We start from the raw sequence: 72,089 nt of genomic DNA on the forward strand, positions 1-72,089 counted from the left end.
TGTATGCTTAATATGCAGTCATTGGTAGAGATTAAACACGCTAATAAACATACAGACCCTGGAAAAAAAAAGGGGGGGGGAGAGGAGGGAGGAGCTCTACACTTCAATCAACAAATAAAGTTCACAGAACATTATGTGAAAAGATTTATCATCATGTTTATACTTCATTGATCGACCCTAATCCTGCAAAGACTTAAGCACCTGAGTAACTATGCTCATCTGAGTAAAGTGATATGTGTGAGTAAGCCTTTAAAGTATTGTAGCATTTCACGTCCAAATGCTTATTTATATTGATAAAAAAATATGAACTCGGAATCCTTTCTATATATCAGCTATGGAGGCTGGAGAGCTTAAAGACTCTAGAGGCCCATATCCAGTGTAAAAATTCTGTAGTGTTACGGACAGTCAAGTTTTTAATCTATGAATTATCTTCAGGGAAAAGCATAACCATTGCATCCCCTAACTACACATGCCTATAGACAAACATACACACATCCACTGCAGAAAGCAAAAACTTCCTGTGTCAGCACATTCATAATACATCATTTCCCCTTATGCTGAGGTTTTCAAATTGCAGTTTTTTAAGAGCATATTCCCCCTCTGTTTACTGTAGGTATTACTGTTATCTCACAGGCATGTTATCTCACCCACTCACTATTTTAATAATCGAATCCAGAAATCATCTTTAATTGTGACACTTAGCAGTTACATCTTGGTGACCACACTGGTCCCTACATCCCATATTTATCTAAATTAGGCAGAACATTTTCATTAAAATTAGCCAAGTTTCAACTGCTTCATATTACTCTCCCCCAACCCCATTTAGTGAGCACACAGTCTTCAGTATATTATACACTTCAGATTTACTGAAGTGCAGTAAACTGTGAGAAGAAGTTATTTATTTACAAGCACCTCGTCTGTTTGACTTTAAATGGAAGCCAACAGCAATCTTAACAACTGCTAAGCAGAGACTATATCTAGTTAACAAATAGTGCATATTAACTAGGGTGAGATGAACCAGTACTATAAGCTGCTTTCCGTAAGAGGGCGTATATTTCAGCCACTATCCTGACGAACAAAGTAGACATACATAAAAACAAAAGCAATTTTATGGTCAGCTTTTATCTCCAAATCAATGTAACTTTGTTTCAGAATTTCTTCTTGTAAAATGTGTTACAGAACCTGTTTAGTGACAGAAAACATGCATAACAGTATCTTCCACAAAAGAGAAGTGATAATACTAACAAACCATACTCTGAAATTTTCAATATTAGTAGCATTTAATCAGTAGATTTATAGAACTTTTTAATTAACGAATGTGCAGTAAAAACAAAGCTACTCCTAAAGTGGATTCAAACTGCATGCAGCACTTCTATGTTGGAGTGACTGTGCAATGCCTTTGTCATTCAGGTGAGCTTTTCCCATTATTACAGATAATTAAATTAAACCACAAATTTTGTAACCATAGTGCTTGTTTTACCTGCAAGAGCAGGACGGAGGAGTTAAATGAAACACTACACTGATTGAAATGTTTGATTTCTCACGTGAAAAAAACAAAAAAAAGGAATCCAAAAGAACACACATTTCACCAACAAACCAGCTCCACATGCCATAGATTTATTGCTTCAGCTAGTATCAGCTGAGAGAGACTGCACTGCAGAATTACGGCTTGCAGTCCGATCTGCACTCACGGGGAGTCAAAGTGAAGTCCACGAGGCCCCACATGGGCACCGAGGACCAATCCTAAGGATAATAGTGAAAGATCAGGGCCCTATTTTTTATTTATTTATTTATTTATTTTTAAGATAGAACCCCCAATATTAATTTAAAATTTCCAATTGGAACAAAACCAAAGATGAAACATTACCACATTTTTCTGTTTCCAGAGGTCAAAGCAATTTAAAACTGCTCACTTTGTAACTCAGCAACAGAAAACAGAACGGGAACATACTTTTCTTCAGTTTAAAAGGGATTAGAGAGTTCAGTTCCACAAGATTGCCGTGTTATTGCTGAAAATTTTAGAGCCAAAAATAAAGTAACTTCACAAAATAAAATGCCTACCAACAGGTAACAGCACTAGGGGAAAAACATATTCTGGTTTGCTAGCTACCCTTAAATTCTCTGTTTAAAACAAAAGACTCTCACTGTATTAACTAAACAACTTTTTTTATTATATACAAAATTTAAGTGGTTAGAATACATTCATGTTTCAGACAAACTAATTCCCTATTTCTAGTAAAGGTAAGGGACAGCAAGCCCTAATAAAATTGTGCTATCACATTCTACCGTGACAATAGTGTTTAGTGCAATTTATCATTCCATTATCCAGTCCCGATAGTGCTAGTTTGCTATGCAATTGATTGTTATTCTCATTAAGATTTTGGCATTTATTCTAGGTGCTAACAATTATGAAAAACTATGACTTTTCCCATAAAGTATGCACTGTCCATGCATATCTTTATAAACCATTTATTTTAAACAATAAACCAGCAAATTTGTCATCCCCTTCCTGTCTGAAGTAACAGCTTTCACGTGTTTTTTTTTTTTGTCATAAGCAGTATTTCCACTAAATTCAAGATCTCAGGGCTAGCTATAAATCACTATCTGCATTTGTGCACCTGTCACAGTCATTAGTCTTTAAAAGTAATTATGTAAAATATAACAGATAAAATGTCAGTTTTCATTTTAAATCTAGATTTAATTTATTTTTTTTAACTGCAAACATGACTGATCGCTTGCATCCACAGTGTCACCTGCTGTATTACTGTATCATCACAGTATTGAGACCATCAGAAATCCATAAATGCATACATAAGAAGGCACTGTCTTCCAGTGGTTCAAGTGAGATAAGGCCTTGTACTCTGAAGGACTAGCAAATGCCCTCAGGCATTGACACAAATCTCAGAACCTGTCTTCGTCTCCCTGGCAAAAGGTACTAAACGTGATCTACAGTACAATGAAGCTCAGGATGAATTCCAGTAGTTTTTGCCGGTTGCGCTGAGGTAGGAAAGTACTGCTCAGTTCCAAAAAAGTCCCTCTCTTTTGTTTTGTCTCCTTGAAAACCTAAAGGGAAGGATGAAGACATGGTCTTCATTAACATCTTCAAGCAGAGTCATTTATTTGTAATGAATGATGTACAGCAGTTTACGATCTAGTCTAAGACCTTGGGCCTAAAACAAACATTCAAGCATTGAAATCATGCGGTTGTTGAAAGTTGTAACAGGTGGAAGTCAAAAAGCTAGAGTTAGTAATCTCTAGAATCCCTTCTTCACTCTAGTACATCACACCATAAGGATATTATTCCATGCAAACCCTTAAGAGAATTCTGTTTGCTGTGAATTCATGCATGCGATAAAGAACAAATGACTGCTTACTAGAACCAACTGTAAAGATTTTTTTTTCTTTCTAGCACCGTCATGGATGACACTCCTTTTAGATATCTTAAGAATCCAGGTATTGTTGGGATTTTAAGTAGCATGGAGGAGGAAAGAGTGATTATTCCAGAGATATAAGCTATAATTTGGAAGAGAGGTCTGAAAAGACCAATCTTTTGTGGGGAGATTCTTTACAGGCTTATTCTTAAGCACAGAAATATTAACATTTGTTAATGGAAACAGAAGTGCTCAGAATGATGAGATGATTCAACAGCAAATGACAAATGGTCAGCTTTTAGTTAACACAACAGAACTACTTGTATCCATCTGCATACATCATATGTATTAAAAAGTATGCCGTGTATAATAATCAGACAAATAACAGGAAACAATGTGATTAAAGAAGAAAAAACCCCTCAAACTGTGCAATGTTTAGTTTCAAAAAACAAAAATCAGAATTAAATATTATGAGCAGATGCAAGGAACAGATGTCAGCTAGCTCCAGTACCCTAGCAGCACGGTATATTAGAATAAATATGCTGCATTTGATAAATGCATTCATAAGGCAGCATCCCAAAGGGCATTTAACAAACTGTGGAAATTTTCCTTCATTCTAATAGCCAGCTTAGTACTTAGGAAGTCATGGCCAAAGAACTGAAGGGCATTCAGTAACCCTTATCCAGAAATATTCTTTGCTTTGTACCTTTCAACATAAAAAAGGCAATATTCAATATGATCTTAATGTCACACAGCTTTAAAAAAATTGAGGGGTACAATTAAAAAAAAAAAAAACAAAACTATCAAGGTGCTAGTGATAGTATGGAAACTCCAGCTTCATTTATTACATCAGGGAGCAGTTCTATCTTCATGGTATCTCCTGACATTTCAGGTTCACTGGGACGCTGCTGCAACTGCTGTCTGGAATAGAGTTATTTATGAACGGCAGAAGAGCTCGCTCAGTCACTGTGACAGTCCTGGAGAGTCTGCATCTGGCAGTGTCTTTCTGTGCATTCAGGATTTGGATGGAATGTTAATTTTATGGCTGTTAGTGCAGGCAAAATCTGCTGGAGGGCTTGGAAAGTGATGGAAAATAATGAGCCAAAATCTGAGGACTAATATTTCTGTAAGTTTTTAATACTATGGGGAAGTGCTTAATTATTATTGTGCTATGTATGTCAGTAAATAGACATACAAATAGACAGATTGCCTTCCATCCTTCCCCCTGAGCACACTGAGGAGTGGTATCATCACAGTCCAATACAGAAGTACTGGACCTATAAAGAGAGAAAGGGCTGGCATCCTGCCATACTTGTCAATTTCTCTTAGCAGTAGAAAGTACAAAAGCAGAAGTGTAAAGTTACACTTCCTCTGCAGCTCTAAACTTCAAAAGACAGGTAAACACTTACAAAGCACAAGAGGAAGACATATGCAGAAGCATTTTCTTGAAAAACATTAGCAAAGGCTGATATTGCACAGCACTCATGCACTACCCAAAGTTTTCCTTTGAGTCACTCGCATTAAAAGGGCCCCAATGGTTTCATCTGAAGAGGAGAAACCTTTCATTACAAAACACTTACCCCAATATCCTTAAAGACCTTCACCGCATTTTTCACAAGACAGTAGGTGGCACTCTCAGCTGTGGGAGGCAGGGGGAGGGAAATAAAACAAACACGCATTTCAGGTCAAATATAAGACACTGGTACTTGGAAAAAGGAGAGTTATGCATCAGTAACTGAAATATTGGCTCTGTTTTATCCAGAGTCACACTGCTTGACGTACCATACACTGCAACACTCTTCTCTGTCCTGGTTATTAGGTACTTGTGTAACTTATGAAGGTATTCGGTTTCTGACACAGGACCACTGAAATTGTGCATAAAGATGGCAGCTGAGCTGTAGGCCTCGAGTAAAGGCCCCAGTAACCTTTGCAGGAAGGTGATGTACTGCTGGTGTTCTTGGGATTGGTTCACCTAAGTTAGGATAGCAGAAATGAGTGTAAATGAAGCTTGCATAAGGGAAAGACAGCCAACTACACAGTAAAAGCCAAAACACTGGATACAGACAATCACTCAGGAGACCAGGAGGAGGGGTACGAATTACAACATTGCATTATTATAGCAAAGCAAAAAGTGGTCTGATGTATGAAAAACTGCTTTACAAAAATCACATTTTCACTAGCTTTTTCCCCAGGACATTAACAGCATAACATCTGTTTTCACCACTTTAAAAGGTCATGTTTCTTTGCAATAAATAGCACAATAGCAGTTCATTCTTTCACAGAGATGAGCATCAGTTTCCAAATGAGTATTTAACAAACCCAAAACAAGTGTCATCACAAAAACAAGCAAACAAAGAAACCAAACAAACCAAGGACAAAACTGGCAATTTGCTTTCCAAGAAGAAACAATATAATTGAACTTCTAGCAAGGAAACTATAGGCTGACCACAGAGAGGAACTATGTAGTAGCTTTTTGTATCAAGAAATCATATCTTCTGGCATGTCTTGAGTCACAAATTAAAAATGTACACACATGCACAAATACAAAACACTGTACACAAAGAACAATACACCACATTTGACTCAGAAAAATATGCATTAGCAGTATATGCCCACCTTTGGTACATTGTGTTATTAATAATACAGTACAAACTTTAGGACCCTGTAGGATACTAAAGCGTGTAGTAGTTTTCACCATAGTGGCCATTCCACCCCAGTTATGTAGACTTTGCCAACAGACTATCTGAAGTTTCCTCACAGATCTGGTCTTTTTCAGGGGGGGGGAAAAGGATGATTTACTGATTGAAGCAGACTATTGCAGACTTTAATGCTGGGAATGATCAGAAAAAGAAATCTTATTATTTTCCCCAACTGAACTTGTAAACTAAGATTTACTTAACTTTAACATAATAGCCTGACTATTACTGTTAGCCTTGTATACAGTACCTTCAGGTAGCAATCCCTCTGTTCTTCTCCGAAGTCACTGTCTTCATCCTCCTCATCACTTCGCCAAGACAAGGGTTCAGGAAGCTTTTTACTCCACTGTTGCTCTGTAAGGCTAGGGCAAACATCCTCCTGATCATCCTGCTTAAATCAGAAAGGGAGGTGGGGGGAGAGAGAAAAAGGTAACTATTCAGAGAAACAAATCCAGGTGACAACTGCACTATATTTTAATCTCAGGTGACCTGATATCACAGTTTAGTGATTTACCAGTACTTAACACACTGGGGCTCACAATGAGAATGAGCTAGCCAAGACCCAATCCACACAAGACTGAAGTAAGTGGACAGAAACAAAATCAGAAGAATTGGTAAAAGTTGTTTCTTCTCCCTTGACAGGGGAAGTTTTCCCATCACATGAAAGAGAGGGGCTGAAGTTGGGGAGTCTTGTTGGATCCTCACTCAAGACCAAAACTTCAGGAGGCAGCAGAGGTCAACAGAACATTTTCTTCACCTGTGTTTCACTAGGAGGTAGGACTTTATATTTTGGATGTGGATTTCACTGCAGTGATCTATAATTTTACCAACTCAAGGAGGGATTACTCAATTCGCTTTACGTGCTGCTATACTTGAAGACCAATTGAAAATTTCAAGGTAGTACAGAATTCAGCAGCAGCTTTGTTAAGTGCTACTTACCTCTTGTAATCACATACTTGTTGTATTTGTCTCCATACTCTCTGCGTTGGTTGAAAATTCAAAGAGTTGGTTTTAATCTAAAAAGTTCTAAATTATTTGTTCTGAATCCCTGAGATACCACTTCTCTCCTAGTGTAGTATCAGATCAGCTGAGCTACCTTATTTACCAGTGCTCAGTTTAACTTGGGAGGGGACTGCTGGCAATGCATTTACAGAGAAGTGTCCCTCACTCAAACTCACTTCCCCCCTTGCGGTAAGAAGCTCTGAGTCTGACCATCAGAACATGATGCAAAATATATGTTTCCTCAGGCTTCTGAGAGGGGCATATGTTAGCAAGAGTGTCAACGAGGTAGCGTTTATTCTGCCATCATGAAGGGCTTAGGAGAGTTCATTTGTCTCTGGCTTATTTTCTTGTAAAATTTGTTAATGTTTGCAATATGCATGTGTCCATGGGGAAAGGATAGAGGCATGTTTAGAAATCTAAACATGACGAAGAAAGCACACATAAAAGTTGTATATATGCTAAATCAGCTACCATAAGAAGGACACTGAAGTTTACAGTTAGATAATTTCTGACAACATAGGTTTCATCTGGAAGTGCTGCAGCATAATTCCATGTTCTACTTGTTCTCGTTTCCAGGCCTGTATCACTCTGAATATCTTACATTTTCAGTAAGAGGAATGTACCATTCTCCAATGAGTATTTTATCCGCTCTGGGGAGGTCATCCTGGTTGAATAAGGGGGTTTATTTTTATATTCCTGTTATTTTTTTTCAAGTTCTCTTTTTAGCTGAAATGAACTGCAGTGGCTGAGGTTTCAACATATTGAACCCTTAACTGAGTTGGCTACATATGTAGAAACATTAATTTACTTAGTTGGGGTTAGGTAGCATTTGGCTAGAGGTTGACTCTTGTATGTCACAGACAGGGAAATACCTACCTACAACAGGAAAGGTATTCAGTTTCTTTTCAGACTAGAAAGAGAGAAGGAAGCAACAAAACCTGGCCATGACACTTAGAGTCTATTATTGCCACTGGGCTTGGCACTTTACAAAGACCTGTGCAAATACTTAGGGGCTTGTGTGGGATCAATATAATGAAGACGGAGACTATGGTCTTACGAAATGAATTAAAAGCATGAGAGTGCGCTAAGATCAGACCAAGTTAACTAGTACGGAAAGAGTTTCAAGGCAAGACTGGGGATGGTCAGGATCAGATAGCATAGAAGTATTTGTAGGAGGAATTCATCTAGTATACCGAGAAACCCATCTCACCAAAAAGGAATTCTACCAAGCTGACACTCCCTATGCAGGTGCGTAAAGAACTAACCTGCAACAGAGAAGTGACAAGGCTCTATACATTATACCTTCTTAGACAGTGATTTACTATTATCACATGGAGACTGAGATGTGCCAGAAATGCTCTAACAGATCAATGTATTCAGGTAGGAGCCATTTTGGAAAAATGTTCCAAAAGGGACAAATTGTTGGTAAAAATATATCTTCAGAAGGATTATAATCAGCCAGAGAGAGGGTTTATATTACAAAAACTTCCTCAAATCTTGGTGAAAATAATCAAGGATGTGACAGCTTAGGATTCTGAAAAATTGCTGTGTTAAAATTCAAAGAAGGGGCTTACAAAGAAGTCAAGTGGCAATTCTGTTCAGTAATCAGGCAGGTAGCAGGGTAGCATGGCTGAGGAGCTGAAGTAAAATATGACTGACTCAGACAAACCCACCCTTAACTAGGAAAGATTATTTAAAAAGGGGACAGACATAAATTGACATCTGACATCAGCTTTACTAATCCGATGAACAAAATCATTGTAGCAGTAATAGAGTAAATTAGAAATTATTACATGTCCTCAGAAGCATGAAGCCCTAGAAATTTCAAATAGATGCTTAAAAGTAAAAGGGGGCTTGAGTCTTATTGATTCACAATCACACATGGGTAAGAAACACAGTAGAGAATTGCTTCAAGATCTCATGAATGCGAAGCAGCTGGACTAACACTCTACAAGAATTCTTATGCTGAGAGATGTGATTAAAATAAGATTAATCCTATTCCGGCCTGGCAGGATTCAAGCAGTAGCATAACAGAGTACAAAGTGTTCACCTTCGTGCCATCCATGACAGAGACAGATGGGTCTTTGTAGAAAATGAAGTAATATCTGTCCAATCTTAATGTCATTGAGGATTTTATTTTAAATCAAGGAACAAAGTAAATGATAAAGGAAAAATGGACTAAAGAGATACAACGTGTTAGAAGAGTTTCAGCTCATAATGTTCAATAGGAGAGGACAGTGGAGTCAAAGGGAAAAATAGAAACCATGAAAAGCTAAGGATGGCAAATTAAAGTTCAACTAACATAGCAGTCAGATAGACCTAAATGTACAGGTATCAGCAGTAAGAAATAAACTGGAAAAAACAAAAATAAAAACAAAAACAAGTTGACGCAGAAGCCAGAGACATGTATGTTTCTCATAGGCTAAGTTGGAAAAGTACCAAGACAATATACCCCAACTGTCCTAAACAGGGAAATGGTGATTATTCCCCACAGTTTGCCACTAATAATGTATACTTCTTAACTGTATTAAACATGAAGCCACTAGTTGTTCTTTTGCCTGGTATATAGAAGATCTCCACACTGTATAATGGTGTGTCTCTCAGGGAAAAAACAGATTAGATAGTCCTCTGGATTACACAGAGAAATGAGTTAGAAGGATGCAAAGTGCAGCAAATGGGATTGATAGGATAGACAGCATCCAAAAAAAAGAGAACACATTAATATATATACACAACTGACATGAGCAGTGGTACAGCCTGGAGACAACACTTGAAATAAATCTTGCAGAAAGTGATGGTGAGATTGTACTGGGAAAACTGTAGAGTATCTAAGAGATTAGGAAATAATCCTGTTAGTCTGAACTGAATGGGCAAACGGACTAAAGTAGAACAACCCAACATAATAGGTCTGGTCATGGAAAGTACCTGAAAATGAGCAAGGTATCTAAAATTTCAGCTAAGGCAGTAACCGAATTGTGCAAGCCTGTGCAGAAGAAATAGGAAATAACAGTATCATTTGATTTCTTAGTATCAGAGGACAGGATGGTGTTCTGTTTGTCTGGCATTCAGATACCACAATGGAGTGGCCTAATATAAGAACAAAGACAGATCATGTCTTGGTACTTATGAGTGTCATAACTGTAAGAAAGTTTTACACAGAAAATAGATACGGAAAAAAAAAACACTCTGAGAAATTAGTTACAAGACAATCAAGTCAAGAGAAGACAGTCAAGCATTATATATGACCTGTAAGCCACTTCTACCCCAGTTATTGATGGTAATGACAGGGTGGGAGACAGACAATATAGGTTTATAACAAAGCTCCTAAAACAAGACACATGCTTTGAGAGGCAAAGACATAACAGACATTTATGCCATTATACACACCTATTTTTTTTCCTGGAGCCTGGAACATTAAGTAAATAAGAATAGGATTCAGAGCACAAGAAATGCTGCATGTAGAGACTGCATTGTAATACATGATTATACGCCAACATTTTATGTATAAATGTAGGTAACAGATCCAGAAAACAAGAGAGTTTTAGAGCCAGGAAAATCTGTCTCCAGAAAACAGGTGAAGTGAATTCTATCTATGAAACTACACATTAAAAGGGGAACTTGGGATATCACAAGTGGTGCAACGGAGTGGAGCTGAACAAGGGTCATCAAAGCACGGATGTGGATCTAGTTTCACTTCAAATAGGAGAACTAAAAGAAGGAAGCAGCCAAGTATATTTAACAGTCGTATTTTTTCCGCTACTTTATAATTGATAATTGTTATGGAGCTGTGACATGATTCTGACATGGAAAAAATGCAACATGATACATTAATCTTTTTACTCACCTACCAAAAAAATATTGTGTTAGGAGATTCCCTGATGGACACAAATCTGGAAGACAGAAATTATTGCCTCTATTCTTAGTCCAGCCCTGCTGCATTTGCTCCAGCACCATAGAACATGGGAAGTAAAGATACCTTGACACTGCAATTCCCCAATCCCTGAGACCACCACGAGATCCTGGTGCAAGCTACAGCTTCCTTATGGTTGTATCACCTGCGGATTCCCACATATCAGAGGAATGTCCGGTTACCTCTAGTCCCTTTGAGCTGCTGTACCAGAGCAAAGGGACCATATGGGAGCTAAAGATGAGCTGTAAACTGAAATTTACAAGGACTTCAATAATAAACTATATCACCACAGCCCACTTTAAGAGTTGGTGTAATCATCATAAGCAGCACTAGCTTTATTAAGATCCTGGTCCCATATATGTTGCCATCCATAACATCAGAAAGTGATTCTGCCAAAATACCTTGTGCTTTAAAATAAAAGAATAAAGACATTTCAGTTTAGGATTTCCTTAGTCATTTTGCACTTCAAGTGAGAAAGTGCCAGTTTAGATACTTGGAATAAGGCATATAGCTAGAGAGAAGCAAAAGATTCTATGACTGTAGGAAAAGTGGAGAACAAAAAAAAATTTAATCATCTTACCTCTGCCACCAAAAGAATGCCATATTGTATAAACCTTTCGACTGCCTCATGGCAAACTTGGTATAACATCTGACAAGGCTTAACAAAAATAAAAAGGAGTTAAAAAGTTAATCCTTTATAAATTCTTTTTCCCTAGTCAACCAGAATATTCTTTTAGACACAACAATGTCCTTTTTAAGCAAGTTCCTCAATTCTTATCAACACTCCCACTCCATTAGTGCTGCTTTATTCTTTTCTCGCACTCACGTACACTTTAAAAAAAAAAATCCATGAACAAGATGTTTAAAATTAGACTGGACAAAGCATTTGAGATGTGGAAAATCTTTCGCTGGCAAGGAGCTGGACCATGTGACCTAACAGGACTTTTATATCTTATTACTATTATTTTGTTAACATGAATAAATGGTGGTCACTGAGCAGTTTGGAACAAAAACTTCATTAATATAAAAGCTGCAAGACTTATTCCATAAATTCTCCTAAAATTTAAAGAAACTCCTTGAAGAAGCTTAGAATCAAAACTGCCCTACTTCTCAGAGGTTATAATCTGGTGGGGAATGTCCACCAGACAAAAAAAAAACAAAATCATTAACCTCAAAGGCAGAATAAGGAGCATAAATGCATCATTCAAATAACAAGAAAGAAAGAGGGGTCTGGGAAACTGCAGCAAAATTTCCCAATATCAGAACTAAATCGATAAGAGGACATGTATTTCTAAGATTCTAATTGGACAACAAAAACAATCAGTGTATTTATAGAGTTAAAACCGCAGTATTTGCCACCATTCCTTTATTGGTTTATGTTTGAATAAGGCACATCAAGTCATGGGTAAGATGTCTGATAAATGTGCAGTATGACGACTGAGGTATTCTATAACTTGGGAAAATGCCTTTAAAATCTGGAGAGCTGATTTCGATTTGATTCCAGTCACATGTGCGAAGAGTTTGGTAGTCTCGATTTCACAGTTTAAGTTTGTTTAGAACAAAGTCACTGTATAATCTGGCAGGCAGTCTCTTCGCAGGAGAGGCCTAGTACTAGAATAGCAGAAGTATTCCAAGCTCATTGCCAGTACTATCAGTTTCTCACTTGCATGAGCAACAGGTATTCATTACACACGTAGCAAACATCTAAATCATATCATGAGCACCATGTTGATTGATGTCGTCTCCCCTGGCTCAGAAAATCTCAGCTAATGAATTGACTTTTCAAGCTCACATCATTCATGTTATTTGTCTAGAAATGGTTTCAAGTGAGCTAGACTAATTCAACTACGTAATTGAGAAGTAGAGACATTTTGTTGAAGCAAATTAAAACTATGGTATTTCCCTCTTTACATGGAAGTCCCACCCTCAGCCATGCTATGGATGGAATAAGTAAATATATTAAGACCGAAGAACTACATTAGAAATAGAGTGCAGTTAAACAAAAAATCCATTCTATTTAGAACAATGAACAGACACTAACAGAACGGAGTTGGAGCTATGGACACGCACTATGATAAACTTCACTTACCAAGGATATAGCACCTTCATTGGAAAGCAGGTGGCACAAGCTGGCGGCTTTGCGGACCAGTTGTTCTTGGCTAATCAGGTTGGGAGAAACGCCATTGATGCCATTTCTATACCTTTTACTCTGCACTGCATGAAGACTGCAGGCTAGCACAGAAATGTGAATATAAGGGTGGTTAGTTTTCCTACAGAGCTTTTTAATAGGAGAATTATACAAGCTTAAAAACTGACAACTATTACACATATAACTGAAACCTATCAATTAACAAAAGCAAAATCATCTCATATACATGAAGTACAATGGTGCATAACTGAAGGAAACAGATTTTAAAAGATAACAAAGCTACTAAAAAATAAAAGATTATACCACCGTGTGTAAAAGTTACATAATGAAACTCTGAACTGTGTTTCATTAACAAGAATTAAAAATAGTCAACATATACCCTACCCCAGAACAAAGGACAGAAGAGGACGTCACTACCGCATTAGTGATCAGTTAACATAAAACTAAAGCAAAATCTTATTAAAATTTTCAAGATAGGAACATCTGCCATGCTGGATCAGATCACTTGTCCATAAAGCTAGGTCTCTCTTTCTGGCAGTGGCCAATACATGGAGACTGTCAAGAAGAATGAAAAAAAACACACTGCATTCATTCAGCTATTTGTTTAATGGTGAATACGGGGTAAAGGCAAAATGGCATAATTTTCTGACCCCAGATAACTTAATTGTTTGGAAATTGATTCTTTCTGTGTAGATGGTTGTATTTCATATATTACTTTTGGGGAGAAAGGACTTAAAAAAAAATAAAACCTCCATACAAACAAATCTCCTGCTAAAATCTAGTACATACCAATAATGGCCTCTTTGATGAAGACATGCAGCACACCATTGCTGTAGAAGTTGAGTTCAAAGACAGCAGGAATAGTTGTGCTGGGAGTGATGAAGAACTCATTGTTTTGGCTGGTGTTTGTGATATTTACACAGTTCCCCAACAGGTGGATGGCATGCATGACAACATCTTCAGAATTTCCTGAAAATCCCAAGTCAAAGTCACGGGCCAAGACCTCCTCCTTCATAGAGAAGAAGTCTTCCACCAGCTTGGAAAGGTCAATTCCCTGAAGAAGCAGAGTCACAAGATTAAATAATGTAAGCCTAACTGAAGACAAAATTTTAAGAGGACAAGTTAAACTTATTTGCAATCTCCAAACACAGTAAGTAAGTCAAATGCATAATTAATTTGTAATAAACCAAAGCACCACTTATCACACGAACAAATCTTTTCTTCCAAAATAGACTTGGGCAAAGTAATCCATGACTGTGCCACCTCCAGCTGGACTGCTGCAAATGCTTTACATGGGGCTATACCTCAAAACCACCCAGAAACTACAGCTAGTGCAAGATGTGACTGCTTTGTTTGCTAAGTAGTGCATCTCACAACCTATAAAGCCCTAGCAGGGTCAGAACTTGTGTACTTTGGAAATCTCATCTCCCCCACCTGCCATTGTATCACATGATCATCTGAGATATTTTTGCTAACAGACCTATTGTTTAATTGATAGGAGGTTTGAGGAAGAACATTTTCTCAACTCTGCAACTTGCCTCCCTTCTCAGTTTACCGTAAGTCATATTTGCTGAGCTTCAGATCCTGTTGCAAAGCACATCTGTTCTCCCAGATTCTCTCTATAGGAAAGGAGAATGACGGGATTGAACTGGAAAGTGATAGTACCCTAGTTTGGGGAGAGTTTATATTTTGACCATTTCTTCTAATTTGTATGTTTTATTTTAATTTCTGAACATGTACCTAGAGCTCTGGATTGGTGCGGTGATGAGGGATTTTAAATACAATGGAAAAAAGAGTGTAGCAATGAATAATTGTATCTTTCTTTAGGAGCCACACATTAAAATTCAGTTACACATTAGTATCATTCCATCACAAATTATGACTGAAAATTTTATCTGAAAATAAACATAATAATTCAGCAATTTGTCCAGCTACAACTGATTTGAAATAACTGAGATAAAAAACAAAAACAAAAGTCACCCAGTAGCAATAAAAAAGAACAAATTTTTTGCTTTTAAAAATCACCAGTTAGTCCTGAAATTAACATGAGATGATGGTTTTTATTTTATTTTTTTTAACTTTAGGAAAAGGTTCCTTTTCCTTCAATGATAACTAGGATTGGAAAGATTTGATTTCTATCAGGAAATGTCAGTAAACAGATTTCATCATACATATGCAAGCTGACAAAAAAATTTCCATTGATAATCAAAATTTACGGATAAGCAAGGAAAGAAAAATGCTGCTTGAGAACTTCTTGGAGTTTGATTTAAGAATATTTACTTTGTATATTTTGACATGTGATGTTGACAATTTGTGTTTTAATAGTTATAACATTTTACCTTTTTGAATCTCAGCATTTGTCATTAAATATTAGTCTTACCCCGCCCTCCATTAACACACATTATAATATTCCACAACTGTGAAAATTTTGATAAAAACCTAAAAAATGCTTTTAAAGGCCATCAATATTATCTGTCAAAATTATAACAAAATAAAAATTGAATTCTACCAAGCTTAATGATAACTGAAACCAAAATAGCACAATATCTTTAAGTACCCACCATTAACTGGAACACCTATTATAATAAGCTAGCTGAAATCTCTTTCAAATATTATTTCAATGTAATATTGAAGTGCACACTTTTCTCACCACTGGAATTTTGCAATTCTGCATGAAGGTACCATATGGCTATTTCAGCTACAACATAGCCTTACCTTCCTGTGTCGGTAGAGCAGCAAACAGGCAACTATGTGTGTTGACATCACAGCACATGACTTGTTAGCAGCTAGAAACAAACAAATCAAAGCAATGCTGACCTATTAAGCATCTGAAATGCTTAACAAGTCATTTATATGGCATAAAATGACAATAGCATGAATCAACTAAATTATAATTACACATTTCTATAGGGCTTTACATTTTTAACAAGGGACTAATCAAAGAGCAAGAAGCCAGGAACTCTAGAGTTCCTACCTACCCTGTCACTAACTTGACATGTGGCCTTTGGCAATTCACTCCAACTCTCAATACCTCATTTTCTTCATGTGTAACATGGGGTGATTACACATACCTAGCTAGCGAAAGTGCTGAGATGATTACTCAATGTCTTGTAGTACTTCAGAAATGTAAGACATTAACTGACCAAAGTGGTTTTAATTAATAAGCATGAGTGAAGAGGTCAGTCTCAAACATTTGCTAAAATATATAACTACGTACCATTATTTATAGCTATATTTTTGTTCACGTATCAGATCTGGTGCCTAAACTGCATATTATAGAACCTACAAAACCAGACAATGGCTCTAAAAGCAGATAAACAGACTCAATTAATTCTTTAAACACACACGCCACGTCCACACTACGGGGGGGAAATCGATCTTAGATACGCAACTTCAGCTACGTGAATAACGTAGCTGAAGTCGAATATCTAAGATCGGATTACTCACTCGTCCACACCGCGCAGGATCGATGTTCGCGGCTCTCCCTGTCAATCCCGGAACTCCGTTGGGGTTGATGGAGTTCCGGAATCGATATAAGCGCGCTCGGGGATCGATATATCGCGTCTAGATTAGACGCGATATATCGATCCCCGAGCAATCGATTTTAACCCGCCGATACGGCGGGTAGTCTGGACATGGCCTCAGTGATTTCAATAGCTCTACCACTGGGGGCAATTTCCTACTTATTGCCAAAAGGAATGTAAATGCACACCAGCTGACTCAAACACTTATAGCAAGTCAGCAGCATCCCAGGATACAGACCTAAAGAACTACATGTATCAAAGCAAATGAAATAAGAATGTCACAGAGAGACAATTTCATTTAAAAAGGGATGAGATTTTAAGTGTTTAAGCAAACAAAATTCTTACCTGAAAAGAAATCACCCTCAGCTTAGTAAAAATGCTATCAAATGATAAATTAGTTAATGCAGTCAGAGGACCAAGACATACAGTTAATACACATCTGACTGATTCTATACTTACTGAACAATATATGCTCAGCCAAGTTGGCTATCAACTGTCTTCTAAAGGGCTCATTGGATAAATCCCTGGAATCGCCCAGTGCAGCCTCTGTACCTTCATCTACAACATCATTAGGCCTGAAGATAGCATAAAAATAACGTATGGTGTGTAAACATTCAAGTCTTGTCAAACTCTAACCTACATTATCATCATTTACATACATTAAATGAACTATAATGCACAAATAAAATCAGACATTCTAACAAGGATACAAAAACGTCTTTAAGCAGTACAAGTCCCACGAAGTTCTCATTAACTACTTTTCTCAACATATTCCAGACTCTTTCTTCATGTTATAACACATATTCCTATACCTTCTAAGAAAAGCAACACAGAGTATTCACTTTGTTCTTTGGCTATTCAGACTTCTCCATTACATCAGACATATACCACCACCCTTTCCTTTAATGATAAGAGCAACAAAAAACATACTATGCAAACCTTTTTAGAATAGAGTTTTCAGTCCAGCTCTTTTGCATATCAAAGCAAGGGTATGGCATGGCATGACAATGCTTTAAAGACAAATGACTTACTCAACTCCTCTTTACAGGAATCAATTAGTACCACACAGGCTTAGACAAGCCATGCACATTACTCAAAATTAAATATAAAATAGTCTAAAATTCAGGAATATCTCCACAACACAGTTTCACATTTTGAGCAAAAGTAATTAGCAGATGGGAGCTCACTGACAATAGCCCTGTCAGTCACTGTATAGTGCTGAATCATTAGTGAGTGAATGAATATGTGCCTTTCATCTTAAGAGTAATTAGAAAGAATATCTGGATTATGAGAGAGAGTTAAAAAAGGATATGTTTTAAAATGTGTCATTTTCTTTGCTTGTACAACACTCTTATAGAATTTAAAATTTATTTAAACCAATAAATTTCACTTGAAATATTTTAAAACTATAGAGAATTTGAGAGAGAATAATAATATTCCTATAGTTTATTTGAACAGGAGTTCTACAGCAGGGATATATTCTTCAATGTCTTAGAATTGTATAGGATAGTTTAAAAATCCTAGAGTAAAATTTTTGTGTTTGTGTTCTATTTTATAGGATTTTTCCATAACGGTTACATGGGAAACAATTTAATTATTCGTAAGGACATAACTATTAGACACTACTAGAAATATACATTAATCTAAAAATACTACCAAAAAGGTTCCAGAAAAACATCCTACCGTGAAGAAAGTATAGCTGGTAACAGAGCTTGCTCCAAAGATAGCATGGCAGGCATAGGTTTTTGACTTTGGCCGTCTAGGTATTCCTGTAAATATAAAAAACTTATTTGTACATTTTCCCATTAATTGTAGCATCCAACAGCTAATTTTGCTATCTTATTTGTACCAATAAATAAATAAATAAAAGCAACCATGAAAAAGTAAGTACAAAAAAATAAAGGTGAGACAGTGGGAAGAGCACTACAGTTTCTTCACTGGCACGTTGGTGGTTCTGTCTGGAGTTGGCATCAGGTAGAGGAGAAGCTTTCCCTCTGAACAGAATTCTTAGTTTGGGGAAAATACTGCAATTAAAAACAAAAACAAAAACACAAGGGAAAGATTCCCTTGCACCACTTTGGCAGAAACTGCCTTGGGGATAGCTCCTGCACCATTAAAGTGAATGGGAGTTTTTCCATTGATTTGAATGGGAGCAATATCAAGTCCCCAATGGAGGAGCAGTATATGGATGACATTAACAGTCTTATACTGCCCTCCTCACAGACTCTAGCATACAGGGCATCTCCACAGATGAACACCACTACAGAAATTCTGGCAGTGACAAACTACAGGCAACGATGGGGAGACTACTGCAAATTAGACTTTCCAAAATCCAGGCAGCAGGAAGGTATCTTAAAAACCACCTTTGCCCCCATCCTCTTGGCTGTATCTTCTGTGCTGTGTTTCTCAGGAGGTACAGCACATGACTGGACCTCAAGAATTCTACGCTTTTAACAAATAACTAAAACTTTTGTCTTTAAAGGTTATCACTTAAGTTACTCTGATTTCAGGACATTATGTTCTTCTGGTTCCTATAAAGACTGGTTCGGCAAAAACATTTACCTTCAAGCAAAGCTACTTAAATAAATTAGGGTAAATTTTCACAGACAGCTCTCTACTCAGCGTACACCACATGCTCACAAATGCCTTACAGTAGTATATGTTTATTACATCAACATCATTCCCATTATCAGACTCAATCTCAACAAAAAGATATCCAATAATTTGACCGTGTCTACTTTCTATAAACCCAGGTTGAGTGGCAATGTTTGGGATGCCAAAATTAGCTTTGTTTTTCAAACTGAAATTCTGTACATTTTAATACATATTGCTGAATAGGACCTAAAAATAAAAAAACTATTTGACAGTCAACTACTGTACAGGAAATATATTTCCTCATTTTTTTTTTGTACAGAAATACACAATTGATCAGATGCCTCATTGGGAATTTTTACTTTCCTCTATTATTGATCACTCCTGGAAGAAAGATACTGGCTCTATGTCCAATGACCCAGTCTGGTCTGACATTATGTTATAACACTCACATCTGTACTGGACTTCACACCATGGATGGACACCCTATGAATCTTCTTGTGGGTATCAAATAGTGATTTTTTGGAAAAACAGCTTCATTGCATTGATAGGCTGAAAACTACTTCTGTGCCAACAGTTTAGTTGTGGTTTCCTGCATTTTAAAACAGCTAAGAATTCATGAGAACTTAAAGTGTTTTTATGGATAGGAAACTTACTTTTAAGGAAAATGGTTGTGCAAAGTCTACTCTGACACATCCGTAATTCTTCCGCAGCATTCTAAAGACTCCTCTGGCTACGCTCCAAAGGCTTTCGTTCTTCTTAGGCTTCCCCTGCAAAACATTGAAAAGCAAAACCAATGTTTGTTTGCAATTAAAAGTTTGTTGATATTTAATGGAAGCATAACCACAGTTACAATAAATCCAAGTCTTTTGACATGAAGCTTTAAATGTCGAAGAGTAGAGCCATGACAAAAGCCTAGGGAATCATATGGCTTTTTATTATTTGTATTTGTTAAGTGATGAATTTGTATCCAGTGATATACAAGACTCAAATGTCAAGATAGCTTTCTAGGTCAAGGACTTTCATGATTCATATTACTGCATTTTTAAATCTGACACAAAAAGTTTAAGCACTCATGGCATAGCAGTGCTTGCACAAAAATTAGATACATTTTTACTTAAACAGAAAATCCCCTAGGCAAGACAATAAGTCTTCAGTTACTCCTTACCAGCTGTTCATTGTTATAGTGACCTTCAATGATTCGATCATAGGAGATTCCCACAGGTACAATTAGTATGTCAGGGGTGGCATTTGTGAAGAGAGCATCTACCACCACAGATAAGAGACCTGCTCTGGCACAGGATGTTTTTCCACTCCGAGAACGTGTGCCTTCCAAGAATATCTCTAAGAACTGCTGCTGTCTAAGCAACTCCTCTATGTGCTAAAGGAATAGTGAGTAAAAGAAAAAAAAATGATACAGACATATCCACATAGAAATGCATTGTTTCACATCAGCAATAGAATCCTCTTTACAAAACTGGAGCCGAGATAAATACAAATCTGCATGAACAATCAAGAACAACAACAGGAAATAAGTGTTTTACACAACCAAATTCTGATCCCAGTTACACTAATGTATATCCAAAGAAATGCCATAGACTTTAAAATGTCACACCAGCTGCAAAACCGAAAAGAAGCAACCTAATAATAATTAAATATTTTAAAGACAACTAAATTATTCTCTTCTCTGGATTTCCCAGTATGGCCCATCTTCTAAATTGCAAGTACATCTTTCTTTTTGTATCTTGAATAGTGCCAAGCACAACATCAACACAAACATAAACAAACAAAATTTCAACAAAATCAGCAGGGGTTACTCTCAGGAGTTCCCAAACTTTTGTATATGTATGGCAGGGTAGCATGAGAGCTTGTACCAAAGCTCTCATGCTACCCTGCCCTACATATGTACCAAAATGCTTCAAAAATATATATTTTGGTTTCAAATAAAAAAAAAGTCACTCCATGCACTGTAATACATCCTACAATGGCTGAGAAACAAACACTCTCCTGGACACTTTCAGCAATTTTGATGAGTAACACTGTACGACCTGTCATCATAGCAGCTTTATTTAGCAGTGTATTGAATGCTGTGGGAACTGTACTCTGATGTGGTGCACAGCTGGGTAGCTTTTTCCTGGGCCTAGCCTTCAGCTTGCACCAAACCACACAGCTCAAGCTACTGGGGAGATTTTGCAAAGTTCCATATCTCAATGCCAGAGCTTCTCGCATCTGAAAAGACACCTGAGTGCAGAGCTGCTGCAAAACCTACAGTTGCAGGGAGCGTGAGATAAAAAGGCCCTCACGCAGGGAGCTGCTCCAGGAGGTAGAGAGGGAAGGGTTGTTGGCCAGATGCAGTAGATAAAAGCCTGGCTACATAACTAAGGAGAGCTGCCTGTCTGTTCACCAGGACACCAGCCAGCTGGCTATAATTTGAGCCTCCTCTCGGCAGGGGGAGCCACTGTGCAGCATGCCTAGCATTTTGCTGAGGAGCAAGATGCTTCGTGGGGCTCAAGCCCCTCCAATTCCAACCAAGACTCCCCACATCTCTCTATATCTGCTCTCTGAGCCCTCTGCCCTTTTGCACACGTGCACCCTTCTTTGTAATGGCGCTTCTCTTATTCTCTCCCAGATCTTCTCAAAATATTTCGTATTTTTCTTGATATAAATTTTGTAAGACAGGAAGCAAAGTGAATTCTGGCTATTGTTCAATAATAATCTCAATAAAATTAGCAGGAATTTAAGTTAAAAAGAGTCAATCCACTGAGTGTAGTTATTGGAATATCATAGCATATCAAGACAGCATTTATGACATTTAATTGTTTAACATAAAAGAAATAACGGCTGCCTCATTGTGTTTCTTTTTGATGCACTGTCTAAAAACTTTAACATCCTTTGTAAACATTTCAATTACAGCTGGTTGGGAAAATGCTGATTTGACAAAACCAAAACTTCATGGAAACGCAGCAGTTTCAATTCAACTTTCACCAGGAAGGTTTTCCATCATGAAGCTTCTGATCAATATGAGAGACCCCAGAATAGCATAATCTAGTATTAGGGCACTCTGCTTTTTAGACTAGGAACTTGAATTTAGGTTTTCCAGATCCCAAATGTGTGGTCTAACTGTAGGGCTACTGGCTATTCCAGAGTGGTCTCTTTTCACACTACCAATTTTTTAACTGTCTTGATTTCATGCCACATCAGAATATAAACAAATGGCAAAACCTCAACATTTTTCACAAAATGGAATTCTTGTTTTCATGCCAGCCCTAACTGTGACCATTTTAGGCTTCTTTACAGATATATTTTACCATAGAGTTTAGAAATACTTAAAGTAAACCTACTGAGGCCTAAAACAAATGTGCAAAAAAAAAAAGAAAAAAAAGTGTGCATGTGGTACTTCAAACACCAATTAAGTACATGAACAAATACAATTTGGAAACTGCTGCTCTAGATTTACCTTCGCATAAATGAAATCAGACACTGTCCCAGTAGGCCTAATTTTAGTGTTAATTTACACTGAGGGCAATTTCATATCCCCGTTAGAGACTCACACAGGGGAAAAATTTGATCATGAACACCCTCGACTCTCATGCACTTCATAGGTTCAGGACGTCACTCAGCACAGCAGTTACATTTTGTCTCTAATGTAACTAAACACATACATACACATGCTAAAATCAAAATAAACAATTTAACTTTCTCATCAGGCAATGCTGTTCAAATTAATGAAGTTACAGAGAATAAACTTACATTTTCCCGTCTCTGTGACGATTCAAATTGTATATTTGCAAATTAAGAAAAGATACATACCACATACAGCAAAGCTCTATAAAGGACATCTTTACGTCCATTAGGGTTCTCATCCAACCTCCTCCGAATGAAAAAGCCTCCCAGCTTGTGGATCAATGTGCTACAAATCAACAAATGATTCTATTCACTGATTTTAGTCAAATATGAGAAGAGTGGAATGTATGTATCAGCCAACGGCTTCAGGAAAAAATTAGATGAGGCAGAACAATGTGCATCTCTCAGCCATTCTCCCTCAAATGAAAGAGAGGAAGAATGTTCTAGTGGTTAGGGCACCAGTCTAGGAACCCAGGTTCAATTCCCTGTTCTGCCAAACTCCCTGTGTGACCCTGTAAAATGGGATTAAGAGCACTGCTCTCCCTCACAGGGATGTTGGGAGAATAAATACATTACAAACTCTATGGTGCTCAAATTCAATAGTGATGGGAGCCATATAAATACCGAAGATAGATAGATAGGGAGTGCTCTGCGACAATTCTAGTCCCCACATTACTACCAAATGTCAAAAGCTTATGTGAGTGTTCTCAATCTTTCAACACTTGACTTACAATAACTTACAAAAATGAGAGCTGCAGTATTTAACTTAAATAGCCCTGAGTGTTCAAAGTTCTATGTTGCCTGCCACTAACTGAATACACAATTTCCCCCAAATCCCAATGAGTCTCCATAAATGAAGGGGAAGAAATGCTCTTAAACTTGAGCTATCCCCCATTTGATCAGGATTTCTTCATACACCCCTTCCTCAGAGTGACTCAGTAACTAAGTCTCAACACAATATTGTTCCTTTTCCAATTTCCTTAACAAAGAACATCTCTAAAGGTTTTTGCAAGACACTCTCTTGAATAAGACCAAATAAAACCAAAGTAAAGCTAGATAGGACCGAAGTAAAATCCAAGGTATGACCACAATGACTAAATTCCCTTATGACAAATCCTAAACAATTTGAGGCAGATCCTCGGCAAGCGTGGAGCTATGACAATATACACCAACTGAGCATATGTCCCTTTGGCTTTACTTTTGAGAGCAAGTTAAAGTTTAGCTCAACATATTATCCTTACCTGAAGATGGGGATGTTGAGGTTATTCCCTGCAGCAATGTATGGTGCTTTGATGTTATGGCAAAAAAGAATAAATGTGAGGAGCAGATAGTCGATGTGAGATTTGTGAACAGGCAAGAAGACAAGAGGCAAATTCATCTATTTGGCGGAGGGAGAAAAAAGATGAAACAAAATTAATGGGATACTCTGGAGCAAAGAGAAGATTACTCATCTTGGGCAGTAACTGAGGTTCTTCGAGACGAGTGTCCCTGTGAGTGTTCCACTCCAGGTGCGGCTGCTTCCCTGAGCCTTTGCTCAAAGAGTTTTACAGCAGTGCCCATATGGGTCGTGCACAAACGGTGCTTGCCTTGTGCACTGTTGTCTGTTGAAGTGTCGCGTCTGCAACACAGACTTCTCAGTTCCATCTGCACCTCAAAGCCTGTATCCAGCTCTGAAGTAGAGGGAGAAGGGTGCGTAGTGGAGCACTCAAAGGGACACTCATCTCAAAGAACCTCAGTTACTGCACAAAGTGAGAAACCTTCTCTTCTTCAAGAGGTGTCCCTGGAGGTGCTCTATTCCAGATGACAGTAAAGCAGTGCACTTTAGGATGGTAGGGGCTTCAGAATAGGAAATAAAACAATGGAAAGTACTGCTCGGCCAAGCTGAGTCTCTGTTTTACGGCCTTGCATGATAGCATAATGTTTAGCAAAAGTGTTTGGATGCCCAGGTGGCAGCCTTTCAAATGTCTATCAATGGGACATGTTTAGAAACACCGTAGACATTGACAGGGACCTCGTGGAATGCACCGATGGTTGCTGAAAGCAGAGCGCCTTTTAGCTGATAGCATAGTCGAATGCATCCAGATATCAATTTAGAGAGCCACTGTGGGGATACGGGCGCTCCCTTGGACCGTTCTGCTATGGATACGAAGAGTTTAGGAGTAGCCCGAAATGGTTTAGTTCTGTTCAAATAAAAGGCCCTTCTAACATCCAGCATGTGCATAGTTGCCTCAAATGAATTTGCGTGTAGTTTGGGGAAGAAAGTTGGGAGCTGCAGAGGTTCATTAATTTGGAAAGACGAGTGCACCTTGGCTAAGAAATTGGGATAAGTGTGTGACGTTTCACTCTATATGATTTTATGAAAATATGCTAATGAGTTTAAATATAATGTAACTGAAATATACTTCATGCAAAAAGTCTCTTGTAAGGTATTAAAGCTTATAATCTACTGTATATGGTCATCCTATTTGTATAAATGTACCACTCTTGTATCTGAAACTAGAAATATGTAATATAACTCTGAGCGCCTATTGTAATTATGTAACGTGTGAGCTATTAATGGTGGTTTGGAACCTTGATGACTCCCATTAACCAGGACAATTGTCTTTAGATGGCTCTGTTTTACTGGTAAGTCTTTCTGTATGTGTGTGTGCTGGCAAGTGAGTAATGAAGTCTTAACGTGACATGTGAGCATGTCACCTGAACTGGAATCCATCTTTAACCTGGTGTTTTTCCATTGAGAAGGAAGGGTGGGAACCCAGAGGGACAAAGGAGTCCCACCTTATGCAAAGGATGTATAAATGGGTGAAAGAAAACAGAGGAGGCAGCCATCATGAGGAATCCCCAAGCTACCACCTAAGCTGGAACAAGGGCTGTACCACGGGAAAGGACTGTGCCCAGACTAGGAAGGTGTCCAGTCTGTGAAAGAAACTTATTGAAACATCTCTCAGGGTGAGATTTTATCTGTACTGAGTTGTATTACTGTATTAGGCTTAGATTTGCGTGTATTATTTTATATCACTTGGTAATTCACTTTGTTCTGTCTGCTACTACTTGGAGCCATTTAAATCCTTCTTTTTATATTTAATAAAATCACTTTTTACTTGTTAATTAACTCCGAGTATGTATTAATACCTGGGGGGGAGAGGGCAAACAGCTGTGCATATGTCTCTATCAGTGTTATAGACGACAAATAATTGATGAGTTTACCCTGTATAAGCTTTATACAGGGTAAAACGAATTTATTTGGGGTTTAGACCCCATTGGGAGTTGGGTATCTGAGTGTTAAAGACAAGAATATTTCTGTAGGTTGCTTTCAGTTAAGTCTGCAGTTTTGGGGCACACTGTTCACACTCTGGGTCTCTCTGTTGGACCAGACTGGCGTGTCTGGCTCAACAAGACAGGATGCTGGATTCCCAGGCTAGCAGGGAAAGCAGGAGCAGAAGTAGTCTTGGCACATCAGTTGGCATTTCCCAAGGGGGTTTCTGTGATCCAACCCATCACAGGGCGCGTAACATAACTTTGTCCTTAAAAAAAAATAGTATAAAGGGATTGGCCATAAGCACCTCTATTTCCCCCACACATCTCATGGATGTGATGACAACCAGAAAGGAAACTTTCATGGATAGGTGTAAGAAGGAGCAAGTTGCCAAAGGTTCAAACAGTTGACAAGTCAGGGCAGTTAGGACGAGATTTAAGTCCCAAGGTACAGCAGGTGGCCTCATGTCCGGACAGAGGGTGTGGATGCCTTTAAGGAATTGTTTGGTGATAGGGTGAGCAAAGATTGACTCGTCATCAATCTTTTGGTGGAAAGCAGTATTCGCCGCTAAGTGAACCTTCAGTGAGCTAATGGAAAGGCTCAGCTGGTTAAGTTCTAAGAGAGAGTCTAGTATCAGGAGAGGAGCAGATGCAGCATATATGCTTGTTTTGTGGTGCACTATGTCATGAATCTCTTCCACTTGTGTATGTAAGTGGAGCATGTGGAGAGCCTTCTACTGTGGAGGAACCTGTTGAACCTGTTCTGAGCAGGTTAGCTCATCATGAGAAAGCCATAAAGCAGCCACGCCTTGAGCTGTAGCATTTGCAAGTTGGGGTGCTGCAGTTGTCCCTCCCGCTGTGTAAGTAGGCCTGGGTGGAGGGGAAGAGTGATCGAGGGCTGTGCTGACATGCCTGTCAAGAAGGGGTACCACGGCTGTCTCGGACATGCAGGGGCTATTAGAGAGATGGGCAAACTTTTTAGCCCGAGGGCCACAACTGGATATGGAAATTGTATGGCGGGCCATGAATGCTCACTGAACTGGAGGTTAGGGTGTGGGAGGAGGTGAGGGCTCTGGATAGGGGTGCAGGCTCTGGGGTGGGGCTCCAGACTGGGACTGAAGGATTTGGAGGGCAGGAGGGGGATAAGGGCTGGGGCAGGGGGTTGGGGCACCGAAGTCAGGAGTGCAGGCTCTGGGTGGTACTTACTCCAAGCAGCTCCTGGAAGCAGAGGCATGCCCCCCCTCTGGCTCCTACATGGAGGCACAGCCAGGCGACGGTGCCCCGTCTGCAGGTGCCGCACCTGCAGCTCCCATTGGCCGTGGTTCCTGGCCAATGGGAGCTGTGGGGGCGGCGCTTGAGGCAGGGGCACCCTTGGCTGCCCCTACACATAAGAGCCGGATAGGGAGACATGCTGCTGCTTCCGGGAGCCAAGCAGAGCTATGGCATGTGCAGAACGGGGCAGGCCCTCAACCCCACTCCCTGACCGGAACACAGGAGCAGGGCAAGTCCCCGACCCCACTCTCCAGCGAGAGCTCGAGGGCCGGATTAAAATGTCTGAAGGGCTGGATGAGGCTATTAGGATAACTTTGGCTTTGTCGGTCCTTATTTTCTGTATGACCCTGGGGAGCAGTGGTATCAGTGGAAGCGCATATAGAAGGTCTGCGATCCACTTGATTGAGAATGCATCTCCCCACGAGTGTTTCCCCAGGACCGCTCTGGAACAGAATAGGGGACATGTGCTGCTGCTGGCTGTGGCAAAAATGTCTATACGGGGGTGACCCCACTGTTGGAATACATGATGGGTTGCTCTGTTCCCATTCATGGTCCTGAGGAAACCATCTGCTGAGTTCATCTGTCATGGTGTTCTCACAGCCAGGTAGATTTGCAGTGGAAATGTCGATATTGTGATGGATGCATAGATTCCAGAGCTTGATAGCCTCAATGCAGAGTGAATGGGATCTGCCCCGCCCGTTTATATGAAACATACAAATGATGTTGTTGGTCATCACTCTACGTGTTGGTTTTGTATGAACGGTAGGAAGTGGAGACAGGCACTGCGCACAGCGTGAAGTTCCAGGAGATGTGTGTGTAACCCAGTCTCTGTTGTGGACCATAGCCCCTGAGCTGTGCGATGTTGCATGTGTGCTCCCTCCCCCACGAGGAAGGCATTTGTTGTGAGCAATTGTGACAGAGGGTCCTGTGTAAACAGGATCCCCGAGCACAGGTTGTGTGGGTGAGTCCACCAGGTTAATGATTTCTTGATCTTATGGGGCACTGTTAAGAGAATGTTCATGTTGTGCTTGTTTGGTTTGTACACTGTTGATAGCCATCCCTGCAGGCAGCGCATGTGCTAACATGCATGTTTGACCACAAGTATGCACGCTGCCATTTGGCCCAAAAGTTGTATGCATTCGTGGGCTGGGGTTTGTGGGCTGCTGCGCACTGTGGCTATGATTGTTTGTATGGAGTCGAATCTCCTTTGCGAGAGCGATGCCCTGTTGTGGAATCGAGATAGGTGACAAAGAATACCAACTGTTGGGTAGGTTCTATCGTTGATTTCTGTATGTTTATTTGTAGGCTGAGGCTGTGGAAACAGCTTATTGCTATTTGCATGGAGTGAATGGCTTCCAGTCGAGTGAGTGCCTTGAGAAGACAATTGTCCCGGTAAGGGAATATAATTACTCCTTGCTTCCTCAGATGCACTGTTGTCACTGCGAGAATCTTGGAAAAGACATGGGGTGCTGCTGACAGGCCAAAGGGTAGCACCTTGTATTGGTAGTGGTACATACCTAACTTAAATCTGAGAAACCGCCTGTGAGCAGGGTATATCACCACATGAAAATAGGCATTTTGGAGGTCAAGGGCTGAAAACCAGTCTCTGTTCCAGCGCTGGTATTATAGTTGTTAGAGTGACCATCCGAAACCTTTGCTTCCTTACAGACTTGTTTAATCACCTGAGGTCAAAGATGGGTCATCGTCCCTGCTTTTCTTTTGTGTTAAAAAGTAGTGGGAATAAAATCCTTCTCCCTTGTGTTGTTCGGGGACCAACTCCACTGCCTCCAATTGGAGGAAATGTTCTACCTCTTGGCACAACATTAGTTCATGAGAGGGGTCTCTGAATGGGTGGGAAGGGGTATGGAAAGGAAAGGGATGTATAGCCCAACTGGATGACTTCTAGGGTCGGTGGTAATAGCTGCCCACTTGATGCAGAAAGGGTGTAAACAGTCTCCAAAGAGTTGGATGATAGTATCATGCATTGGAACTGGCAAGAGGGCTTCTAGGCCTTCAACCAAAGCTTAAAATATGTTTATTGGAGGAAGGAGGCTGAGACGCCATTGCTGGTGGTGGGCAATGACGTTGAGGCCTTTGTCTTTGCCTCTGGTGCTGTTTGTATGGTCTCTGCTGAGTATAAGAACCATATCTGGGGCATTGGTATGGTTGATACCTGTACTGTCTTGTTCTTGTAGCAGGGGTATGGATGCCAAGGGACCAGAGTGTGGCTCACGAGTCCTTCATAGTGTGAAGAACTTCGTTGGTCTTAGCAGCAAACAGCGTCTCTCCATCAGATGGGAGGTCCTCCACTGTATTCTGTATTTCGCAGGGGAATGTGGAAGATGTGACCTGTGACGCCCTCCTCATGACTATGGCTATGGATCTGGCTGCAGCGTCAGCAGCATCTAACAATGGTTTGGCCTTTGGAGACTAACAACTTGAACTGTTATCTCTTCGCAGCCGGAATGCCATCAATTAAATCATTAAACTTAGCATAGTTCTTATGGTCATACTTGGTCGAATTGTTAGACACTTTGAATTGGAGCATAGAGGAAGCATAGACTTTTTGTCCGAAGAGGTCTTGCTGTCCTTGTCCCAAAAGTTGTTGCTTGCCCCTTTTGTTGGCCACCTCTACCCCCAGAAGATTAGGAATTGGATGTGTAAATAAAAATGCGGCTCTTAGATGGGATGTAGTATTTTCAATCAACCCTTTTACAGATAGGCGGGATTGTGGCTAGTGTTTGCCAAACTGTTTTTGCCAGATCCATGATAGCAGCATTGACGGGCAGTGCTATTTTAGAGGACGAGGAAGTTTGTAAGATGTCGGTTAACTCATGCTGAGTTTCCAACACCTCCTCAAAGACGATCTTAAGTTTGTCGGACACTCTTTTAAACAGGTCCTGAAACTGGGAAAAATCATCTGCTGTCATTAGGTGGTGGAGGCATTATAGCTTCATCAGGAGAAGAGGAGGAATTAGTGGGTGGCAAGGTGTCCAGTGTAGTATCTACTGCCTTCTCTGCCTTGGGGTCTCCCTGTATGTCCTCCTCTGCTCTGTATGAAGGTGAAGGCAGGGATTTAGATGCTTCCCTATGAGGGCTAGGGTCTCTGCTGTGGCATCTTCTATATGACCACCAAGGGCTCCAATAAGGCCACTGGCCTGGATAGAGCATGGGAGGTCCCATCCATGGATGTCCATACCAGGCAGGCATGTCACGGTCATAGGATGATCGAGATCTGGATGGTATAGCAGTCATGGGTGTTCTGACAATGGAAGAGTGGTGAGGGGAGAATATCCCTTCAGCCTCGTCACCCTCATCACTGGAGAATCACAGTGGAATTGGAGATAGGTGCTGATGTGGAACTGATGGTCTCGGGGAAGTGTCGGTACCAAAGAGAGGAGACAGTGGAGTGGATGAGACAAGCAAATCCCTATGATATAGAAAATGGCGTGGCACTGATGGTGTGGGTGCCGTGAGAAATGTTGTTATCTGCACCATCAGTATGGAGGGCTGCGTGGGTGCCAGTTACGCTGATGTTGGCACTGTGGTTCTGGAGGTTTTAGGTTGCAGCGCCGAGGCTGGAGCAGTCACCAGTGCCGTCTCCGTCAGAGGCGCTGACGGTGCTGTGGTGGAGGCTGACAGCTTGGAGCCATTAGCCTCGGTACCAGGGCGGACGGTGCTGACAGAAGCCATCTTGCTAACGGTGCTAGAAGTGCTGTCAACACTGATGAGAGTGATCTCATTGGTGACCGTTTTATACTGGTCTGCACTCTATGAGACAATGTAGAAAGTGTTTTTTTTGCTGGTCCCGTCTATTTTGGGGACCTAGGTAGTGAAGGAGCCAGTGAGCCAGGGAGCTGTTGTCCTGGGTCAGAGGCCAGTCTCAAGAACTTCTCCATGAGTTTCAGCCTCAGGTCTCTGTCTCTTCGTGCCCTGGCTTTAAGTTTGCTGCAATGGGCACACTTCCAGGGAACATGAGATTCACCCAGACAGCGGACACATTGTCTCTATGTTGCCTCTCTACATGAGGTACACCGTTTGAAACCCGGTGAGCCTGGCATAACAGTGGCTAGTATCTAACTATGGGTTGAAAGAAAAAAAAATTGGGGGGGAAGTGAGAGGGGGTGGGCGTGAAGGGGAATAAAGAAAAATGAAACGTGGTACTAAAATACCAATGGTATAAACTGGCTAACACTAAATAACTATTTACTACTCTGATTAAAAACCAGATATGAACAGGACTGCAGAGTTCTGTCTCAGGTCGGAGGAGTTCGGGTCGTGCACACAACACTTCAACAGACAACAGCATGTGAGGCAGGCACTGTGCATGCACGACCCATACGGGCACTGCTGTAAAACTCTCCGAGCGAAGGCACTGGGACGCACCTACACTTGGAGTAGGGCACCCATAGGGACACCTCTCGAAGAAGAATTTTGTTACTTGGTAAAGAAATTTTAGAAGACACCTTAGATTAGTAAAACTGAAGGAATTTCAGTTTACACGTCTCCACTTATTTGCTTTGGCAGTGAGAACAGACTAGGCAATTGCACTAGTAATGTTTGAACTGTAGGCACTGCAGGGAGCAGTAGAACAACATTAGCAGGTTGTTCAGACTTACAGTATCAATGCAAGTATAAGACAATTGTTTGAGATGTGCCAAAATTATCCACTGTCATTGTAAACAGGTTGTTGACTTGTTTTGTAAAAAGGTAACAATTTTATCTATAGCAATTTTCCCAGGCATTATACTCCAAAATGCTAACAGGCTAACTGATTACATAAGGAAAAAAAAAACTGCAATTTTATTGTCACTGCATACTATCTATGCAAATTGCACAATGTCTCCAAATACTCTCAGTAAAGCTCCTTAGAAATCAATGGTGCCTCTCTCTCACTTCAGCGCAATTATTTATTACTTGATAGTTTATTGGTCATACAGCACCTTTCTGTGGTAAATTCTTCATGAAAGGTGTAGAAATTTCAGGATATTTATATTGTGAAATGGGAGGGGTAAGGAGACTGGTAGAATTTGAAAGGATGCTTATAATAAATTTAAATAAATAAGCAAGCAGTAGGTGAGGCAGTTTGCAGACAAGTATGAAGACCAGGTTATTCCATGAAGTCTAAATATATGTATAAAGTTTAGTAATTTATTAGCCTGCAGCTGTATCAGCCTGGGGGAGGAAAAGGAAAAGGAAAACATTCTACAATGGGTCACATCAGACATTACACTCAAAAATGATCCTGAAATTTGAGACAAAACCAGAACTTGGCTTGGTCTTTTAGAGTGCCGAGAACACACAGTGGAAAGAGCACAATATCTATAGTACACCTCTACCCCGATACAACGCGAGCCAATATAACATGAATTCGGATATAATACGGTAAAGCAGTGCTCGGGGGGGGGGTTGCGCACTCCGGCAGTTCAATGCAAGTTCAATATAATGCTGTTTCATCTATAAGGTGGTAAGATTTTTTGGGTCCCAAGGACAGCGTTATATCGGGGTAGAGGTGTATCTAGGATTACCTAATAAAGGTGGGTCTGCTGGACAGACTAGGATCTGAACTGGGGCCTGATTCTGATCTCATTTAAACTGGTATAACTTCATTAACTTCAATGGAGTCACTCCTGATTTACACTAGTGAAAGTAACATCAGAAGTTTCCCCATGTCTTAAGAGTTTATGTAATTTTCTTACCTTGGTGGCTGCTTTGACCATCTCCAATTGGCCTTTGTGGATCTGAATGTTCCAAAAGAAGCTGTTAAATAATTTCAGTAATACCCAACCAGTCAACCTAAGGGTGAAAAATATTAAACTCAAGAGAAGTTTAAGTTTCATTCAAAGTGGCCTTCCTGTTGTATTGCTTTTATAACCAATACTGTCACACAGAAATGTAGAGTTTGCAAAACCAGCTGGTCAGTGGAGCTGTTGTGGGCATAATCAGGGAGAATTCCTTCCTAACATCTCTAGTGATCAGCTTGCACACTGAAGCATGAAATTTGATCATTCCTACCTTAAGATTCATAACTGAAGAACAATATCGTTAAATGGACTATTGACCGTAAGTTACTGCAGCAAGATGCTTAAGCTGATTTAGGGAAAACAACAGATGGTACCTTTGGGCAAACAGCAAGCAGCTTAATTCAGGAAAAAAAAAGTATATTTATTTAATTTTATCATACTATTTGCAACTTGGAAAGCCCACAGATTCTTCGTGTTCAAATATGAGAGTATGATTACGCTTCATTTTTAAGGCTAAAACCTAACCCTCGTGTTTTGGGGTGGGATTAGGGGCAGCATTAAAATAGGAATATTTAGGCAGGAAGTGACTGCTGTGCTCATGTAAAAGGGCAAAGACTGGGGATCCTTCCCCTGATGCCTGGCAAGCATAACCATAGTTTGGTGAACTATTTTTTATTACCTGATCAAAGCAGGTGAGATGTTTGCTACCATTTCTTGGAGAATCCTCCTAGCTTTTTTCTTCACTTTGCTGATGGCCTTGAGATCCATCTGAGTACCTGCAGCGCTTAATACAGAAGCCTCCTCTACAATGGCTTTCTGCACTCTGGTGTTAAAAATAAAACACAAGACAGTTCTGTAACAAATAAGTTCAGCTTATTGATGGTTGCTAGAAGGAATGAACTAGGGCAATTCTATGGTACAACTATCGCAGTAAGTTGGAAGATGAAAGAAAATGTACATCAACATGCTTTGTGTTTCATTTCCATAAACTGAACTTCAATGGTCATCTAAGTATTTGATTAAACTATTTAGAAAATGGAATGGGCCAATCCACAGGTAAACTGGTATCAGCTGGTCAATGATTTGCAGAAACATATTAAAAGTTATAAATACAGAGACAAATATCACTGGCTATCAAAGTTAACCCTTGACAGAGTATTAAAGGGCTGGCCTTTAATAAGTTTCTCCATTCTAATAACACATCTATAGAATATAAAATTTTAAAAGCAAGGGTCTGAGAGCTCTCAGATCAATGGCTGATCAAAGCATTCCTTAAATTTGTGCAAGTATTCCTGGATATTATGAAAGTCGGCTCAGAAAATGAGTGAATTAGGAATTCAACTATAAACACTAGTTCAAAAAGCTACTACAGAATGAGAGCATAGACTATAGATCTACCTCTTGAAAGGAGTAAGGCCTATTATGATTGTCTATTGCTTTGCGCAGAGATTATTTTTTTTTAAATAAATTTTTTTTTAAATAAATAGAAAGATGATGTTTCTATTTTTCTTTTTTACTGCTTTAGCAAACTCCACTTATCTTAACTGAAAGATTTATGCAGGTAATAGTTTCTATAGCATGTGCCATGTTAGGTTCCCAAAGCGCTTCACAAATATTAACCAAACTTCACAAAATCAGTGAAATAGGTACACTTTAATGGAGGGAAATGAAGCAAGAAATAAAGAACTAAGTGAGCTTCTATACTTGTCCAAGATCACACAGCAAATCTGTGGCAACAGAACGCTAATCACCCAACAAACTGTCTTGTACTTAAAATATATTTCTCAGGTACAGCCCAAACCTGGAAAGTGCTGAGCACTCCCACTGATTTCGGGGGGAGTAAAACATGCTAAGTTTTTTGCAGAATTGGACTGAAAGAGTGTATGTGCTGCAGAGTTTCTTTTGCTTCTTTTTAATCCAGTTATAGTACTAGAGGGGAACAAATCCTGAGTTAACAATTAGCTTGATATTTCATTTGGAGTATATTATCGGAGACCAAAGAGAATTCTCTTAAATATCCTTCCCAAAATATAGAACAAATTCCATGAAAGAAGTTCTTGGGGATTAGAATACAACGAATGCTTCCCCTTTTACAAGCCTTCATTCCAGTTACACTAAGAATATCTGACACATTATGAACTTTGATCTAGATTGCTCCAGACCGTTATGTGAAATGCCACCTTCCTATTATTTTTAAAATTTTCAACTTATGATCATCTCAGTTGATCATTCATTATTAGCTGGAAAGCTATAGATAGGGCCCTACCAATTTCATGGCTGTAAAAAACGCACCACAGACCATGAAATAAGCCCTTTCCCGTGAAATCCGATCTCCTCCTGATGCTAGGATCCCACAGCCAACAAGATTCCTAGCTCTGGCTGGGCTGGGGAGGGACAGGACTTGGCCATCTCCTGCACAGCTGCTCTGGGGGTCCTAGCATCAGACCCACCTCAGGTGCCTCTCCCTGCTGCAGGACTCTCTGGGACAGAGTTGGGTCCAATCTTCCCTGTGCTGCTGGGAGCGCCCCAGCAGGGGACTCCTAGCTGCTAGTCCGGGCAGGGCTGGGGCAGGACAGCACTTGTTCTTCCCCTACACAACTGTTCTTGGGTATCTCTCCCAGCTGCAGAGAGCTCCACACCCCCTCTACCCCACTTGCTTCCTGTCCCCCTCCCTTTGCAGCTGCAAATCACACACACGGCTAAACTCACTGATTGGAAGAAATGGACATTGGGGAAGTTTTGTATAGTAATCTCAATTGACTGCCTATAAAAAGCCATGTGCAATTACTGTAATCAACTGTCCAAAGAAAAACAAAAACCTCAAAAGTGATTACTGCAGCAAATCCTGTGAAAGGATTTGGAAGTCAAATTTTACATGCTGATGGTGACAAACTATTTTGTACAAGCTGCAATGTTTCGTTGGATCACACACGCTAGGCAATGGTTCAGCACCACCAGACTTGGAAACCCATCAAAGCAGAAAGAGGGCTGCAGATAGTGCATTGCTGGTAAACAAAAAGTTAACAAAACAGAAAACACATTTCTTCTCTTTTTAAGAAGGTGACAGAGAACTCCAAGACCTGACTTTTAGGTAGAATGGAACTTGTGGATGCATTTGCAAGTGCTAATATGCCACTGGATAAACATGATCACTCAAAACTGCATGTGTTCGTTCAACTGAATGTACAAATGCCAGTTGCTTACAAAGTGCAAATAAGCTATGACAGGACTACCATCCAAAGGTTTTTGCTCCACATTTTGAGGAGATAAAATCTCAGATTAACTCATGAGAGTCTTTTGCACTTATTTTGGATGAATCCATAGATGAGCAAGACAACTAGGTACTGCATGTTTGGTTTGATTTTATTTCTGACAAGGCCAAAGATATACTGACAGGAAAGCTAACAACAATGCTTGCCGACTGCATGTATTTGGATGCTTTGAACTACACTAGTTTCCCAAGCGATAATTAAAACTGTCTTAAAATACTTTGTCAAAGTTTACACTGTATCTGTTTTCTTTCTCTCTCTCTCTCTCTATCTATATACATATACACACACACACACACACACACGGAGATATACCTATCTCATAGAACTGGAAGGGACCCCAAAAGGTCATTGAGTCCAACCCCCTACCTTCACTAGCAGGACGAAGTACTGATTCTGCCCCAGATGCCTAAGTGGCCCCCTCAAGGACTGAACTCACAACCCTGGGTTTAGCAGACCAACGCTCAAACCACTGAGCTATCTCTACCCCTAATGCAACTTACATGATGAAATCTTTCAAATTAGTTCTCCAAGGTCTAATGCCAAATGCTGCCCATATTAAATGTAATGCACATATAATTTCTCTTGTCCAGGAGCTGCAAGTTTGGTAAAGCTGAGAAACTGGTCAGCTACATTAAAAAGATTTTCAAAAGAGCTGACACTGACACCGAAAATACAGGTTTTAACAGAACTGTCAGCCCTTCTAAATGATGCTCAGCTGAATGAGGAAGTTCAGTTCGTTGCCAAGAATGCCATAGGACTCATGAACTTAATCACTTGGTTTGAATATCAACATGTCACAATCCACCAAGTAATGGATGTACTGTTCTGGGCTAAAGCACGGGCAAAAGAAAATTATTCGGACAATGCTGAGTTAAATGCCAGTGCTCAGTAGGTGTTTTCTTGCATGGCAAAGCAGCTCAGACAATAACTACTGCTATGGGGAAGAGTCAAGTGATGCAGCAAAAATGGCTTAAAAGTTTCAACAACCTGCAGCAGAGTTCCTAAAAGCAGTGTATATTTTTGACCATGCACAAACACACCTGTTGTTGGTGGATTTAACCTTGCTTAATGCAATCCCTGGCTTTGATAAGAATTGTAAGCTGGAGATGCCTGCTCACAAAACTACTGTGAAAGACCTGGACTGTAGTTTGCCTGTGCTACAGTTTTGGAACTCAGTAGAAGGCAGAATCCCCCATCTTGCAAGGCAGGCTCGGCACTGTCTGACAATTCCAACAAACTCCAGGGATGCAGAGTGAGCAGTGCAGGTAGGTGTTCAGCACAGAGACAGGGAATGAAGAAAGACACAGTTGCTGGATGCTCCGTGATGACATTCAATAAATGACATTTGAAACCAGAACACGTGTGTGTGTGTGTGTGTATGTGTGGTGTGTGTGAGAGAGAGAGGGAGAGAGAGAGAGATCTTAAGGCTGTGGTTCTCAAGTTTGAGGCTACCAGTTGAGATCACTACCATACTAAAGTATCTCAGATGCCCGTATCTACCAATCAGGAAGCTGAGTCCTGAGTGTTATTTGCTGCTGTAAAGTGTCAAATCAATAAATCCTGTCAAGTTCATGTGTCCTTTATTTTACTGAAACAAGCTAATAATTGCATCTGCAAGGGGGGTGGGGTCAGCCTGTACAGGAATCCCTTCCTCTATGGAGCAATGCGGGCAAGAAGTGAAAGGGGGTGTTGCAGAGCTTTCTGCAGGCAGGAGAGGTACCAAGAACAGCCCTGCAGAGGAAGAGCAAGTCTTAGTAGCTAGGAGCCCCTGGCTACGCCACTCCCAGCAGCATGGGAGAGATCAGACCCACCTCCACCTCTGGGAACCTTCTGCGGCTACAGGAAGCTCCGCAGTTGCTGCCTTCAGAGTCCAGCTCGGAAGACAGCACAGAAGTGAGGGTGGCAATCCCATGAACCCCCTACAACAGGTTTGTGACACAAACCCCAATCCCCTTTTGGGTCCAGACCCCCACGGTTACAACACCGTGAAATTAAAGATTTAAACATCTGAAAATGTCAAATTTACCAATTTTCAAATCCTATGGCCATGAAATTGACCATAATGGACTGTGAATTTGGTAGGGCCCTAGTTATATAGATCTACTATGAACCTGGTACCAAAAGCAGCAAAGGGCTCCATAATAGTTTATTATACTCAGGGCTTGTCCACACGGGATGTTAATGTGAACCTATAGCACACCAGCTTGCTATGCACTCATGTTCCATGCAGACAAGCCCTTAATATTAAGTTTATTGTATCTGTACCAGCAGTCACTCCAAAGATATAGAGGCTGAAATGTAAAAACCCCACCCTCCCATACTATTCTATATAAAAGTTACCTGGCTTAAATTTGAGGAATGGGCTGTAATACAGATACTGTTCCTTCTATTATTCTAAATATTCTAGCTTTCTGAATTTGCTGAGTTGTCATTCTGTCACAATCTTTGATTAAAGGTAATATGCATGAAACTGGAAATAGACACAAAAACACAATGTTGGCTTATTTAGCACATCTTACTTGCTGCTGTTCAACACATTTTCTGTCACATTGCTGGCAAACATGCTCTTATGCACATCTCGTTCTTGCACAAAAAAAACATAACAGAGCCGTCTTGCCAGCCACCCTCTGTACCTACAACATAAGAAAGTTAATCATCAAAATGGGTCCCCAAAACATTGTCAACTTGTAAAAGAATAATTTTATTGTCAAACATTCATACATCCAATAAAATGTTACAAAAGTAGGTAAAATTCTTTGAACAGCTACCAAATAGCTTCTGTATTTTCTAATACATCAGAAAATTAACAGTGTTAGGGACAAAATATATACATATTACAAGCTACGTGGGATGAAACCCAAACCAAAGCAACAAACTTATGGAACGTTGGAATCACAACATATTCGCACAATCATAAAAAATTTGCTACAGAAGAACATATCTGCTGGTATTCTCCTTGGTTACATCTCAGAACTTACATATATTTCGGCTGTCTGCCCAATTCACACAGAGCCAAGTTTTAAACAAATCAGTGACCTTGCTGTGAGCAGCACAAATCCAACTAACATTTGTCAGCTTTTTATAAAAAGATCCAGGCTGAGATTTTTCAAAGCTGCCTGAGTCAGGTGTCAATCTTCAACTGGAATTCAACAGAATTTGGGCACTTAACTCCCATAAGTGCCTTTGAAAATCCTAGCCGGAATTGTCCAAGCGATAACAACACAACACACAATTTGGATATATCCAAATTGCAGCTGAAGATGTGACTCCAGCACAGGTAGGCCTGCTCCATTACAGGCCCACCAAAGAGTCTTGGTATGAATTCAGACTGCAGGTCCGCACCAGGGTCCATGGTGCTGCAACCTCACCACTACCATTATCACACTAGCTAGAGTAAAACTAGCACAGATATGTCTATCCATCCTGCAATTAAACCTTCACATGTGTAGACAAACCTTCTGTTTTTCTTTTCTGCTCTCAAAAATTTTCAAAGACCTCTTCTTACATTTTATGCACCTTGGCCCTGATCCTGTCAAAACTTATACACATGATAATTACATGCACTGGCAGTTCCAACAAGTACTCATTTGGGCTCCTCACACATGCAAGCATTTGCAGGATAGTCATTATTTTAGCCCTTCTGATCCTCTCCTCTCCTTCTCCATGCTCCTAATTCCTTTCCCTTCAAACAGATCAAAAAATCTCTCCTCCCTAGAACAGCTACCATATATTAACACTACATGCAAATAACCCCCAAGTGCTGAGAATCCACAGTTCCTATCATCAGCAGCTGCTCAGCACTTTTGCATATCAGGCTCCAGGTAGCTCAAGTTTGGCACCAAAAAAATTGAGAAACACACAGTTAGCGGACAATTAAGTAGATTGCCCAGCAACACATAAGCAGAAGAAGGGACAGAATCCAGTCTCTAAGCCCTCGTCCAGACTAACCCGCGGCATCGGCGGGTTAAAATCGATTGCTCGGGGATCGATATATCGCGTCTAGTCTGGACGCGATGTATCGATCCCCGAGCGCGCTTACATCGATTCCGGAACTCCATCAACCCGAACGGAGTTCCGGAATCGACACGGAGACCCGCAGACATCGATGCAGCGCCGTCCAGACGGGTGAGTACCTCGATTTTAGAAATTCGACTTCAGCTACGTTATTCCCGTAGCTGAAGTTGCGTATCTAAAATCGATTTTAATATCTAGTCTGGACGTGGCCTAAGGCAGCATTCCACTTTCTTAACCACAAAATCATCCTCTCTTCCTGAAATTCCAACTCATTCAGCCTGATCTTGGAGGCTGGGATCTTCCAAGCAGCCACATTCACTACACAGCCCTCATCCACTCCATGGACACCTTCTCTCCTCTGAAGTGAATGAGACAAGGATCCTGCATTCATATAATTAAAGACTGTATCATATTAATGAGATATAAGAGGCAGAATTAAAGTTCATGGGCAACCTAACCTAGCATTCCCTAACTCAGAAGCAATCATCTTTACAACTTAATAATGTTCTTTCACACAGACATGGATGTAATGTCCTAAAAGTGGGGGTCTGATTTTCGTTGTTGTGGGTTTTCTTAAATAAAGTAAAATAGTAAAAACAAATTAAATTATGTGCAGCTGTAATAATTCTATCCCTTCATGCATTGTCGGCAGGATATGAAGCTTACACCTTCAGCAGTGCAGCACAACTTGAGCTACAAGAGTGATTGAACTAGGTGGCAGCAGGAGAAGGCTGTTATCCTGGTGGACAAGGGGCAGGGTCAAGGGGATCCTAACCTCTCTCTCTTCCCCGGGGGAACTCCTTCCCAATAAGGTGCCCCCAAAAAAGAGGGAGGATGTGAGCACAGGGGCTACGTGCTCGGCTATGAGGGGGAGGGTTGTTGGCAGGGTCCAACCCAGTCTTCTGACTATCTACAAGAAAGGCTGACTGCTCCTGCGGTTGCCAGCGCATAGTGTTTCTGGTGCTCTGGCACCACCGAGACAGAGGCCACAAATTAGACCATTCATGTTCATTTTTTAAAATTTGCCATCGTACCCAAATTTAGCTGTAGAATAGAAATGGTGATTTTCACAAGCTTCTCACAGTCAAACCTGAATGGAATTTCATGGGATAAAGAAAAGGCACTTCTCTGACCAAAGGGTTTTCCTCTAGCAAATTTCAAAATCCTGTTCCAAAGTATATCGCTGTGGTCCAGCTTCCAAAAACAGATTTCAAGAATGTTTTATAAAGAAAAGTGTCAGGCAACCTAAAGACAGAGGTCCCTGCCACCTCCTCCTATAATATTTAACAAAGTATTTTGTTTTGTTTTAATGTACATGCAATGCAAACAGGCATATAACAGCAAAGAATCCTGTGGCACCTTATAGACTAACAGATGTTTTGGAGCATGAGCTTTCGTGGGTGGAAATTTCCAGGGGCAGGTATATATATGCAGGCAAGCTAGAGATAATGAGGTAGTTCAATCAGGGAGGATGAGGCCCTGTTCTAGCAGCTGAGGTGTAAAAACCAAGGGAGGAGAAACTGGTTTTGTAATTGGCAAGCCATTCAAAGTCTTTGTTTAATCCTGAGCTGATGGTGTCAAATTTGCAGATGAACTGAAGCTCAGCAGTTTCTCTTTGATATATATATATAGACATATAACAATTATAGGAATTTGCAAACAGTTATTTTGGAGATAAAAGCCTTGCTAAACTGTGGACAAGGAAGAAAAGAAAATAGGTTAAAGGGTTTTTTTATATCTTTTAAAGCACTTTTTCTCAGTTGTTTGGTAACCCCATTTTCATTGCTTTTCCTTTTTAAAAAAAAAATTCCGAGGGATTTTTAAATTCATTTTAGACTTGGCAAGATGGACAATTGACTGGTCAAATAATGTCAGCTGACCACATATTTCACCATAATCAAATATTGTCAAATATTCCACCAAGAAAGCCCTGATCAGCAGCCTACATTTCTGATTGCATCATGGTGCCATTCTGTAATTTCATAGAACTTCATTTCATTGAGTTATTTTTACTCAGAAAAATATGAAACACAAGTAACTTTCTTTAAAAAAATTAGGCACAGAGTGTGTGGGTATATATCTAATGCTAAGCCTACTGTAGACCATAAAGTCTTACTCTTTTGTCTTACTGTTCTAATAAATTAGCACTTTAAAATATTTGACCATTTTTTACCTTAGTTGACAATATTTGACCAGTCAATTGACCAATTATTTTTGGACCAGTCATATGCCCAATCCTAATTAATTTTAAGGGGAAAGTTGAGAAGGGAAATTTGTTGCTATCAAACAGCTTAGTAATTGCGAGTATGTCAACAGATCAGAACAGAAATATTACAAAAGCCTGTCAAATATTGGCACATTCGCTATGAGGCTTAGAAATAAATAATCATGCAAATCTCTACTCTCTAAATGGGCAGTAATGGCTAACAGACAGTAGAGGAATACATAGGGATAAACTGTATATTATGTAAATTAGATACCTGCAACCAATTAGAGTATGTCACGGACTCACAGATTGTGCCCACTCTTGGCCCTGTGCGGTCCGTGGGGGAGTGCCCCTTTTAGTGAGACAGCCCTTCTCAGGGGTCCACTCTCTCTTGGGGTCAGGCCCCTCCACCTCCTGGAGCTGCACCTCTCTGAGCCTTAGCACGTCTGTCTCTGCCGTGGGCCCCCGCCAAGAGTCCATGCACTCTGGACCCTCTGGGCCTCTTCACCCCCCAAGGGGCTGATGCAACCCTGTTCTCTAGACCGGAGTGACTCTCAGCCAGCATAAAACAGGAGGGTTTATTGAGAGTTGAACACAGCACAGGAAACTCTCAGGGCCTCAGGCCTGGCCTCTCACAATAACAGTACATCCCAGTCTCCCTGCATCCAGGTGGGCTCTGCCTGCTTCCCCTCGCCAGCCCCAAGCCCCCTTGCTTCCCAGCTGGGCCTCTGATATCCCTGGCCTCAAGCCCCGCCTCTGTCCATTGTCTTCTCTCCAAGTAAACAGGGTCATAAACAGGAAGGCCTGAGTCCCCTCTCCTCTCAGCTCTCCTCTGGCTGGAACCGGCTGGTCAGGTCACCGGGGTCCTCTCTCTGCAGCCCATTGTCCTCCCACTGGCCAAAACCGGTTGTCTCCCCTGGGCTGGGGTCCAGAGTCCCTCTCCGGTCCTCTGTAACAACAAACTCCCTCTCCCCTCACCTCGTTAAACCAGTAACACCCAGGGACATTGAGTCCCACCCCCTGTGCATGCAAACCCTGAAAAAGACAGAAAACCCCAAGAAAACCCCCCCACTTCATCACAGAGCACAAGGATTTTCTGTGGGAAAAACTGTAGTGAGGAATCAGTAACTGTCTGGCATCCTTCGAATCAGATTGGCTGAGATTTCCATTTCAAGAGAATACTAAATTCAAGGGAAATGCTACACTGTCAAAAAGAAGAGGGGCTGAAATAAAATGATAAAGGAATAAGTTGTTACTGGATGGTATTCATTCAAGAGTTTCAAAGGAACTTAAAGTGGCAGGCTGAACTACAAACATTCATTAAAATCAGTAAATACAGTCACTGTTCACTAGCAGTTAGAAAAATCAATATTTTGATTCTGAAAATGAGCAAATGTGGTATGAAAGTTAGAGAGATAAAATATGGGACCTCAAAAAAATCATTTACATGTTCACAACTACACTGTGAGTTAAACACGTTTTGTTGTTTACGGAAAAATGGTTCAATGAATCAATTGGTTTTACATTCCTGTATTACAGAACCCTGAGCTATCAAGACCACTTTAAATGGAATTTCAGATTTTTTCAGTTTTCTAGACCACTGATTACACACACAAAATAATCAATTATATCAATAGACAATAGTCTCCAATATTAACCTCCAGGCCTTCCCTCTCTCTCAAGCACAACACAACACTGTCTTTCTTTCACTTCAGACATTTTGGCTCGCTTCCTCATCTACTAGCCTGTCCCTGTTTGTTCTGAATCTACAATGAATACTACAGAATCTTAATTATGATATCAGGAAAATCAACTTTGCAGGCAGGCAGGCCACAGAAACATTTTCGTTTACTTCAAAATAAGAGTATCATTCCATTTTTATAGTTTTGTCTTAGGATAACAAAAATGCATTATCCAGTTAAATACCAGAAACACGTGTATCAAAGAGATATACTTTGTTATCATGGTAGGACAGGCTCAACCTATAACTGCTATTATCCTATGTATATTAACAGTGGCCAAAGTGTAGGCTGTGGGCAAAATTGTTTGGCAAATCCAACAATGCAGCATTCAGTCACACAGTCAACCCAAGGATGCAACAGCCACTTTCACCTTTAATCTATTGCTGCTCTCATCTTTAATACAGGGATGCATGCCCAGCCATTCGGATCAATATCTGTGGGGCATGCACACTACGGGTATGGCTACATTTGGAATTTCAAAGCGCTCCCCCGGCAGCGCTGCGGGAGCGCTGCTGCGGCAGCGCTTTGAAGTGTGAGTGTAGTCGGAGCGGCAGCGCTGGGAGAGAACTCTCCCAGCGCTGCATGTAAACCACATCCCTTACGGGTGTAGCGTGCAGCGCTGGGAGCTGTGCTCCCAGCGCTGCCGCCCTGATTACACTGACGCTTTACAGCGCTGTATCTTGCAGCGCTCAGGGGGGTGTTTTTTCACACCCCTGAGCGCGAAAGTTGCAGCGCTGTAAAGTGTGAGTGTAGCCATGGCCTGTGACTCACACCCCAATGCCTTAAGGTCAAAGGAGACTGAAATCTGCCTTACTTTATGCAAACTAGGGGCCATCTTCACACTCCTTGTATGCAGCCAATGTAGATAGACAACTTTGGGACTGCTCTGAAGTATACAACCAGTTTACACACACAGTCTGTAGTTAACAGCCTGCCAAGAGAGACTACAGGTTTTATTGTTGCTATAAATTCACAGAGATTCAAGCATACCAAGAAAGCATTCTATGCCTCAGGAGGAGGTTAAATCTTTCCTGGTGATTTCTCTGCCAAGAGATCCACTAAGTTAGAAAGACAAAGAAAATGTAATTAATTATGCTGGAAATAGTTTAACTTACCTTGTGTGTGTTTCATTGATATAGATGACATTGCGCAGGCCCAAAGAAGGGATACTAGCATTGAAAAGTTTATCCTACCAAAACAAAGGGAGAGAAAAGAAATAATTGGAAGGCTTCTTTCTTACATAAGAATGGTCATTCCTTCACATTAACAATAATGTAAATTGTTTTTCCCTCTTCAAATATGAAGATAAAGTGCCAGAGGTGTTATGTGACTTGTTCTTGACTACAGAATAAATCAGTACTAAAGCTGGGATTTAAACTCCGGAGGCCCTATCTCCCAGACCTTTGCCCAGGCCACATTCGGTTCATCCACGATACTTTACTGCACCTAGAAAACTCAACAGTGCCTCCCCCTTGGAAGTGGATGAGGATCAGGAAATGTAATGAGCATGGGTATAAGTAACCCTCACTTTTTACTGAAAAAACACTGTGGTAACACTGAAAATCAGTGAAAACCACAGAAAAACAAAAGAAAGGTTAGTTTAACCCAAACTGGTTTAACTAGTCTAATCTCTTAAATGGGGAAGCAATGGGTGATATAGAATACCAGAAAATAGGAGTTAACAGAAGCAAAAGTGTTCTTTTGTCACTGAAGTCAACAAATACTTATTAAAGACAAATATAAGTTACTGGCCTCACTATAGGGATAGCTGGATAAAATTTAACGATCTTTGATATAGAGGAGGTCAGACTAGAATCAGATAATCTAATGGTCCCTTCTGGCCTTAAATACTGTGAATCTATGAAATATAATCAAATAAAGATAGAGTACATATCTGACAAGTAAAAATGTGCCATTTCACACAATCACACCTTCAAAGGAAGCTCATTCACTATATTTAAAAAGTCTGGCTGAACACTTTAAAATCATCTTGCAGACCATCTGTTACTTGAGCATCTTGATACTGCTCCCAATTGACAAAACATCACAAAAACTACTCTAACTGGCACTTCTTGTTGCCATGGTTAAGCAGACAAGCCAAGAATTGTCTGGGTCTGAAAACACCACTGTCTTCTCAAACCTGGATGTGGTTCCTTCATGTCAATGGAGAAGCATATTGGAGAATACAAGAAGCTTTCAAGATCAATGGCCAAACTGTAATCATTCTATGGATACAGAGGAGACATTAAAATTTCATTTTTGGAGATTACTATCTTTCATGAGTATTAAATTTACATCAACAACATATATTTTAAATAATCTTGCACAGCAAATGAGTTTTTCACCAAACTCTCAAACAGAAGTTAGTGCAGGGAATTCTGCCCTGGAAGTCAGACAAGACATCACAAAAGGTCTTTTTCATCTCCAAATGTTATGATAATGTTTTGGGAAAGGTAATCTTCACTATCAAGCAGACAAAAGAAGTAACCATCAGCCTGCCTGTACAGATTAACAACACTGTGACCTTAATTTTGAAAGTGGGGAAACTATTGAAATGCCATACATTGTAATCATGTTTCTAGTTCTTATTGTCAAACATAATCCAGTTCATAATCTTCTTACCCGGCTTTGAGGAGTACACATGTGGCAACAGCGCCCCACAAATGGCCTTTTTCTGCTCAGTAGTGTCTCCTTCCATTTTAAAGTCGCAGATCGGAAGACAGTAGGCCTCGAATTGCACTCTCCCTAGGAAAACGACACCACACCTCAGTGTGAAGACGCACAAAAAAATGACACAATTATCCACTATTGAGAATTTAAAGATTTTAAGGCTACCACCAGGCACCACTTATTTTTTTTAAACCTCAGGCCAATAGAAGTGTTTCCATAATTGTTTCTAAAATTCCAACTAATACAAACAAAAAATCCTATATTCTGCTGCAATGTTTACATCCCTAACACGGCATTATGGCATTGATGCTTGCAAAGCTGAAAATGAAACTGACATTAAGCTAACTAGAAACAGATGAGAAATTAACCAGTGTATTTTCATGTTCAGAAATGAGAGAAGTGTAAAAAGTTAACAAAGTATAGTGAACAGTAAATCAGATTTCATTTTAATAATTTAGCGATGTTCATAAGGTAAGCAAGGAAATTTGAATTTTAATTACTTGCCGGACAATGTCCTTGTAAAATTGTAAGATGACTGACTATATAAGAACTTCAACTCTACAGTCCTTATAGGTTATGTTTCAACAACCACACGCAAAGTAATATGCAAAAATAATTACTGTACTAAAGACTACTTCCTCATGCTGATTTTTAAAGATTCCCAAGTACAGGAAATCAATAACAAGAAAGCTGTAATTTTCTTTTTTATGATTAATTAGAAAAACAATACCATGGCATTCTTAACTACAGTAGCGACATGGTTAAACATGCATAATTCCCACTGAAATCAATGGGAATATTACTTGCCTGAGGGTGCTGGCTCAGGACCATTGTACTCAATGAAATTACAAAATCATCTGATATAACATTGATATAAAGGGCAGCCATATAACCCAAAACAGAAAAAACAAAATAAGCCCAAATATGTTAAAAATGACACATAAAAGGGGAGCAAAGCAGACTGCAGCCAGTACCTTCAAAGTGACATAAATGTTAGAAATCCTCAAGATTGGTTATCATACACTCAGCTAGAAAACCACATCATTCAAAAACAACCAGAAAGTCAAAAGCAAGGCAGAAGTTCATATTAAAAATTGAAATGTTCAACAGGTAATAGCATGAATTGACTAATGTTCCTATCCTAAAGAAATTTTTTCAGAAACGAAATAAGCATCAAAATGTCCCTTCACCAATCCCATCTATTACCAATACCATCACCAAACTGTCACCATCCAAGCTCAAAACGTTGATGTCAAAACCCTCACATTTAGGCCCTTGCTAAATGTTACTACTTTCTCTACCAAATTCCCTTCCTTTCCATCTTGTGCATTATCCCCATTATCATGATCTTGTCTCAACTGTTGCATCCTGCCCCCTACCCCCATCCTCTCTCTCAATTCTGACCATTTTCCAACTCTTCTTCCGTATCAAGTTCCAAGTTCAAACTCATCTTTAGAGAACTGCAAAATTCCACCCTGCCTACATTGCTACATCATGTTCTCCTACACCCATATTGCTCCTTATGCTCCTCCCAACTTACTCTGTTCGCTGCCCACTTTGTATATTCCAAATCCTGAATCCTTTTCCACAACATCCTGTACAACTGCAATAGCTTCCCTATTAATGTTCACCAAGCTCCCTCCAGCTCTTCTAAGAAACCATTTCAAGCGCTATATCAAATTATTAATAAATATACCAGGAGGCTCTAAGGACATTAACACCATTTCTTTCTACGCCTGACAAAATGAAGGCGTTCTACTGCCTAGCAATACCGGTCTCTGCCACAGCATTATACTCTTGGTTCATCACCAACGTCTGAGCCAAGTACTGGAAGAAAGTGTGTAATGTACATAGGAGATAAAATTCTCACGAAAAGAAAAGAAAAGAAAAGAAAAGAAAAGAAAAAGAAAAGAAAAGAAAAGAAAAAAAAAAGAAAAAAAAAAGAAAAAAAAAAGAAAAAAAAAAGAAAAAAAAAAAGAAAAGAAAATTTCATTTTATACTTTAAGGAAAAATACAGCAAATCTTGAGGACTGACGTCCATATTTTTACTTACCCATTCTTCACTAGAGTGCTTACATCTAGTGACAGCATATTCTACAGAAGAGGACAAACAGGAAACATCTATTGTTCCAAGGGACAAAGCAGCCTCATCCATGACACAGGACAAATTTAAGACCATGGGCTAAAAGGTAAAATGTGTATTTTTGTGAAGGGTAATTAACAATTTTAAATAATTAATCATAAATTGGCTTCCTGTATCAATGCATCTCTCACAAAATTCCTGGTTGACTCTCTCGGGTTTTGGTACAAGCAGCTGTACCAATACAGTAAATGGACAAAACAGTGTGCTCAGTATGTCTAGATGAAGAGATCAATTAACACCTTGCCCACATTGCCCTGTACTAACCCAAAGGATACCTTTGCTCTAGAAGTTACTCACACTCCTCTTATACTATACCACATTCCTCTTTTATCAGTTGTCTCTGGAGGACACCTTTCTTCTATAAAGTCTTTCAAAAATGTTTTCTCCTTGCACCATCAGCCAGTGTATTCCACGTGTCTGAGCTAGACTACGTGTCCAAACTAGATTTAAAACTCCTTGGGGCAAGGTTCATACTATATGTGCATGTATAATTCCAAATTCATTACTGGCACGCAATAAACAATATTAAAAATCCAACACAAGTGCATGTTGCATGGAAGAAGCCTGCATTATGATAATACTTTTTAAATAGAATATTTTTTCATCAATATAATAAATTCAGTTAATATCATCCCATGAAAGATTAACAAGCCAATAAATCAAAAGCATTAAAAGAAGTGTTACAACGAGCACTTGCACAAGACAGATATTTTGAAATCAAGTAGTAGTATTCACTACAAATTGTGAGTTATATTTCATAAAATAATACTGGATATATTGAATATAAATGTATAAGAGTGGCTAATTCTTTCATTTATTACCACAGAGAAATGTTTTAAAGCCCAGATTCTGCAAATACATATAGGAGTACTCTCCACTGAACTCAATGGGCTTATTCTTGTCTATAAACGTTTGCAGACTCAAAGACTAAAATCACTAATCCAAAATTTTACTTCATTTAATCTCCATCACAGGCAATCAACCAGCCTCAGCACAGGGAAATGGACTAGATGAAGTCTGGCAGTTCCTTTAAGCCCTACATTTCTATGATTCTAAACAACCAGTCAACCCCTGGACCCATCCTGCAAGCATTCCACACACAAAATTTTCAACTTCCTGTAAAATGCCCAAGTTTAAAATTTTCATTGATTAGGCCCTTTGGCCCCAATCCTGAAAAGATTTATTCACATGCTTAACTTTACACATTGCGAGTACAAGAAGTCACACGTGAATAAATCATTGCAGATTCAGGGCCTTTATTTGACTTTTGCTTTACTGGGTCTTAAGCACACTAATACTCTAAGTAGCCCATAAATAAAATGCGATGCTCATACATATTCAGAAAGATATGCTCCCTAATTCACTTCTGGGTCACCTTGAGCACATTTGTGTGCACACACAGCCACTTGAAGTCAAACACTGGATATACAAAGCAATGGAAATTTCATACATAAATCTACAGAGAAAAAAAAAATCTTCCAGCACCTAAACCCCATTGAACGCCTTATGCCTTGAACCAGCTCCAATAAATGTGTCAATCTAACGTGAATTAGCATGGCATAAAAATACACAGCAGACTCAGATGACCTCTCAAAAATAAAAGTACAAACGCTGAGCACAAGTATGTGGTGTAACGTCCCTGAGCAATAAGGGGGCACGTTGCCAAGGGGACTGCGCTGAGCTCACACAGAGGCAATGTCAGGAAGAGCAGACCATATTGGCAATGAAACTGCACTGTCCTACTGAAGCTCAGGTGGAGTTGGGCAACAGCTATGACAGAATCACAAGGTGCAAAATAAAGGTTTGTGGCTCCATTAGTCTGGAATGGAGTGAGCAAAAAAGTGCATGAGAGGGCAAAGAGAAGCCAATCTTAATAAGGCTCCTAGCATCTAATTCCAATCTTCGATACAAAGTACAGCTTAAATCTCTACAGCTCACTGAACGCTTCATCCCATTCCAGCCCTACAGGAAAGGCAGAAGCAACCCATAGCCGCCCCCCTCCAATACACACTAACTTCCCCTGCACCCTACACCCCCATGCCTCTAGCCCCCAGCATGCATCCCCCACACCCACTACACACACACGATCCCCCGTGCCCCCACTCACGCTATTCCCTTGTGCCGCACCCATGCTACTCCCTCTGCACCCTTCCGCCATCCTCCCTGGGACCCCCACACTAGGACCCCTGCGCCGCCTCCACGCATCCCTGCGCCCTCCCCACAGGCTATACCCCCATGCCTCTACCCCCACACCCACTACACACTATCACCCGTGCCCCCACCCACACTATTCCCTTGTGTCACACTGCCCCCACCTCTGCAAGCCCCCCCACACTATTCCCTTGTGCCATCCCCCCACCACCCCCACTAGTCCCTCTGCACCCTCCCCCCAACTACCTCCACCATCCTCCCTCGGATCCCCACACTACTCTCTCTCCGCCCCCCGTTATTACCATGTGCAGCCCCCCCCGCCGGTTAAGAAATCTTCCCCCTCACCCTGCATGGGGGCCCCGCACACAGGGCCCGCCCAGCGGCTCGCCGGCGAGCACCGATTCCCGCTCCCAGCACCCGCGCGACTCACGGGTCTGGGCCCCGGCTCATGCGCACGCACCCGGCAGCGGCCGCGCCAGAGACTGTCACAGCCTGGCACGAGGAACCACGGCGGCGCGGGCCTGACGCGATTTCTGAGCGCCCGTCTCCATGGTGCGGAGCGCACGCCGGCCCCGCCCCCTTCGGCTCCCCCGAAAGCACCTCAGTCCCTCCCTGCAGCATTACCCCCCCCCCGACACCACCTCTAACCCCGCCCCCCAGCGCCTCCCCGCAGCATTAACCCCCCCGACACCCACCTCTAACCCCGCCCCCCAGCGCCTCCCTGCAGCATTACCCCCCCGACACCCACCTCTAACCCCGCCCCCCAGCGCCTCCCTGCAGCATTAACCCCCCCCAGACACCCACCTCTAACCCCGCCCCCCAGCGCCTCCCCGCAGCATTAACCCCCCCAGACACCCACCTCTAACCCCGCCCCCCAGCGCCTCCCTGCAGCATTAACCCCCCCAGACACCCACCTCTAACCCCGCCCCCCAGCGCCTCCCTGCAGCATTAACCCCCCGACACCCACCTCTAACCCCGCCCCCCAGCGCCTCCCTGCAGCATTACCCCCCCCGACACCCACCTCTAACCCCGCCCCCCAGCGCCTCCCTGCAGCATTAACCCCCTCGAGACACCCACCTCTAACCCCGCCCCCAGCGCCTCCCTGCAGCATTAACCCCCCCAGACACCCACCTCTAACCCCGCCCCCAGCGCCTCCCTGCAGCATTACCCCCCCCGACACCCACCTCTAACCCCGCCCAGCCCCTCCCTGGAGCATTAACCCCCCCAGACACCCACCTCTAACCCAGCCCAGCCCCTCCCTGCAGCATTAACCCCCCCCGACACCCACCTCTAACCCCGCCCCCAGCGCCTCCCTGCAGCATTAACCCCCCCAGACACCCACCTCTAACCCCGCCCCCCAGCGCCTCCCTGCAGCATTACCCCCCCCGACACCCACCTCTAACCCCGCCCAGCCCCTCCCTGCAGCATTAACCCCCCCAGACACCCACCTCTAACCCCGCCCCCCAGCGCCTCCCTGCAGCATTAACCCCCCCAGACACCCACCTCTAACCCCGCCCCCCAGCGCCTCCCTGCAGCATTAACCCCCCCGAGACACCCACCTCTAACCCCGCCCCCCAGCGCCTCCCTGCAGCATTAACCCCCCCAGACACCCACCTCTAACCCCGCCCAACCCCTCCCTGCAGCATTAACCCCCCCAGACACCCACCTCTAACCCCGCCCCCCAGCGCCTCCCTGCAGCATTAACCCCCCCAGACACCCACCTCTAACCCCGCCCAACCCCTCCCTGCAGCATTAACCCCCCCAGACACCCACCTCTAAGCCCGCCCCCCAGCGCCTCCCTGCAGCATTAACCCCCCCAGACACCCACCTCTAACCCCGCCCCCCAGCGCCTCCCTGCAGCATTAACCCCCCCGACACCCACCTCTAACCCCGCCCCCCAGCGCCTCCCTGCAGCATTAACCCCCCCAGACACCCACCTCTAACCCCGCCCCCCAGCACCTCCCTGCAGCATTAACCCCCCCAGACACCCACCTCTAACCCCGCCCCCCAGCGCCTCCCTGCAGCAATAACCCCCTGAGACACCCACCTCTAACCCCGCCCCCCAGCGCCTCCCTGCAGCATTAACCCCCCCGAGACACCCACCTCTAACCCCGCCCCCCAGCGCCTCCCTACAGCATTAACCCCCCCAGACACCCACCTCTAACCCCGCCCAGCCCCTCCCTGCAGCATTAACCCCCCCAGGCACCCACCTCTAACCCCGCCCCCCAGCGCCTCCCTGCAGCATTAACCCCCCCGAGACACCCACCTCTAACCCCGCCCCCCCAGCGCCTCCCTGCAGCATTAACCCCCCCAGACACCCACCTCTAACCCCGCCCAGCCCCTCCCTGCAGTATTAACCCCCCCAGACACCCACCTCTAACCCCGCACCCCAGCGCCTCCCTGCAGTATTAACCCCCCCAGACACCCACCTCTAACCCCGCCCCCCAGCGCCTCCCTGCAGCATTAACCCCCCCAGACACCCACCTCTAACCCCGCCCCCCAGCGCCTCCCTGCAGCATTAACCCCCCCCGAGACACCCACCTCTAACCCCGCCCAACCCCTCCCTGCAGCATTAACCCCCCCGAGACACCCACCTCTAACCCCGCCCCCCAGCGCCTCCCTGCAGCATTAACCCCCCCCAGACACCCACCTCTAACCCCGCCCCCCAGCGCCTCCCTGCAGCATTAACCCCCCCAGACACCCACCTCTAACCCCGCCCAGCCCCTCCCTGCAGTATTAACCCCCCCAGACACCCACCTCTAACCCCGCCCCCCAGCGCCTCCCTGCAGTATTAACCCCCCCAGACACCCACCTCTAACCCCGCCCCCCAGCGCCTCCCTGCAGCATTAACCCCCCCAGACACCCACCTCTAACCCCGCCCCCCAGCGCCTCCCTGCAGCATTAACCCCCCCAGACACCCACATCTAACCCCGCCCAACCCCTCCCTGCAGCATTAACCCCCCCCAGACACCCACCTCTAACTCCGCCCAGCCCCTCCCTGCAGTATTAACCCCCCCAGACACCCACCTCTAACCCCGCCCCCCAGCGCCTCCCTGCAGCATTAACCCCCCCAGACACCCACCTCTAACCCCGCCCCCCCAGCGCCTCCCTGCAGCATTAACCCCCCCAGACACCCACCTCTAACCCCGCCCCCCAGCGCCTCCCTGCAGCATTAACCCCCCCGAGACACCCACCTCTAACCCCGCCCAACCCCTCCCTGCAGCATTAACCCCCCCAGACACCCACCTCTAACCCCGCCCCCCAGCGCCTCCCTGCAGTATTAACCCCCCCAGACACCCACCTCTAACCCCGCCCCCCAGCGCCTCCCTGCAGCATTAACCCCCCCCGACACCCACCTCTAACCCCGCCCCCCAGCGCCTCCCTGCAGCATTAACCCCCCCAGACACCCACCTCTAACCCCACCCCCAGCGCCTCCCTGCAGCATTAACCCCCCCAGACACCCACCTCTAACCCCGCCCCCAGGCACTCCAGTGCCTCCCTGCAGCATTAACCCCCCCGACACCCACCTCTAACCCCGCCCCCCAGCGCCTCCCTGCAGCATTACCCCCCCAGACACCCACCTCTAACCCCGCCCCCCAGCGCCTCCCTGCAGCATTAACCCCCCCAGACACCCACCTCTAACCCCGCCCCCCCAGCGCCTCCCTGCAGCATTAACCCCCCCAGACACCCACCTCTAACCCCGCCCCCAGGCACTCCAGTGCCTCCCTGCAGCATTAACCCCCCCCGACACCCACCTCTAACCCCGCCCCCCAGCGCCTCCCTGCAGCATTAACCCCCCCAGACACCCACCTCTAACCCCGCCCCCCCAGCGCCTCCCTGCAGCATTAACCCCCCCCCAGACACCCACCTCTAACCCCGCCCCCCCAGCGCCTCCCTGCAGCATTAACCCCCCCAGACACCCACCTCTAACCCCGCCCCCCAGCGCCTCCCTGCAGCATTACCCCCCCCCAGACACCCACCTCTAACCCCGCCCCCCAGCGCCTCCCTGCAGCATTAACCCCCCCAGACACCCACCTCTAACCCCGCCCCCCAGCGCCTCCCTGCAGCATTAACTCCCCCAGACACCCACCTCTAACCCCGCCCCCCAGCGCCTCCCTGCAGCATTAACCCCCCTGAGACACCCACCTCTAACCCCGCCCCCCAGCGCCTCCCTGCAGCATTAACCCCCCCGACACCCACCTCTAACCCTGCCCCCCAGCCCCTCCCTGCAGTATTAAGCCCCCCAGACACCCACCTCTAACCCCGCCCCCCAGCCCCTCCCTGCAGCATTCACCCCCCCGACACCCACCTCTAACCCCGTCCCCTAGCGCCTCCCTGCAGCATTAACCCCCCCAGACACCCACCTCTAACCCCGCCCCCCCAGCGCCTCCCTGCAGCATTAACCCCCCCGAGACACCCACCTCTAACCCCCCCCCAACCCCTCCCTGCAGCATTAACCCCCCCCAGACACCCACCTCTAACCCCGCCCCCAGCGCCTCCCTGCAGCATTACCCCCCCAGACACCCACCTCTAACCCCGCCCCCCAGCGCCTCCCTGCAGCATTAACCCCCCCGAGACACCCATCTCTAACCCCGCCCAGCCCCTCCCTGCAGTATTAACCCCCCCCAGACACCCACCTCTAACCCCGCCCCCCAGCGCCTCCCTGCAGCATTAACCCCCCCAGACACCCACCTCTAACCCCGCCCCCCCAGCGCCTCCCTGCAGCATTAACCCCCCCAGACACCCACCTCTAACCCCGCCCCCAGCGCCTCCCTGCAGCATTCACCCCCCCGACACCCACCTCTAACCCCGCCCCCCAGCGCCTCCCTGCAGCATTAACCCCCCCAGACACCCACCTCTAACCCCGCCCCCCAGCGCCTCCCTGCAGCATTACCCCCCCGAGACACCCACCTCTAACCCCGCCCAACCCCTCCCTGCAGCATTAACCCCCCCAGACACCCACCTCTAACCCCGCCCCCAGCGCCTCCCTGCAGCATTACCCCCCCCAGACACCCACCTCTAACCCCGCCCCCCAGCGCCTCCCTGCAGCATTAACCCCCCCGAGACACCCATCTCTAACCCCGCCCAGCCCCTCCCTGCAGTATTAACCCCCCCCAGACACCCACCTCTAACCCCGCCCCCCAGCGCCTCCCTGCAGCATTAACCCCCCCAGACACCCACCTCTAGCCCCGCCCCCCCAGCGCCTCCCTGCAGCATTAACCCCCCCGACACCCACCTCTAACCCCGCCCCCCAGCGCCTCCCTACAGTATTAACCCCCCCAGACACCCACCTCTAACCCCGCCCCCCAGCGCCTCCCTGCAGCATTAACCCCCCCCAGACACCCACCTCTAACCGCGCCCCCAGGCACCCCAGCGCCTCCCTGCAGCATTAACCCCCCCGAGACACCCACCTCTAACCCCGCCCCCCAGCGCCTCCCTGCAGCATTAACCCCCCCAGACACCCACCTCTAACCGCGCCCCCAGGCACCCCAGCGCCTCCCTGCAGCATTAACCCCCCCGAGACACCCACCTCTAACCCCGCCCCCCAGCGCCTCCCTGCAGCATTAACCCCCCCAGACACCCACCTCTAACCGCGCCCCCAGGCACCCCAGCGCCTCCCTGCAGCATTACCCCCGCCCCGAGACACCCACATCTAACCCCGCCCGCCAGGCACCCCAGTCCCTCCCTGCAGCATCAACACGCCCCCCCCACAGACACCCACCTCTAACCCCGCCCGCCAGGCACCCCAGTCCCTCCCTGCAGCATCAACACACCCCCCCCACAGACACCCACATCTAACCCCGCCCGCCAGGCACCCCAGTCCCTCCCTGCAGCATCAACATGCCGCCCCCTAGAGACACCCACCTCTAACCCTGCCTCCCAGGCACCCCAGCGCCTCCCCGCAGCATTAACCCCCCCGAGACACCCACCTCTAACCCCACCCGCCAGGCACCCCAGTCCCTCCCTGCAGCATCAACAGCCCCCCCCACAGAGACACCCACCTCTAACCCCGCCCGCCAGGCACCACAGCCCCTCCCTGCAGCATCAACCCCCTCACAGAGACACACACCTCTAACCCTGCCCACAGTCCCTCCCTGCAGCATCAACTCCCCTCCATGGGGCACCCACCTCTAACCCCGCCCCCCAGCCCCTCCCTGCAGCATCAACACCTCCCACATAGAGACACCCACCTCTAATCCCGCCCCCCAGGCACCCTCAGCCCCTCCCTGCAGCATCCACTCCTGCCTCCAGCCCCATCCTTGCAGCATCAACCCCCCCATACACAGAGACACCCCACCTCTAACTCTGCCCCCCAGGCAGACCTAGGATCTCCAGCCCCACACTGACCCCCACCTGTCACTGCACTTCCAACCCCCCCAGCCTCACACTGAGCCCACCTGTCTCTGTACCTCCAACCCCCGCAGCCCCTCCAACCCTGCATCGACCCCGCCTGTCTCTGCACCTCCAACCCCCAAACCCCACACTGACCCCTGCCTGTCACTGCACCTGCACCCCACAACACACGCCTAAGCCCCCTCCAATCCTTCAGCCCCACACTGACCCCTGCCTGTCACTGGACTTCCAATCCTCCCAGCACCTCTAACCTCCCCACTCCAACACCTTCAACCCTCCAGTCCTGCATTGAACCCGCCTGTCACTGCACCTCCACCCCACAACAGGTGCCTCAGGCCCCTCCAATCCTTCAGCCCCGCATTGACCCCTGCCTATCACTGCACTTCCAATCCCACCCCACACATGCCAGCATCTCCAGTCCTCCAGCCCTGCATTGACCCCTGCCCCATCACTGCACCTCTACCACCCTACACACACCTCAGTTCCTCCAATCCTCCAGCTCCGCGTTGACCCCTCACTGCACCTCCAATCTCACATACACACACCAGCATCTCCAACACCCCATTCCAGCCCAAATTCCAGCACTCCTCATTCCAACACTAATCCACACACACACACACACATTTATTAGTAGTAGTTTTACAGTACTGGCTTGAGGCCTAACCAAGATCAGGGCCAGCTCCATCATGCTTGGCTTGATACAAATATATAGTAAGAGACAATTTATGGCCCAATTTTCACAGATGTGGAGCACTCAGAGCTCCCACTGATTTGCTTAATACTTTTGAAAATAAGGCCATTCGTGACACACTAGCTATAATAGACAATTATTGATGAGGTAACAGATTAAAAATAATCACTTAGTGTGTTCAGTCTTTTAGAGAAAAGTGCATTGGGAATGGTTGTGTTTTTAATAGAATGGCATAACTGCTTACTGAAGATTTTATGTATTTGAGCAACCATGAGAAATCTGGTATCACCTGGATGGAGTAATATCACCCACGTGCTAATTTTAATCACAAATTATTACTTGAGGCAGTGATGTAATTGTTTAATCCCTAAAGCAAATATTGCTGAAACATTGGCTGATTTATGGTAATTTTGCTTCTAAATCAGAATTGCATGAAAAAAGTATGTGATATGATGTTTATATTTGTTTATAATGACTTAATAGTCCTGAAAGCTGGATTTATATTGAAAATGGAACGATAACATGAAATTCAAGGCAAATGGCAGAGAGGAGAAAGAACTCAGGTTTAGTGAATGTTTATTGAGGTTGCTAAACACAAATAGATCCTGGTAATTCTTTCTGGATTTGTAGGTCCTGGATTAGAGACACAGCCTCCCTTTGTCCTAGTCTGAGCTAAGTATCAATGGAAGGGATTGCTACTAAAGGTTGGAGTCTCCACTGCCTTGGACTGTGCAAAGAGGGTATAAAGTGCTACCAATCAGAATAACAGCGTTTTTCACCCACTTTGCACAGATTTAAAAAAGTACACAGTGCAAGAGAATCAGATCCTGGTTGTTTGTGATAGCTTCCAAAAAGTAGTCCTAAATTTCTTGTCAGATTTACTATAACAAAAATATCCATGGATAATACCAGCACCTGCATACTTGACTAGCCTTGCCCTCTCACAGCTGGAAGCCTGCAGGAGAATATCAATGTTGTGTTACAGTTTATACCTAATGGATAATCTCCTTTAGCTCATGTGACAAAGGTTCTACTTTTGGATCCAAGTTTCCCTTAATTTAAGGCTCAGCAAGAAGTTGTTGTTTTTTTTTCAGGCTCTTGCAATGTTGTCTATACAGAAGACTGAAGCAAAAGAAAACCTGTTTTTCAAGCTGCAAATACATAACTTGAAGACTATAATCTGGCAAAATTTAAGAACATAAGAATGGCTATACTGGGTCACACCAAAGGTCCATCCAGCCTAGTATCCTGTCTATTGACAGTGACCAATGCCAGGTGTCCCAGAGGGAGTGAACCTAACAAGTAAGGATCAAGTGATCTCTCTCCTGCCATCCATATCCAGCCTCTGACAAACGGAGTCTAGGGACACCATTCCTTACCCATACTGGCTAATAGCCATTAATGGACTTAACCTCCATGAATTTATCTAGTTCTCTTTTAAACCCTGGTATAGTCCTAGCCTTCACAATGTCCTCAGGCTAGGAGTTCCACAGGTTGACTGTGCACTGTGTGAAGAACTTCCTTTTATTTGTTTTAAACCTGCAGCCCATTAATTTAGTTTGGTGGCCCGTAGTTCCTTTATTATGGGAACAAGTAAATAACTTTTCCTTATTCACTTTCTCCACATCACTCATGATTTTATATACCTCTATCATATCCCCCCTTAGTCTCCTCTTTTCCAAGATGAAAAGTCTGAGCCTCTTTAATCTCTCCTCATACGGGACCTGTTCCAAACCCCTAATCATTTTAGTTGCCCTTCTCTGAACCTTTTCAAATGCCAGTATATCTTTTTTGAGATGAGGAGACCATATCTGTACGCAGTATTCAAGATGTGGGCATACCATGGATTTATATAAGGGCAATAAGATACTCTCCATTTTATTCTCTATTCCTTTTTTAATGATACCTAACATCCTGTTTGCTTTTTAGACTGCCGCTGCACGCTGCATGGACATCTTCAGAGAACTATCCATGATGACTCCAAGATCTTTTTCCTGATTAGCTGTAGCTAAATTAGTCCCCATCATATCGTACTTATAGTTGGGGTTATTTTTTCCAATGTGCATTACTTTACATTTATCCACATTAAATTTCATTTTGCCATTTTGTTGCCCAATTACTTAGTTTTGTGGGATCTTTTTGAAGTTCTTCACAGTTAGCTTTGGTCTTAACTATCTTGAGCAATTTAGTATCATCTGCAAACTTTGCCACCTCACTGTTTACCTCTTTCTCCAGATCATTTATGAATAAGTTGAATAGGATTGGTCCTAAGATGGACCCTTGGGGAACACCACTAGTTACCCTTCTCCGTTCTGAAAATTTACCATTTATTCCTACTCTTTGTTCCCCGTCTTTTAACCAGTTCTCAATCCATGAAAGGATCTTCCTTCTTATCCCATGACAACTTAATTTACGTAAGAGCCTTTGGTGAGGGACCTTGTCAAAGGCTTTCTGGAAATCTAAGTATACTAATCTAATCTAAGTAACAACTTGTTACAGAAAAAGGAAGTGTCTGTGTCCATAAAAACATGTGATCTCGCCAAGGATAAGTCTGTAGGAGGAAATGTTTATGACCTTCAAGAGATCAAAATAATATTATGGAGACTGAAAGTTCCCCAACCCTAACTAGGAGACTCATGTTTCCCATAGTGATTTAGCATATTGAATCTTCCCCTCACCCACATCTACTCCTACAGCCAGTTCTTCCACTATTAAACTGCCAATATTTTTAAAAGTGACTAGTGATTTTGAGTGTCTCTGTTTTTGGGTGATCTACTTGAGACACACTGAAGGAGCCTAATTTTCAGAAAGTGCTGAGCACTCAATCTATGAAGCTCAGGTTCCTGGAAGATATTTCAAAAGTTGGGCATCCAAAAATCGGGGCACCCAAAATCATTAATCATTTTGCAAATGCAAGCCCGTAAGACTTGGCTGTATACCAACTTGGCTGAACTTGGCTATGTACCAACTTTTTGATGGGAGGATTTCAGCAAAAATGGGACAATGGATTGAATTTTGCTTCACTTATAACCACTTAAGTCAGAATTTCGTGATGAATACTGGTCACGTGTCACTTGAGGCACGTTGCTCGTACGCTAAGAAGAATGAAACTACTGTGGACTTACATTTATATAACTGACAGAGTCAAACCCAAGTGGCCCTCTTAATTATGAGAAAATCTGGTTTTGATTTCGATTGCTACAGAGACAGGTTAACATCCTCCAGGTTACACTTATACTACTACTTCCTCCTTGACTTCTGTGGAATGGCACAGGACATACAGTAAGTGAGAGAAGAATTTCTCCTTTGATTCTGTGGGCCATATTCAGAGTTGAGTTTAAGTGAATCTAAAGGAGTTTATGATGCTGTAATGTGCAGCATCTCCCTGCCCACCCAAAATGTTTTACACTCGTTTAAACTCCCTTAAACAATCCTGGATTCAGACTACGCTAGATGCTAACTAATCCTTTAGATTATACACACATGCGTTTACCAATTTATACATCGCCTCTGAATTTAGACCAGTAAAGCTTATTCCAAGGGTGTCTAAATTGTAACTTATATACTGAGGGGCCAGATGAGAGGGTGTATCAGGAAGAGCAACATATCTGGGAGGAATTTAAAAATAAAATAAGGTCACCCCACTTTCCTGCTGCACACCTTTCTGCCAACCCGGGGCATGTAAATTACACCAGCGTAAACTTCCTTGGACTCACTATATGGCTTCTTATCAGGATCAGCATGTCTTAATAATATGAGGTGATGTTCATACCTAAGCCCTTATTTTAATGATAAACACAGGTAGAAGCTTGCTCTTCCTAGTGGTGAACAGATATTGCAGGAGAATTAAATTCTGTTAAACCAATGCCAGAAATCAATCATCATTTTTAATTAGTGGTGAGAGCCTGTTACAACCTGTCTTAAATTACAGTGCTGTAATTAAAATTGCTTTTATTTAATGCTAGTATTTGCAGTAACCAGAGAAGAATACAAATAAATGTTTCAGAGATGGTACTGTATTAGTCAAAAATAGTTTGTCTGAATTGATACCTATATAGGTATTGTAAAGGGGAAAAAAGAGAGAGATTGAGATTCTGGCAAAATAGTCCTGAATTATAAAAGGCTGACGTATTGGGCCAAACTCAGATACATACATGCAAGTCACATTGTAATCAATGGGAGTTGTCTGCATCCAATGGGCAGAACTTGTACTTAGAACTCCTAAGACTGACATCTCACAATATATCATTTATTTCTACAATGCCCTTAGTTTACATAGTTGAAGGCACAGACATCCAAGGTCTCTCCTCAAAGAGTTTACAATCTAAGGGCCCTATTCTTCCACTCTTCCTCATGTTGAATAGTAACTTGCTTCTCAAGTAATATTGTTGATTTTAATGGAACTACATGCAGAGTGGGCAACCCATAAATGTTCCCCACTAAAGCTGACAGAATAGGTCCCTAAATCAGAGAGGAGTTAGAAAAAATGGCTCAACAACTGGATTATGTTGAAACAAAGAATCAGGAATCAGAGTTAACCTTATTTCTGAACATCTAAGCTATTTGAATATCCCATTTTCTAAGAATTAATTTTTTTATCCACATTAACTTATCTAAGCATTTCTAAACTTCATAGCATTTAACTGTTTTAACTGTAATTTCTTGGTATGTAGATTACACTAGCTAGCAGCCTTAATTTAGTTTAGTACACAATTCCACCAATTACAAGTACATAACTGCTTTTCTTATTATTATTTTCATTTCACACAGCATTCACTGATATGACATGAGGCTGGAGACTGCTTTCAGTTTCACTCATGTAAACCTGGAGAAACTTTACTGTCTTCAACAGTGTTATTCTAAATTTACTCAGAGCAGAGTCGGCTCCAAGTTTTCTGCCGCCCCAAGTGGCGGGGAAAAAAAAAAGCTGATTGGCGGCGGCTCAATCGTGCCACTCCATTTTTCGGCAGCGGGTCCTTCTCTGCCTTTCTTCCTCTTTGGTGGCACTTCGGCGGCAGCACAAATAGGAAGAGAGGGACTGAGAGACCCGCCTCCGAATTCCCGCTGAAGACCCAGACGTGCTGCTCGAATAGCGGATGGAGTGCCCCCCCTTTGTATTGTCTGCCCCAAGAACCTGCTTCCTTAGCTGGTGCTTTAAGCCGACCCTGACTCAGAGATTGCAATCTCATTCATGAAGTGTAACAAATGTGCTAATTTGCATTACGTTATGGGTGTTTTTATGAAGAATTGTCATGCATTAAAAAAACAATTTAGTAGACCCTGGAGATGATTCTTCTCTTACTGCCATTTTTTAGACCAGTATAACTCCCCTGACTTCAACAAAATTATACCTGATTTACAACAATATAAGTAATAGGAGAATCAGGACCACAGTCCTCTCAGCTTTAGTGGCTTTGTCATCATTTTTATGCTAAGTTTAGTGTGTGTTCACAGTCTAGTTTATGGGGGAAATGGCTAATCTATTTTGTCTCATTGAGAAAGAACAGTAGGTGGAAACTTTGCTTCAAGGTCTCAGAAAAAAAAACTTAAAAAAATAGTCAAGTGTAGTTTACTCTGTGCAATAGCTCTTATTCCAAAGGGAGACTGAAGGTGCATTTGTGATATGATTTTAAAATTATTTTTCCTACTTTTTGATAACATTACTGCATTATTTGTTCATTGTAAAAGGAACACAAAGGTAATCCAGTCACTCATCTGAAAGGGTGCTGGAACCAGTCCTTTGGAAAAACTGAGCCTGAGCAAAACCTTTTTGTACAGCAGGATACCCTTGTTTTAAACTTCAATTTTTTGAATAGTAAAATCTCTTCAGTATTCAGTGCTTGCCATGTATGTGTTGTTGCTATGGTCTCAAACCAATGGGGAAAGTTTTGGAATGCCCTTAAAGGCATCAACTTTCAGGGCTGCATCAGTTCCAAAAATTCAAATATAGTTGTCTTTTGACACCACAAAACAGAGACTCTATCCCACTTCTATTGAAATCAATGGCAGTCGGAGCAAGCTGAAGGTTTGCCAATTTTTTTTCTTCTTAAATTAATATATTTTCTATGCCACTGAGTCCAGGGAAATACTTTGCATATGATGACAAACTGGCAATCCCCTTGCTTTATGTGAATATTATATTTTGAACGATGCTTTGTTACATAGCAGTTTTCAAAGGAAAATAAAGCTGGCAAGATGAGTATATTTTTTAATCCTTTTAACAATTCTTGATTACTTCCCACTTTATAATTTTAAGATTACGTTAAGCATTAAAAGGTCCACAACATCATCTTATTGAGAGAGAAATACTGCCTATACACATTATCTTCTCCTGCCTGGCTTTTATCAATTCTCATGATGTCGCTTTTTGAGACGTGTACAAAAGAGAGCAAAGTATCCTGTTTAAATAGACACTTTCAAACCAGGGAGCGATACAAAAATTTGGAAACCAAAAACTGTGTGATTAGGGAGTAAAGATACATACAAAGAGCCATTGTTTTCAGTAACTCAACTTGACCTGAGAGTATGAACAATTAAAGAGATGCAATTTGGCAGTGGCAAGCTTCAATGCCAGTGTTATTACTTTTTGTATATAATGTATGAGGAACATTAGAAAATGTCGAGGCCATGAAATTGACAGATAAGGCTGTAGGTAGTAATGGTTCAGCTATCCCCTATGTCTCATTTTAAGACAGATGATCCCCTTGCATCTATTTCACCTCCCATATCCTGAAAACTAATACAAAATATCTTACAAGTATAGTGACTCTCTCCTGTGTAACATAACACATTGAGGTATTTTTCCCCTTCCAACTATCATCTTTGTTACTGAAATCTTGACACAATAAAGCTCATTTTAGCCATCAAATCTACTTCTAGCTTTTCCCCTTTATTTGTTACTCGCTTTACATTAGCACAAAAAGGCTTTTGTTCTAATCAAAAGCATTACTGGATTAAAACCAGTAGAACTGATACGACAGTATGACAAGCTGTTAAACTTGCAACCACAGCACCATCTGTACATGAAGCAGTTAGAGCAAAAGCATTTAAAAATGCCTCCACTTTCCATATGAATTTCTTAGTATGTTTTAAATGAGTGCCAGTGATCTTGAAACACTTAAAACAACATTCTTCTCTCCAACAGACTAGATGTAGCACTGACTGCAAAAAATGCAAAATTCCCTAAAGAAAACCTCCCTGCCTCATGCCTTTGCCCTGATCTAGAGAGGCAACTTACTAGGGACAAGAAGGGGGGCATTTAGCATATTTAATTCAGCCCTTGGCCTTCTTGGCTGAAACCACCAGCAAAGATGTCAGTGTTACTTGTGACTTTTTAAAAAAAATCTGAAAAACTGTTTAAAAGAGAGTGAGCTAAGAATACCAGCTCCTTGCATACTGGCCATTGGATAGCTTTGGGTAGGTAAAGAATCATATTCATTGTTCCCTTATATGCCAATCTGTAAATCAGTTAAAGAGCAGTACGTGTTAGGAGGCTGTGGTGTATTATGGAGAAGACTGGTTTTGTGTCAGTGTTCAGAGATGTCTCAGGTTCCACTGACTTCTTTGTTTTCATCTTCAGGGCCCCTTGCCTACTATTTGTTGCCAAGGCCTCCTGCAGGGGGAAGTGCAAAGATCCATTTCTTCCTGTTCCAATTGCCTGGCCTCCTGCCAAGAAATGAAGAGCTGCTTTCCTTCTCTCTGTGGATACCCTTATTGGGAATAGAAGAGGAGGAAGCATGAGACATAGAAGCTGTGCAGATCATTCTGGAAACAAAAAATCACCGATGAGTCACAAATCCATGATTTTATCAACATTTGCCATGCTTCTTGTGCAAACTCTAATCCTCATGCCTAGCACAACCCCTGATTTAAGTGATAATCTAATAGCTATAAATCCTCTGTGACCAATTTTGAATTCATATATCTATTCTCAATTAACATAGCTCTGCAACATTTGTCTTATGTAATGTATTTAATTGAAGTCATTACATAAATCATTTATTATTTGTAACCTGGACAAGGTAGCTCAAAGACACTGCAATATATGTAACATTATGTTACAGACATTCAGGATAAAGAATCAAATATGCAAGATCACACAAACTCTGCTAAGAACAGAAAAGTCAAGCCACTAGACAGAATCTTGACTAACAGCTGCAAGTAGCAACAAAGAAGCAGTAGGGCTGGAACTAGGGGTGCTGCCGCACCGTCTGGCTTGAAGTAATAATAACATACACCAGATACATGGTTTCCATCATCAGCACCCCTAGCAAGAAGTGACTTTCAAATACCAAGAAATAGAAAAAGTGTTTTTTGCTAAATGCCTTTCATGATATGTTTCAGATTACAGCCAGTGATACCATAGACGATCCCTTCAATGCAGATTGATCCTTCCAAAACTAATAAATATTTCTTATGAAAGACAATGCCTCAATGAGAACATGCGTAAGCCAGCAGGAGAAACTTATCTCCTTACAATTCTTAATTTGCAATCATCCTTCTCCATTAAGTTTACGGTGAAACATAATTTCTCTATCAGTCCCTTTCATATTGTCCTTTCAGCTTGATCAAAAATATTAAGCAGCCTCACAGACAGTAGCTTTTTATTTTAAACTTTATGACCTTAACAGCATGTTGATATTAAACTTTTCACTAACACATACATACACAATACAATGGCATATCTGTACTGACTAATTCCAACCTTTTGATCTAAAACATCATCATCATTAAACAGATAAATATCCATGATACACAAGTATATTTAACACCCAGTCCTGCTTCATGTATATTCTTAAGTTATGCAATTGCGTAAGGGTTTATGGGACCAGGGTCTTGGATTGCAACTTTCTTGAAACTAATATGGATTTATAAAGTATTTTATTACTCTGAAGGAAAAGCTCAGGAAAATTCACTTGCCTTATATGCCTTTACTGAGTATTACTAAAGACATGATAAAAATTGTCATTAATTATAACTTAACTCATTCATTACATTCAACACAAATATTAACGTAAATCTGTGTGCCTAAATTTAGGCACCTATATCCACGTGGATAGACCTAAAAAAGTGACCTAATTTTCAGAGATGTTAAAAAGTCAGATTTCCCATTTATTTCAAAGTAGTGAAAATTTTGGACTCTTTTCTAGAGAAACAATATTCATTTTACATGAAATGGGATAATATAAGTTACCTCAAAAAATCCATTATTTATAAACACTGCATGATGACATAATTTTTATTGATCAGATTCTGATCTCATTTATACTAGTATAAATTGGAATGGCTCCACTGATTTCAGTGGAATCTTTTCAAATTCATAGGTGCGTGAGATCAAAACCTGGCCTTCCAGCCTTTAAAAGAAAAAACACTCAAGTCTAGCGACAAATATTGCACCATACAGAATAAGATAAGTATTTCTTTTGGAAGGATGCTCAGATTACTACAGTTAGATCACACACCATATTTAGAAGAGAGACAATTATTTCAACATCACAGTTAATAAACTAGGTTGGTGAGTATTTAATTATATTTATACTTTTTCAAGTCATGCAAGATATTTTAAAACAATCAAAATATTTTTTCTTCTTTGAGAAAGAGCTTTTTTTTCCCCTTAGACATATTAGATGAAATTCCATAGCAAGAGTGACAGGCAAAACAGCAGCAAAAGTTGTAGTATTAGGTGAAACAAAGCAGGCAGAGAAGCTCTGAATGCAACAAAATGATGAACAAAGACAAATCTGGCTATTTCAAATAATTGTGCTCCTTTTCAAGGCAGCAGCAGTCGTGGGAAAGGAAAGCCTCTGATTTTTTCACAGCCTGATCAGAGTCTGACTATCCAACTTTGCCTCTAATCATCTCGTCTATTTTTAGAAAATCTTTCATTCCCCACTTTTATGACTCTCTCCCCCAAGTTTCAGACACTGAAGTCACTTGAGTCACTGATTTAATAGGTTTCAGAGTGGTAGCCGTGTTACTCTGTATCAGCAAAAACAATGAGGAGTCCTTGTGGCACCTCAGAGACAAACAAATTTGTTTGGGCATAAGTTCCACGGGCTAAAACCCACTTCATCAGATGCATGGAGTGGAAAATACAATAGGCAGGTATAAATACACAGCACATGAAAAGATGGGAGTTGCCTTACCAAATGGGGGGGGGGCAATGCTAACAAGCCAATTCAATTAAAGTGGAAGTGGCCTATTCTCAGCAGTTGACAAAAAGGAGTGACTACCAAGGGAGGGAAAAATCACTTCTGTAGTGCTAATGAGGCCAATGTAATCAAGGTGGCCCATTTCAAACAGTTGACAAGAAGGTGTGAGTATCAGCAGAGGGAGATTTACTTTTTGTAGTGACCCATCCACTCCCAGTCTTTATTTAGGCCTAATTTGATGATGTCCAGTTTGCAAGTAATTCCAGTTCTGCAGTTTCATGCTGGAGTCTGTTTTGGAAGCTTTCTTGTTGAAGAATTGACACTTTTAAGTCTGTTACTGAGTATCCAGGGAGATTGAAATGTTCTCCTACTGGTTTTTGAATGTTATAATTCTTGATGTCTGATTTGTGTCCATTTCTTCTTTTGCGTAGAGACTGTCCGGTTTGGCCAATGTACATGGCAGAGGGGCATTGCTGGCACATGATGGCATATATCATGTTGGTAGAGGTGCAGGTGAATGAGCCATTGATCTTGCAATTGATTTTGCAATCTTGATTAGCTGGTGGGTCAGGATGCAAATAGACTAACATTATGAAGCACTAAATACATAATGACCAGAGAGATAAGCCTGAGCATCTACCTCCTCCTGCCTGAACAGAGCCTGTCTGAAGCACATCACCTCCTGATGATCTGCCTTTAATGTCAAAGCTTTCAGAACAAAATTTCCAGTGTAAATACATAGCTTCTTAAATGTTATCCATGAAACAGTTTGCCATTATTGTGACAACCACTGGGCTACTGGCTCTCAATATAGCCACCATTTGGTGAATTATTGTCCATAAACTTTACCCAGACAGTCCTGTAAAATTCCATGCTGCCCTGTGCCCTCTGCCAATTGGCACAAATAAGTTCCTGGGTTACACCCCTAAAGTGGAGAAATACTTACTTTCTAGGGTGTGGTCATGCCTAATTAATTGTTGTTTGTAAAAGCCTTCATGATAGTTGGATGAAAGTCTTTATAAAAGAGAAGTATGCAATACAGTGACAAATGTTTAATAAAACCCACACCATCATCATTAAAAGATATTGCTACTCAGGATGATAGGGAACACTACCCAAAAGACATGAGCAGGGTTGGGTTGCTTTAAACTAATCATACATTTTCACTTGTTTGGCAATTCAAAGCCACGAATTTTGTGTGTAACACCTTTTCTCCTACAGCTGTGGGTGCTTCAGGTAAATTCTAGACTTATTTCTATTAATCCAGCATCTTTCCTTCAGGCATTATACTTTAGTGCATTCCAACTAGATAACTGATGCCAACATGTGCTCAATGCTTGATGGACATAGTAGGCTATAATTTGGTTTAGTTTTGGACAAAATTTTAACCCCCTCTCACCGCCCGCCACTTTCTTCTATAGCCTTTTAATGAGAAATCCAGCACTACTACTGATAGCCAGACATTATCCTGTCACAGGACACAGTAAAGATACTGATGGGAAAAGGAAATATGCTGTATGTAAACTCTAGATACTAAAGGCATTTAAAAAGTATGAACATACCAGCTCCAAGTCCATTATTACCTAGGACTTTTTTGTCCTTATCTGTTTGGTTTAATTAAGCACAACAATATCACAAAAACAGCAAAGAATCCTGTAGCACCTTATAGACTAACGGACGTTTTGGAGCATGAGCTTTCGTGGGTGAATACCCACTTCGTTAGATGCATGTAGTGGAAATTTCCAGGGGCAAGTATATATAGTCAAGCAAGCTAGAGATAATGAGGTTAGTTCAATCAGGGAGGATGAGGCCCTGTTCTAGCAGTTGAGGTGTGAAAACCAAGGGAGGAGAAACTCGTTTTGTAGTTGGCAAGCCATTCACAGGCTTTGTTTAATCCTGGGCTAATGGTGTCAAATTTGCAGATGAACTGAAGCTCAGCAGTTTCACTTTGAAGTCTGGTCCTGAAGTTTTTTTGCTGCAGGATGGTCACCTTAAGATCTGCTATAGTGTGGCCAGGGAGGTTGAAGTGTTCTCCTACAGGTTTTTGTATATTGCCATTCCTAATATCTGATTTGTGTCCATTTATCCTTTTCCGTAGAGATTGTCTAGTTTGGCCAATGTACATAGCAGAGGGGCATTGCTGGCATGTGAGGGTGTATATTACGTTGGTGGACGTGCAGGTGAATGAACCGGTGATGGTGTGGCTGATCTGGTTAGGTCCTGTGATGGTGTCGCTGGTGTAGATATGTGGGCAGAGTTGGCATCGAGGTTTGTTGCATGGATTGGTTCCTGAGCTAGGGTTACTATGGTGCAGTGTGCAGTTACTGGTGAGGATATGTTTCAGGTTGGCAGGTTGCTGGCAGGTTGTTTCAGGTTGGCAGGTTGTTGGCAGGTTGTTTCAGGTTGTTGGCAGGTTGTTTCAGGTTGTTGGCAGGTTGTCTGTGGGCGAGGACTGTTCATGATGACTACCAAAAGGAGGCCGCCAGACAACTCTCCAATACCAAATTCTATAGACCACTTTCCTCAGATCCCACTGAGGAATACACTAAGAAACTGCACCATCTACTCAGGACACTCCCTACATTAACACCGGAACAAATCAACATACCTTAGAGTCCTGACCAGGGTTATTCTATCTTCTACCCAAGATCCACAAACCCGGAAATCCTGGACACCCCATCATCCCGGGCATTGGCACTCTCGCTGAAGGACTGTCTGGATATGTGGACTCTCTACTCAGACCCTATGCCATCAGCACTCCCAGCTATCTCCGTGACACCACTGATTTCCTGAGGAAACTACAATGCATTGGTGACCTTCCAGAAAACCCCATCCTAGCCACCATGGATGTAGAGGCTCTCTACACAAACATCCCACACACAGATGGAATACAAGCTGTCAGGAACACTATCTCTGATGATGCCACAGCACAACTGCTGAGCTCTGTGCCTTTATCCTCACATACAACTATTTCAAATTTGATTACAATATATATCTCCAAATCAGTGGCACCGCTATGGGCACCTGCATGGCCCCACAATATGCCAATATTTTTATGGCCGACCTGGAACAACGCTTCCTCAGCTCTCGTCCACTCACGCCCCTTCTCTATCTACGCTACATTGATGACATCTTCATCATCTGGACTTATGGGAAGGAGACTCTGGAAAAATTCCACCACTATTTCAACAGCTCCACCCCACCATCAACCTCAGCCTGGACCAATCTACAGGGGAGGTCCAATTCCTAGACACCACGGTGCAAATAAGTGATGGTCACATTAACACCACCCTATACCGAAAACCTATCGACCGCTATGCCTACCTTCATGCCTCCAGCTTCGATCCCGGACACATCACACGATCCATTGTCTACAGCCAAGCGCTGAAGTACAACTGCATCTGCTCTAACCCCTCAGACAGAGACCAACACCTACAAAATCTCCACCAAGCATTCTCAAAACTACAGTACCCGCAGGAGGAAATAAGGAAACAGATCAACAGAGCCAGACATGTACCCAGAAGCCTCCTACTGCAAGACAAACCCAAGAAAGAAA

At 42.5% G+C, this 72,089-nt stretch overlaps 1 protein-coding gene across 5 annotated transcripts; it reads right to left on the reverse strand.

Annotated features, from left to right (window-relative positions):
* Window positions 1-2,535: 2,535 nt before the first annotated feature.
* GPAM (glycerol-3-phosphate acyltransferase, mitochondrial) lies at window positions 2,536-51,811 on the reverse strand. 5 transcript variants are annotated; one of them, XM_030569199.1, is made up of 21 exons: window positions 51,768-51,811; window positions 49,097-49,225; window positions 46,996-47,118; window positions 45,489-45,562; window positions 38,931-39,044; window positions 33,819-33,962; window positions 33,095-33,191; window positions 24,110-24,246; window positions 23,055-23,154; window positions 20,413-20,625; window positions 19,901-20,014; window positions 18,336-18,421; window positions 17,112-17,227; window positions 15,844-15,914; window positions 13,918-14,182; window positions 13,069-13,211; window positions 11,560-11,637; window positions 6,318-6,458; window positions 5,154-5,343; window positions 4,952-5,010; window positions 2,536-3,063 (listed from the first exon to the last, which is right to left on the reverse strand). In XM_030569199.1, the coding sequence occupies exons 2-21, from the start codon at window positions 49,220-49,222 to the stop codon at window positions 2,947-2,949; spliced, it is 2,508 nt and encodes an 835-aa protein (XP_030425059.1). In that variant the 5' UTR covers window positions 49,223-49,225; window positions 51,768-51,811; the 3' UTR covers window positions 2,536-2,946. The 5 variants fall into 5 exon arrangements, with proteins under 5 accessions (XP_030425059.1, XP_030425061.1, XP_030425058.1 ...); XM_030569201.1 differs by lacking the exon at window positions 51,768-51,811 and adding an exon at window positions 51,683-51,763 and having other exon boundaries at window positions 6,318-6,455; XM_030569198.1 differs by lacking the exon at window positions 51,768-51,811 and adding an exon at window positions 51,683-51,763.
* Between the last annotated feature and the right edge of the window lie 20,278 nt (window positions 51,812-72,089).

Source organism: Gopherus evgoodei, chromosome 7 (assembly GCF_007399415.2).
Source record: "Gopherus evgoodei ecotype Sinaloan lineage chromosome 7, rGopEvg1_v1.p, whole genome shotgun sequence".
In the NCBI taxonomy this organism is placed as follows: Eukaryota; Metazoa; Chordata; order Testudines; family Testudinidae; genus Gopherus; species Gopherus evgoodei.

Bases quoted from the DNA above. Each gene is read 5' to 3' on its own strand.
- GPAM (XM_030569199.1), bottom strand. From the start codon at position 49,222: ATGGTCTTAAATTTGTCCTGTGTCATGGATGAGGCTGCTTTGTCCCTT. The intron at 47,119-49,096 runs GTAAGTAAAAAT...TCGTTTTCCTAG, and splicing joins AGCACTCTAGTGAAGAATGG to GGAGAGTGCAATTCGAGGCC. The intron at 15,915-17,111 runs GTAAGTATAGAA...GTTTGTTTCTAG, and splicing joins GGCTGAGCATATATTGTTCA to CTGCTAACAAGTCATGTGCT.